This window comes from Symsagittifera roscoffensis, chromosome 4, assembly GCF_963678635.1.
Source record: "Symsagittifera roscoffensis chromosome 4, txSymRosc1.1, whole genome shotgun sequence".
NCBI classification, from domain to species: Eukaryota; Metazoa; Xenacoelomorpha; order Acoela; family Convolutidae; genus Symsagittifera; species Symsagittifera roscoffensis.
Genome location: NC_087065.1, coordinates 49,877,767 through 49,949,855, shown reverse-complemented (window position 1 = coordinate 49,949,855; position 72,089 = coordinate 49,877,767). Strand labels below are relative to the sequence as shown.

Sequence of the window (72,089 nt, the reverse complement as noted above, 5' to 3'; positions counted from 1 at the left end):
ATCGTACCGATATGAGGGAAGATTAGCCATAAAGGTGTTAAACCATTTTTTCAAAAAGTTGCGCCAGAGGAAACAATGGTGGCAGAGTTGTTTCATACCTTCTCTGAGACTCTGGATTACACTTTTTTTTTCGATTAGAATTAGAGTTTCATTTGAATTTAGAGCGACTGGATAGTTAATTGCGTCTGGCATCGCTTGATTCATAAACGAGGAAAAAATACTCTGTGAACGACGAGTAAGCTAGTAAAGTATTATCCGGTGGCGTCCCTCATGCTTGAAGGACCGAATGCTTGAAATTAATTTTAGCTTACTTTCAGCCAATCAGAATTGAGTATTCAAAATCTCAAAGTAAATCGCGAAAATCTCAAAGTAAGAAAATGAATCCAAGCCATTAGTGTTAATAATGACCGATTAGATAATAAGCAGATGAGTTTTCAAGACTGAAAAATTCTGATGATTTTGACCTCATCAATCTTGATGATTATCTGAATAGTATTGCGGTTGTAACCCGCAATTTGTAACAATTTCTGATTTAATACTTTTTCTGTTAATATTGACTTCGATTTTATGAGGAAGGCATTTAGCCAGTAGAAACGCTTAGCGATTTTGATTAGTTGAAATTTTTCAAGCATTCGGTCCTTCAAGCATGAGAACCCTCCCCGTATTATCCTTGTCTAGAAAGTTATTTTCGGTGTGACGTTTGATAGTATTTGAGAGAAAAAAGCATTTTCCATTTGAATCAAGTTGAAATACCACCCCCAAATTCGAACTAAGAACCAAGTTAACATTTTCACCCCTAAAACGAATTTGGGGGGGGGCGGATGTTAACTTTGTCCTTGCCTTTCACTGTAGCGTTGATATGTAGAGTTGCACTTGCAACTTGAAGAGACATTTTGTTCCCCTAATCTTTAGTTGAAGGAACTTTATTTTTTTTGCCAAAATTTCTCATGCAGCTTGGTCGCTTGATTAAATTTATTTGTTATACGGTCAAAAATGCGCTAGTCACAGAAGCTTAAGTTTACTGAGGGTAATAAGTGCAACCTTCTTAAATGAGATTTTTAAAAGTATTCATGCATGGGCAAGATGCAAAGGCTCATTGAGAAGCGTCGGTCAAAAGTTTTATTTAGCTGTATATTGCCGTGTATGCTGATTTAGCCTTTGAACCTTGTTAATTCGACAATGTTTTTTGTCATTTCTGGCTGTTTCATTTTTCGAAAATCAGGTTGAGTTCCTCAGGAATTTCCTAACACTATCTTATCTCAGACTAGCTGAAGTCTTCAAATAAGTCAGTATTATATGGTAAAAAAAACTGTGAACATTTTTGCCAAAAATCAATAAAAATTTATAATAAATTCATTTGAATAAAATTTCATGCCTTGACTAGAAGTTAATTATGTTTTATTTTAAGTCTATGAGAAACTGATTTTTAGCATTTCAAATTTGTTATTCTTCTATCCGAAGGTGTATAGTTTGCCTCAAAATCAATTAAGAGGCGGTCAGAATGTTCAGGGCTTTGCCCTCATATGCAAGCAGTTTTGTATACATTTATATCTGCGAACATGTATTGGGTCTGAAACAAAGAATCATTTTTCCAGTATTTTTGAAAACCAATTTTACTTTGCTTTAAATTACCTCATGCTGAAATTAGCAATCTGACAAATCAGAAACATAAGTTGATTGTTTCAGCTGCCAATCAAGCCAACTGCGATCCACAGGGGGGCAAGGTGTGGTTTGGACCTCACTTCAGTCGAGACAGGGACCCGCCTGACCTGTTGGACATAATATACACTCAAATGGCAATGAACCCGTTCCCTATTTTTGGTTTCTGCTCGGTTAACAAGCGACCGAGGGTTTTTCGCTCGTATGAAAAGCCGAAGAGTAGTGCGTTTGAAATTACTTTTAATTCCTCGTTTTTTGAAAATGAAGATTTTTGGTTCCGCAAATATTCAAAAAAAATGTATACCACCCAAGATTGCAAACCTAACTTATATTGAAAGAAAGAAATTTGTGCGTGCGTGCGTGCGTGTGTGCGCTAATGAACTACTCCTAGGATAAAAATTGCACGCAATCTCACATGAATGAGCTTATGATCACAAAGAGTGCCGTAGGCTTTTTGTTTTCGACTTGAAAAACTAGATAGTTGAAAAGTGTTCAAAAAGGTTTTACGAAGGGGGAAAATTCTTTTTAAAGAGTGCACTTTGCTTCACTTTAACTATCTTTTACTTGTATAACCGTTTTGTGCAGCATCCTTTTGTTTGTTCCCCAAAAAACTCCGTTAACATTATTTTTTGAAACAACCAAAAAAAGCAACGTCCAGTAAACTTAAAGGTCCAGGAAAGTAAAGTTGAGATGTAACTTGATTTACGAAATTAGGTACCGGGCAACAAATTGCTAAACAGTTAACGTCTACTCGACAGAAATACAATTCGCAAAACTTAAGGAAAGCGACAACTCACAAGGTCGCCGGTGGATGCAAAACTACTAAAACCGGCTCCCAATTTTTGTATTAAAATCTACTATCTGATGGTCAGCTTTCAACAAGTTTTTTTTCTTCAAGTTTTTTCTTGTTAGGACAACGGGAAAGATAAATCTTATAATTCTTGGATTTGAATTGATAAAACTATAATGTAGTTAGGTTTTCATATCTATAGTAAATTTACTGCAATTTCCGTTTGCTAATTGCACCCTTTATTAAAAGAACAAAGAATGTTTGCAGCTGACTGGTTGAGATTGAACACGGTCAAACACAGTTCAAAGTGATTGCTCTTTTTTGGCCAACTTGGGATTGCTATTTAGGAAAAAAAACGGCGATATAAGAATTGAAGCAAATTTTGATGCTCAAAACTGTTTTCTTTTGATTACTCCCATCATCTTCAATCGTTTTTATTTAAGAAAAACGGAAAAGTCATTTTTGAGATGCTCGAAACTTTTTTGTTCTCCCTTGGCCAAAATGTTCCTAATTACTTTGGGTGTTTTAGCGAAGAGCCAGTTTTGTATCGGGTACGTAGTGGACTGTGGTCGCTCATATGGACTCAGAGTAGTGGCCCAAGGCAGCGAAACTGAGTAAGTGTATATAAAACAAGATGAATTTTCGGGAATTAGTTTCGTTTTTAGGTATCATAAAATGAGCATTTAGCAACTTTACAAAAAGAGAAAAATTTAGTTTTTTTGAATGTGAGAAAAAATCTATTTTAATCAATTAATTGTCTATTATATTTTTTTTGAAAGCAAGTTATAATCAATTATGAAACATTTCAATCATTTTTTAGTCACTTTCTAACCCATATGTTTTTCTACTCAGTTATAATTGATAAAAATTAATTATTATTTTTATATCGATTTATTTTTTGAATATTGTTCCGACTTTCGATGCAAAAGTAACGGAATATTTGTGCTCGGGGTGGTTTTTTTTCTTCACACAAATGCCGACTTTTTAACTTGCCATTTTTGACGAAATACTGTTACATCATTCGAAAAATACTGTTGTCCTGAGCTTACATTTGTGAAAAATATTTCAACTGTGATCATTTTATCGAAATATTGGGTTTTAAAGGTTGCAACTTTGGTCAGTTTGGGACAATTAACGCGCGATATATTTCGCGCTATTAACACATAAGCGTGAATTTAACTCGTCTTAGAAATTGTTTCAAATTGATTGAAAGAAGCTTACTTGTTACATGGAGCAAAATTTGTCCTTTTGTATTGTATATGGCGTGTGTGGGGATGATTTTCAATCAAAAAATTTCAAATTTTAGAAAAAAATTCATTTTATTTTATTACATTTAATTTTTTTTAAATGTTATTACTGCTCCATAAACCTTAAAAGGCAGTTGGAACATTCAGGGCTTCGCCCTGATACGAGCAATCTTGTTATCACTTTTACTTGCCCATTGTGTCTTCGATCTTGCATCTAAATCGCTAGTGTTTTGCACATTTCCTAGAAGTTGGTTATGTGAAACGTCGAAAAATTGTTTAGCAGTTATCAAATCAATTCAGTTTTGTTTTATTTTTGTCCCTTTTTGAGTTGTTTCAATATAAGCATTTAATAACCACCAAAAAAATTAGCTCATGGTTTTAGTTACATTCAGCAAATAATTTTAGTATTTATAACTAATTATAATTGACAAAAAATTGGCAAAATAATCAATTACTTAAGCCTTTTAAAAACTAGAAGAGGCAGGTATAAAAACTTTAAATAAACAAGACTGCTCGTATCAGGGCAAAGACCTGAATGTTTCGACTGCCTTTTAAGGTTTATGCAGCAGTAATAACAAATATAAATAGCAAATTAAACGTAATAAAAAAACGAAACATTTTTTTCTAAAACTTGAATTTTTTTCTTAAAAAAATACTCCCCCCACACGCCATATAAACAACAAAAAAATAGATTTTACTCCATGTAACAAATCAATTATGGCAAACAAGCTTCTTTCAACCAATTTGGAACAATTTCTAAGACGGATTAAATCTCCGTCAAAAATGGCTTGTTAAAAAGTCGAAATTTGTCTGAAGAAAAAAAACCTAACCCAAGCACAAATATTCCGTTACTTTCGTATCGAAAGTCGGAACATTAAAAATTAGAGAATGAATGCCTTGGAATTTCATTTTTGTTAAGAACTCCGTTCAAAATGGTCTCAAACAAAAAAAAACGGTCTTAAAGAAAAAACACTGAGATAAATGAATAGAATTTTTCTTCTCAAATTCAAAATACGGCTGAAAAATCATCGTCATAAAACTAAACACAACCCCATTCGAGTTTTCTTTATTAAACTTGAAACTGACTGAAGAAACGTAGGCTGCGCTATACCTGCATTCATTAATGAGAATTTATAATCGAATTAAATGCTTATTTTGTGGTCTTAACCAAAATACTAAAATTAATTTTAAAATTTTACAATTTAATTGAGTTAAAGACGGATTAGAAAATTGTTTTTTAAAAAATAATAAATTAGTTTTGTTTCAATTAAAATTCAATTTTTTTTTTCAAAATTAGGGGTCTTGAATGATTATAGGGGATTTTATTTAGGGATATTTTTTGGTATGACGTTCTTATGGTGCAGCTTTTGTTGTGACAACAGTTTTGCAAAATTAGGGATTGAGGGTTGATTTGTATAGAAGATTGATAATTGATAATTGATTATCATTATGAAGAGTTGAAACATGTAATTTTGAAGCTTTTATTTACTATATTTTTTGATAAAAGTAGAATAATTTTCTCTTTTTACTGAGTGCGGGTGTTGTTTTTCGAGCGCTATCGGAACAACGACGGTGCAAATTGAGTGAAATTTTTGTATAAAACGAGTTGTGAATTTCTCAGTCGCGTCGGTTTTTGAAAATAAATATATATGATTGTTTTGTTGTCAAAAGCTTTGAAAGTTGAAGGGCAATTGGAACACCCGGGTTCAAATGTTAAAAAGAGCTTCTTTAGTCGATCGATATCTAAGTTTTAACACAACAAACAAAAGAGAGGTCACAAGAAAGTTTGCTCAACCAAAAAAAGAAAGTCTTTTTTTGAATTCACGCTCGATTTTAGAATAGGTGTGGGCATTGTTCAGAAGTTCGACGGCCTCACCAAAGATGTTAACAAACCTCTGGGCAATAGCAAAATTAAAAGTACTCTTGATTGGAAGCGAAGCAACGATACTAGCAAACAAGAGTCGCTTCTTCAGGACTCAACCGAATCCCCGCTCTGCACTAATTTCGAGTTGATGGATCAAGAGAACACGTACCTGTTTGAGGTGCGAATAAAGGCTTCTATAAGCAAACATCCTTTTTATAACCAACTTTTTTCTTTTCACCGAATTAGATTTTAAATTATTAATTTGAATACTTGATTTTTTTGCAATATGATAAAAAGTTGAAAGTGAATTATAAAACAACAAACGAAGAATTTTTCAGCAAAATTTTTGTCTTGATTTTTCCATTATTTGCTTCGCGTGGTTGTTTATGTAGAAAACAAATTGAATTTGTGTAAGCTGAAGTTTTTTCGGCGCCTTGACCTGCGACTTGTTTTAAGCTCATTTGAAGTTAATTTTGCTGAATGGACGACAAAGACTACCGTGCAGAAATCCGAAAGGTCAAATATCCAAAAAGTGACAAGAAGTATTTAAAATTGTATATTTTTTTTCAGAATTCCGAGCGGAACAGAAACTTACCTATTTATTGAACTGGCTCTCCAAATGGGTTAGTTTTTGCCAAAAAAACTCAACCAACAACGTTTTTTCATGTTTTTTTTTTCAAAAATTGGAATTAAGAGATACATGAGTATATTTTTGCATGCTTGAATAACTCATGTATCTTGAATCAAAAATTCCATCTGCAAGAATTATTAAATGATAGCAAATGACATCTTTTTTTAGAGAGTAGGAGTGTTTTCTAACAGTTTTTCAATTATTTTCACACGAATTTCCAAAAATGTTTCACTATGAAAACTATTCCACATTCTTCTATTTATAAAAGAACGTGGAAAATACATTTTTTAATGCGTGTGAAAATAATTGAAAAAGCTTTAAGTAACACTCCTGCTATCTAAAAACAGATGTCATTTGCTTTGACTTAATAACTTTTTGATATCAAAGACATTTTTAGACTATTTCAGGCGAAGGATGAGGCGGCTGCAAAAGGCACCGTATATTTCTTCCCTATCAAGTGCACCAGGGTTAGTTCTGGCGGTACCATGATAGCCCACTACTACGCCGTGGACGCCGGAGGAAAGATAGAGTTCGCAGGAGTCGACGATGTCCTGGATGATCTCTTTAATTACAAAGAGGACACTTACCCCAAAAACGAAACCATTGGAGTCGTGTCTGGTGTTCCGAGTATCGCCCCTGGTGGAGCTCCGGGTGGAGGAGGAGGTGGAAACAATACAGGTGGCGGCGGAGGTGGCGGTGGTGGTGGAGGCGGCGGCGGTGGTGGTGGTGGTGGCGGAGGAGGGGGTGGCGGAGGGTCTAGCACCGCTGCTCCACCTCCTGCCGGAAGACTGAGACGACACGAAAACGTCGATGACTTGTGATCAGACATTTTTTTCAGTTGATTTTCAAATGATTTTCACAGGATAATTTATATTAAAAACATGGTTAATTACACTCTATATACTGTTTCTAGAAATTTGATTGTGATAATTTTTTAAATATAAATCCCGGCTATTTAAAAATTGCTTTAAATGTGCGTATCTTATAAATAATAAATTGTAATAAATGTAATTGTTTATGAATCCAAGGATTCTTGAGTAAGTCGCACAATTCTAAGCTTCTACCCGTTTGGAGAGTCCAGTTCAGCCCCTGGAAACATGGATTTGAAGACTTTAAAAATAGCCATAATTAAGGACTTGAATTGTGGCAGGTTAAATTGATGATTTTGGTCTCTCGTAGGCAGGGGCGGATCTAGGATTTGGCTCTTTTTCCTTCCCCCCCCCCGCCCGCAAAACTTTACATGTAAATTTGTTGACCACATTGTCCGATTGTTCTGAAAATTTACATATAGACTAATAAGGCCACGACAAACATATTTGACCTTCATACTCAACCTCCTAAAACCACTCGTTACACTAATATATTGAAGCTCGTGTGAGTTGGGGGGGGGGGGGGGGGGAGGAAAAAGCGCCTAGGATTTTCTCGAGGGGGGAGGGGGGGGGGGTTGGATTTTCAAAAAATTTTCGAAATTTTGTCGACCTTTTTTCCGCGAGCTCTCCCATAGCGCTAAAAATTCCCTGTTTTGGCCAAAATTTCTGCGCGCACGCAAAACTTTGAAAAAAAAAAACAGGCCAGAAAGGCGTTTTTAGGCATTTTAGAAAATTTTACCAAAAAATTGCGTTTTTTTTTGTGGCGCGCTCCCCGTTAAAATAAGTATATATTGGCGCCGAAGACGCCTTTAGAAAAAATTTAGAGTCCGTCAGCCAAAATTGGATATCTGAAAATAGTTCAAAAGGGGGACCCTTTGGGCCGGCAAGAAAGCGTCTGCCCCCCGCACCCATCCCCCCCCCCCCAAATCCGCCTCTGCTCGTAGGTAAAGCAAGGATACCACCCTCGAAAACAGCTTGTGCTTTTGCGACAGCTGCACAAAAAAATGTTTTCATGAAGAGGTTTAAATAGTGCTAACATCTAAGCCAGCTGGGCTCCTTTTCCTCCCCCCCCCCCCTTCCACCTCACACGAGCTTCAATATATATATATGTGTAACGAGTGGTTTTACGAGGTTGAGTATGAAGACTAAATATGTTTGTCGTGGCTTTATTAGTCTGCATGTAAATTTTCATCACAATCGGACAACGTGGTCAACAAATTTACATGTAAAAATTTGCAGGTGGGGGGGAAGGAAAAAGAGCCGCCAGCCGAAAATACCTATATATTACATATTGGTTATGTAATTAATGCGTTAGAGTTATTGCAGCCATGAGTAATATGAGTTAGACAGGCATGCAAATTCCATTCAAATAAAGTAATTTTTGGCTGTTTTGAACTCTTCGCCTGGTGCATCCACACTCTCTTAATTAACTTAGTTTCTGAAGACGTTGTCCTCCCAAACTTTTTACACACCCAACTGAAGGGGATAAAAAAACTGGGGGAATAAACTGGGGTGGTGGGGTGGGGGGATTGTTTATAGATTATTATCGATTGTAGTGGATTAACTTGAAATAAAAACAGAAGGATTATAGTTGACACAAAGGGTTAATTTGGTGAATCATTAAGCCCCCCCCCCCCCAATTTTACCAATTAAAAATCCCCCTTGTTTAACCAGCAGCCCCCAAGGGCGTGGGGGGAGTGCAAGCGAAGACTAGCGGTTGTGGTAAAAGGGGGGGTGGTGGGTTAATATTTCAATTACCTCAAAAATTCAACCAGCGCAGTTTGAACGAAGGGTACGTGGGAAATGTATAACATTCAAATGTTACCACCCCCCCCCCGTTAAAACATTAAGAAACAGTGAAATAGTGTTAAACTACAATGAATTGAAAAAGCAGACAGAAAAAGTAAAAAAAATTATGAAACGTAATGCGGAGCAAATGCACTAAACACGAAATCAAAAAATTTTGAAAAACAATTGTAATTTTCATGAATAACCTTTCAAAAAATCCTTTTTAATCGTTTTTAATGAATTTTAAGGAATTTTTTGACGTGAAAAATTTTAAGATTATAATGCATTGTTTATAGATTATTATCGATTGTAATAAAAATAGTAGGATTTTATTCAAATTTTTAATTTATTATAATCAATTTTTTGTAATTTTATAGAAACTGGGCATAAAAATGACAATATAATTGATGATGATACACGGACAACCGGGCGGGAAGTTTTGCGATGTGAGATATGAAAAAAATATATGTTCACAATTGTTAAGTAGTTCACTGTGCCAATTTTTATTGCATTATAAAAAAATTGAAACAAAAACTTTAGGAGAGTCATTTTTTTTTCTCTGATAGCCAAAAACTTTCGAATTGCTCGATTTATGGGAAGGTTGCTTTGAAGCAACCAAAAATTGGATCAAAATGTTTTCTATCTCAAAAAGCTATGGAGATCTGATTTTTGACAAAGTTTTTTGGCGACATGGGCTGTAATTGTTTTTAACGGATTATTACGGTTTTTTGAACAATTATAATTGATCGTATCTACCAAAATTAGGTTTCTAAAAGATTTAAATAATTTATAATGTCGACTTTTTCCAAGGTATTATAATCTCTTTTAATCGGTTTGAATTGTTTTTATTACATGCAAAAAACTCTTTAAGACAATTGTAATTCGTTATAAACAATTATAATTTCTTATTCCAAAATTTTAATCATATCCTAATGGTTTTTATTTTGCTCTCAATAACAGAAGCTCTGTCAGCGAAATGTCTTGTCACACTTTGGTTCATCTGTTCACAGTTTTACCACGAAACAAAAGTTTCATCGAGAGTACTTCATTGTACTTGAATAATTATAGCGGTCTATGAAAAAGAAATCTTCCAAAAAAGTCATAAGGTTAAATCAAGTTGCCAAAAATTTGGCGGTTGAAAATACTTCAAATGTGAATCATGTAACAACTCAAACGGAGAAGCATTGGGAACAAAAAACTTTGTAAAATTGAGTTGATTTGAAAAATTTGAAAACAATTTTTTCGTTTTTTGCTTACACCAACGTCTAAGGAAAAGCATAAGCATTCCAGATGCAAGGTTGAAAAAAATAGAAGACATTCTATTCAAATATAAAGGTTTTTTAAAGCAAAATATACAAATTAGGAGTTGGAATCAAGATAATTGACAATAATTGTATTGTAGAAAAAAATGGTTTAATAATCAAGTATAATCGATAAAAGTTCTATGATTGATTATAATTTGATTTCAAAAACAAAAACTTTAATCAATTACGATTTGGTTGAAATCGTTTTTTTTCTCTCAATTATAGTAAGACTGTTACTAAAACTATAAAATGACCGATTGTTAACGCTTGAAACTAGATGTGGGTTAAAAATACTGCTGTTGGTTCTATATGAGATAGTCGAAATAAATTGTACCGAGATACATGAAAATATTTTTGCGTTATCAAACTGTAGTTGCAATTTTTTGCTATATTAATCCATGGAAGCAAGCTATTACTCATATAAAATTTTTCTGGTCTTTTGATTTTTTTTTGTTACCCTAACTTGGAGAAATTAGGATAATTTAATCGTTTGGGTAAATGTGACGGTTTTCCCTGTTTAATTACATCTGTTTTGTTTCCTATTACGTAACAAGAAGTTTTAGTTTTCTCATCTATACAGGTTGTGGCTCTTTTATTTCGTTAAAATTTGTTTCATCTAAAAAAATTTGACTGGATCTGTTCGAATAATTTTAGAAAGCATGGAGAATTAAATCTACTTAATTTTTTTGTTCTAATTTTCATTAACGAAAGTAACGGAATATTTGTGTTCAGGGTGGTTTTTTTTCTTCAGACAAAATTTGACTTTTTCACTAGCCATTTCTATATCATGCAAAAGATACTGTTGTCCTGAGCTTAAATTTGTGAAAAATATTTCAACTGTGATCTTTTTTTGGAAATATTGGGGTTTAAAGGTTGCAACTTTGGTCAGTTTGGGACAATCAACGCGCGATATATTTCGCGCTATTAACACGTAAGCGTGAATTTAATCCGTCTTAGAAATCTTTCCAAATTGGTTGAAGAAAGCTTATTTGACATAACTAATTTGTTAATAGGAGCGAAGTTTATCACTTTGTACTTTATATGGCGTGGGAGTTGATTTTCACAAAAAATCTTAAATAAAAAAAAAGTTTTTTTTTTCGTTTTATTACTTTCAATTTTTTCTTGACAATACTTCTCCATAGACCTTAAGAGGCAGTCATAACATTTAGCATTTAGAGCTTCGCCCTGATACGAGCATTTTCATTTTCACTATCGGTCTGTTTTAATTATGATAAACAGTTGTGATAATAATTTGAGAATATCAAATAAGTAGGAATATATCTTTCCAAAATTAACTAAATGTAGAAGAAACGAAGATAAATTCCGGTATCAAGGAAAATCTTGGATGTTCTGACTTTTCTTTAGGGCATCTGAAGTAAGCTTTGCGTCCATGTTTTGTTCAAGAAAAAAGTTCAGATGAAAATAGATTTTGAATATAATCTCATTTTTTTTCGGACCAGTTAGCGTGCCCTTTTTCAAATTTGAACAAATTTAGAGCTATACTAACATGCGAAATATGCAAAAACTAATCCAAATGTCCCCATTTGGCAGTTTTTTGGAAATTTGGCAAAAAATGCCCATCACATAAAATGAAATACCCTAAAACATAGGTACTATTGCCGAAACCGTTATTCCTTGTTTTTCTATGCATCAGTCAAATCTTTAAGGCCAGGTTATGGCTAGCACTCTGTTGACAAAATATCATTAGAGATCAAATATGGCTCATCATTGTACAAGTAACTAATTCATATATTGCCAAATATTACAAAACATTCAGCTATATATCTAGTTTTTGAAGTCTTTTTCTACATAGAAGGTTATCAAAAGTCTAAATACAGAGATTGCCGCGGCATTGAACATTGAATAAACCAGTGGTTTTTTGTCGAGGAACCAGAAAAAATTCAGACAACTCTAAGTTTATCAAAAAAAATATCATATTTGTTTTCTGGGGCTCACATCAATAACTTACTTAAGTCAGCGCACATCAAAATCTTAGTTAAGTGAGCGTTCAGTGTGAACTGACAATTTTCTGGAGAAATTGTATATAATGTGGTGGAGTAGAACTAAAACAGTTAACTGCAAAGCTACGTATTCCAAATTCGAACCCCGTTAGGAATTTTAGAACCCCCCCTTTTTTGTTCCGACCATTGAAAATAGGGAGGCACTGTGCCTTCGGGTGTTTTTTAGTTTCCACGCGTCCACTCGAAGTCACGCATCACAAGGATCATCGAAATTGGTTGAGTGATATATCGTATTAAAGCCTTTTTGGTCCTGATTTGCTCAATTTTAAAAAAACGTTTGAACAAATTGTCCAACCGTTGCATTATTTGAGGTTTTTGAGTTTTTGGATTCTTGAGTTAAAAGCATTTAAAATATTCTAATGTATTAGTTAAAAGCATTTAAGCTCTTCTAATGTATTTATGCGAAAAAAAAATAGAAAAAATTTTAGAATTTGATTTTTTGAAATTGTTCATTTTTTTTGTTTGTGATTCAGTTTTTGATGACACTTGTTGTTGAATATGCCTCTTACACCGATCTTCAACGGGTTCCTATTTTGTTCTTCTATAAAAAAAACTTGTTGACAATTCCATTTTGCAGAAAACCTTGGTAAAAATTGCAACAAAAATTTCTTTTTGCGTTTTTCAAGCCTGCAATCTAATCTATAAAATAAATCAATTAAGTCAATGGGTATTTGTTTTCTTTTGCATTCCTAGAAAAATTTATGTGTGTCATTATTGATCAATGGAGTTTCAATGTAACTTGTATCTATGTTTCTTATATGAATCATAGACTGAATGCTGTCAAAATGGTCATGTGCACAGTAAAAGATATATGGATAGGAAAAACAGAAACGTTTATGAGAAATATCTGAACTCAAATGAATGTCTTCTTTTAAAGAATAAGCTGAAATGTTATCAACTAATTTTTTCGATATAATTTTATGAAATATTAATCGTAAAACACTTTCTTTGGTATCAAATTACTGTTCTATAAAATTAAGCTATTGTTAAACAAAAATTAGCTAACTGAAAAAAAAAGGAATCAAATTCATTAGGACGACAGGAAATTGACGACAAAAGTTGCGTTGTGACTCTGGGGGGGTGGGGTCGTGATTGGGATTGTTTGTGGGATTGTGGGGAGTGGGATTGGTTTGAGGAATTACAGAGAGGAGTTCAACTAAGGTGAGTTTGCTGATAACATTCCGAAAGATGTGGTTACACAAGCAAATATCTTTGTTTTGTTCCAGAGTGAAATCGGATTCTCTGTAATCGTTTGAGTGGGTTTGTGTTCTGTACCGCCCATTCCACAGTCGTCATAGTTCGAAGTCACTTTCATCCCAAACTATCAAGTTCGGCCGACTCCAGTCTATTTTCGAGATCTTGGATGAATACCAATAATTTTCTCTCGTCGTCGCTCCATTTTGCATTTTCTGCGGATTGAGCGAAGTTCTTAACCCGCTCAATGAAGCTCTTTTTACAATGAAAGGGTGCCTTGATTGGTGCCTGGGGGTTCATTTCCTTCAGAAATTCTATCAGAAGAACAAAGTGCTGCTCTTCTTCTGCAATGAGTTCTCGAAGCATCAAGAAAGATCCATATTGAACGGACCACGCCATCGCTTGCTGTAAAACTTTTGCTATCATGCTTGCATTGGCGCTGTCTTTGTATTTAAGTATTTTTCTCATTAAGTATTCCACTAGTTTGTGGTCTCTGTTGGTCCAAGTTGCAATCGACAGAAGGGACTGACTCTCAACAAAATCGATCTCAAAACTTTGGCTCACAATCAACTTGCTTATATCATCAGCGTGAACATCAAAGAACTTCGATGCTTTTTCAAATGCATGATCGACTACTTTTAGTGAGCCTTCTTTCATAGCTGAAATCAGCACTTCTCTGAAAAACTTTGCCTTTTCCTGGGTATCAAAAATAGGCCTGCCAAACTGCACTCGCCATTCAAAAGTTTCGATCGCATCTCGGCTATATGCAGAATTTACCCAAAGAATCATCTTATTCTTTCTGTCGCCCTCAAGGCTATTTATCAGGTGTTTGAAGGACTTGCGTTTTGCGAAGTCTGAAAGATGTCTGAGAAACTTTTGGCTTTTCTGCCTTCCAATGCATCCAGGCAGCACGGCATCGATAAACAATTCAGCCATGTGGTCTTCGAGTGCCCCACTGCTCGATATGGCTGCCCCTGCTGCGAACGCGTCTTCAAACAGTTTTGTCTCCTGTCGCTGGACCGAAACCCGGATGACATCACACAGTTCCTCTTTTGTTCCTCTTTTCAGTTTGTCCACGAATGTCTTCCGTTCACTCTCTTCATTTCCCCGCACCTGGGCTACAATCAGTTGGTTCTCGTCTCTGATCAGATTATCCAATTCTTTCTTTTCCCACTCATGCTTGACTACAATTTTTAAAGTCTTCTTTGCTCGAGTGGTAGCTAGCAGAAGATTTTGCCCGAAAGTTTGTCCATAAGTTGAACCGTCACATTCAACCACTTTTCTTTTGTCGTAAATACTGACATCAGATTCCAATATGATCAGAACATCATCAAATTCGCATCCCGAAAACAAGAGCTTTCGATAATCTTCCAACGCATCGTTTGCAAAGGTTTGTTCGTCGTCAGCTTCAAATCTCTCAAGAAAGCTCGAGTTTTGACAACTATCGGTTTCATTCTCGACATCGCTATTCTTGCGAAAAATAATGATACCCATCGAATCTGCGTTGACGAGTTCTTTGCGCCAATCTTCTACAATTTGATACCTTTTCTCGGCATCACTTTCAAGTAGCACTTGAATATTGTCTTCGTGCGGAACTCGTGGCGAGATGGAGACAATGCTTGTTCCACAAATGTGTTTCCTAAACAAACGAAGTTAGCGGTTGTTGCGCACATTGCGCCTTGAGCTTAAAAAAGAGTGATACATATACATCTAGGATTTTCTCGAGATGGGGGGCGGATTTTCAAAAAAAATTGAACATTTTGTCGATTTTTTTAGGTCGACCAAATTGATGTTCTACACAACTTACAAAAATATGCAATGTTTAGTACCGTGTTTTATAAAAATCAGCTCTCGACTGGATTTTATTGCGCTATTATCTTGAATCAATTTCTTAAACAGTTTGATCATTTCATCATTAGACTTGCTTTGATGCATCAAAAGTGAGAAAAAGTAAATATAAAATCCTATATAAGTTTTGCGATGAACTGTTCAGTCGATCAAAACCAATTCGATTTTGAAAAAATTTTCAAGAGCTGGGAAAAGTTTAGAACAAAAAACATATGACATATACTTTGCCATGCTAACCGTACACAGAAATACACAAACTCGGTTGATTTTTTGTCAAAAACATCAATTTTTTTTCATTTTGTTTTCTTTCATTTAATTTTTTAATGTTGTTACTGCTTCATAAACCTTAAAAGGCAGTCGGAACATTCAAGGCTTTGCCCTGATACGAGCAGTTTTTATTGCTTTTGTCCCCACTTTTGTAGCGAAAGTAACGGAATATTTGTGTTTGGGGGTTTTGTTTCTTCAATTAAACTTCGATTTTGTAACTAGCCGTTTTTGACAGAATGTTTTTATACATCGTTCAAAATAATTTTGTCCTGAGCCTAAATTGAAAAGATGTTTTACTTGTGATCATTTTTTGTAAAGTAGTGTGGGTTCAAAGATTGCCATTTTGGCCAACTTGGGACAATTAACGCGCGATATATTTCGCGCTGTTAAAATTTAAGCAGAGGCTTTATCCTTCTGAGAAATCATTCCAAATTGGTCAAAGGAAACTTATTTGCCATAATCACTATGTTACTAGGAGCAAAATCTATCACTTTGTACTTAATATGGCGTGTGGGGGGATTATTTTTACAAAAAAATCTCAAATTAATTTTCTTTCATATAAATTTACTTTTTTATGTTATTACTGCTCCATAAACTTTAAAAAGTACTCGAAATATTCAAGACTTCGCCCTTATACGAGGAGTCTTGTTTGTTTTGATGTTTTAGTTTTTCAGTTCCGTTCTTAGGTTTGTTTTTCGATGATTTGATTCGTTCTTCGATTGATTGACCTTGCAAAAACATTTTTGGTTCATTTGTTGCATAAGTTGCTATGATATTTGTTTTTTTTCTGTTGTTTTCAGTTTTTTACTTTTTTTGAAGAAAATGACGTTTTATTTGTGCCCGAGGTGATTTTTTCTACAGACGAAATTCTTTTTTTTAATTAGCAACTTTTGACCGAGTTTTTTTATATCAGTCGAAAGGTATTGTTGTCATGAACTCAAAATTAAAAAGAGCTTCACTCTGTGATCAATTTTCGTAACTTTATTAAGATTTAAATGTTGCCAATTTTGTCAAGTTGGGACAAGTATTGCGCGATGTACAGTCGTGTTCTCTCAAGTTGTTACACTTTTGCGACAAAAAAAAACACAATGTACAGAAACAAACACTTAAATTGCTCGCCTTGTGTTACAGATAGAATAACGGAACAAAAACATCGAAAAGGTCTAATACTTGGTTATTTCACCCCTCATCTTCAATACTTCAGCCATGCGCCGAGGCAAGGAATCATAAAGTTTGTTAATGGCACTTCAGCCACGCGCCGAGGCAAGGAATCATACAGTTTGTTAATGGCATCTTGAGTAATCAGATTCCAGTGTTTTTCTGTTACTTCATACAACTGGTCTCTAGATCGAAATTCGATGTTGCTATCTTTTAAAGAATTCTTTAGCATCTTCCACAGGTTTTCAATGATATTAATGTCGGGTGAATGAGGGGGCCATGTAGTCGTTACGATGTCTTTTTCTGTGAAAAACGTATTCATTAAATTTGAAACATGGCAGGGGGCGTTGTTCTGTTGGAATACATACTCGTCTCCATGAAAGCTGTTGATAACATCCGGCAGATTTTGCTCTATTATTTCCTGGTGTTTTTCGCTGTTGAGAGTTCCATTACTCTTCTCTAATTTGCGAAATCCGTGGTAGGTCACGCAACCCCAAATCATTACGGAAAAAAAGCGTTTTGATTTCTTTTCTTGGGGATTCATCCATCCAGGATCCGCCTTGAAATTCAAGAATAAAGTCTTCTTAATTTTGTTCACTTCGACCTTGCACTCGTCTGAAAAAATATATTTTCGCCAGTCTAGAAAATTCCATGATTTTCGTTCACGAGCCCACTTTCTACGGCGAAGTTTGTTATATTTCCTGATAATCATTTGCTTTTTCTGCACAACTTTTGACGCGCCAAGCAGTTTTATTTGTTTGAATACAAAAGATATACACCTTTTCTTATCCTGACTTTGATTAAAATGTCCTGTGATCTCTCGAACTGATCCATTTCGGTATTTCTTGATGAGTCGTCGGAGCCGATTTTTGTCGCGAAAGGTAAGATTTTTTTTCTTAATTTTTTTTTGCAGCTGATCCTTCTGCTTCATACAATTTGAGGATTCTGTGCACAGTCATACGAGAAATCACTAAGGCATTGGCCATGTGGCTTTGCTTCTGGTTATTTTTTTTCAGCTGTATAATCCGATTTCTTAACAGAATTGGGGTTTCCCGTGCCATCAGAAAATAATACAAAAATTGTTCACACCATTGTGAACAAACGTTTACGCAGGACATACTATCGTGTGAAAATGCAAGTGTAAACTACTTGCCAAGAATCACGACGTTGGGTTAACTTAATCAAAAGATATAGCCCATTTAATGCATTAAACTTGGTTGAAAATATGAACAAAAAACAAAGTGTAACAACTTGAGAGAACACGACTGTAATTCGTGCGATTAACGTAAAAGCGAAGTCTGGTACCTTAAACAATTATCGGAATGCATCAAATGATACATCATAAAAAAGTCCTTTCAGTTGTTATTCGAATAACATTTTAAAATTTTGAGTAGAGGTAACCGGTTTGAAATTTTCGAGTATTAGCCTAATTCTGGGGGAGTAAAGAAGCAAGCAGACTTTTTATAGAAAATAAGCCATGAAAGTTTAATTTACACTCCTTAAATTGCACGAGTTTCAAATCGTGTTTTCAAAGCGCTCGTCACAGGATAAATCTACAACTTTTCACACTATCGCGGCTTGCTTTCAGACTATAACATCTTAGTTTTAGTTTTCAGACAGTCGCGACCAATTTTTAAACTGTTTTGCAACTGGTTTCCCGACTACCGCGACTAATTTCCAGACTAGTGTGACCGAAACTTGATATTTCCAGATTTAATCCTTGACTATAAAACTCTTTTTAGTCAATGATCATTCGCTCACGAAATTAACATCGGCGCGTGAGGAAGGTAATCGGGGATCTCGACTGAGTAAATTTTTTAAAGGAATTGAATCATACCGTCAGGTACCTATTAAACGTAAAGCATTTCCAGTAGAGGGAATTAAAGGGATTCTAGTCCAAACGTGGTTCATTGTACCTGGTTGTTTTATGCAGCATCTTGGAATTGAAATGAAGAATACTACTGCTGCTTCTGTATCCGACATTCAGCACATATCTGTGGAACCCAGCTGGGTAGATGAGTCCATAATGACCATGCTTGCACTCCATTTGACCCCCAACAGAGACATTCATGCAGACCATATCAAACAACGGAAACAAGTTCGCAACTCCGTCTCCCATTTGAAGTGTCTCTTTTTCAGTAGACACCATACACTCGTCAATAATGAGGCCAATTTTTCGTCCCAAGAAGTCTTCTTCGTCGTTCAAGAGCTGCTCCAAAACGGAGCGCTTAGAGTCAGCGATCTGCAATTGCTCTGAAATGAGTAGAGAAACGATTTAAAATAATCTAGCAAACCCCTTCTACGGTAAACTCGAGCTCAAGATCTTTCAGAGCAAAGCATTTAACGGAAATTCACCATAGGATTGAGCAGGGGCGGATTTGGGGGGGGGGGGGGGGGGAGTGAGGCGGACGCCTTTCTCCGCCCTTCAGGGATTCGGCGGAGGACATAAGGGGGCGGACGCCCCTTCTTGGGGATTCGACCCCCTGCCGACCCAAAGGGTCCCCCTTTGGTACTTTTTATGAAATCCATTTTTGGTCAACCGACTCTAAGACTTGACTCTAAGACTTTTCTAAGGCGCCTTTGGCGCCTATATATACTAACTTTGAGGGGGAGCGCGCGCCAAAAAAACGCGATTTTTTGTAAAATTTTTTCCAAAAAGTGCCCAAAAACGGCGTCTTTTCAGTGCTTTAGGAGAGCTCAGAAAATCAATTTGGTCAACCTAAAAAAAAAGTGGTCAAAATTTTTTGAAAATCACCACCCCCTTCGAGAAAATCCTAGATCCGCCCCTGGCCAAAACAGGGACTTTTTAGTGCTTGGGAGAGCTCGGAAAATCAATTATTTGGTCGACCTAAAAAAAAGGTCCACAAAGTTTCGAAAACTTTTGAATTTTTTGAAAATCTGCCTTCCCCCCCCCTCCCTTGAGAAAAACCTAGATCCCCCCCTGGGATTTAGACAAAAAAATTGCTTATGCTAAAAAATACTTGTCAATAATTTCGTAACATTGAAGCGTCAGCGGCAAATTAGAGCTTTTCAATTTGATTGAGACCTTAGTCTGTTCTTTTTAATATAGCACCGCAACAGCATACAACAAATGACAACTCTAAAACTTAAGAAAAGCGACACCTCGAAAAGTTTGAAAAATGTTTTCAAATATAAAAACTTTGGTTAAAGTCACCGTTGGCTTAGGTCGCATTTTTGAATTTCGTATAAAGTTTTACCCTCTGGCAAGCTCGAAACATGTTGGCCTAACATCCGCTGTAAGTATAGAGTGCGAGGTGTCTTCCAATGCGACTTGTCTGTTATTGCCAGTTGGCTTTTGTTACGAGTTGTCGTATTACGTTTTCATACGTTATCTAACGTAAAATAAGGGTGTGAATTTTCAAAACTTAAGTACTTCTCATTCTTGGTACCAAAAATCAACCTGTTTTCGCTGAGCGAATAAGGGACCAAAAAAGTATATATTGAAATCCAAATAAATTCAAATAAAAAATACACTATAACATAACTTTCTTATCTCTTGTGCGTCTTTAAGTCAAAATCAAAAGCTTGAATGGCCAGGTCTGATTCAAAACTGATTACTCGTGTCTCAGATCTTGTTTATTCTGGGGAGTTTTAAAAAAAAAAAACAGTTTAGGGCATGTGAAGGACTGTTTTTTTTTATGGTCAGGCTTTCCGGGCACCTAGTATGTAAAAAGGTAAAAGATCAGATATTGAATTAAAAATTGGCAAGGATGAGCTTCTTTCAATGACCAACTATAACCTACATTAAATATTTTAATTTAAAAGTGTCCAAAAATTGCGTTTGTTGAGTTTGAGTTTTCTTTCAGAAATATCCAAGATTTAAAAATTGCAAAGATTAAGGTTTTTTTGTACAGAAAAGAAAAAAAATGACATTTTTTTGTCCAGTAGTCAAAATTTAACCAATTTTTTTAAATCAAATATTAGGTTAAAAAACAAGGGAAAACTGTTGCTGCGCAAGTAGCACGAAATGCCCCGACCACTTTCATAAACTCTACTAAAGTTTTTTTTGTCTTTTTTCATCAATTTGATCCCGTTTTATTGCGTGGTTTGATGAAAAAAACTACACAAAGGCGTATAACGTTAGTAAATTAGGCATAATCGAAATCACTTGTCTTCAAAAAACGGGTAAGCAAAAATGAAAAAAAAGTTTAAACGTTTTTAAATTTTTTTTGCACGAAATCGTTTCAAGTTTTTAGAAAACTTATAATGCCACAGAAGTGATTATTGAGTTTTTCAAAACTCGTTTCCGCTGAAAATTGACCAAAACTTTTGAGCCTAAATGATCAAATATTTGATAATGACCAGATTGAGCCCTCAATTTTCATATAACGAACGTTATTTACTTGATCATTTCATTCGCTAGAAATCAAGCTGGAACTTAAAAAATTACAACCGGTATTTCAACACTGCGACAAATTTTGGAATTTCTTATATCCTCTGAATCACGTCTAAAAAGGCTTCAATATAACATATCGCTCGACCCGGAACTGTCTTCTATGGCCAGATAAATTAGAAATAAACTTTTTCCGTCCAAAATTAGCCTAGATTTAGGAACTTTTCTTTTCAGAATCAGCCAAGACTTAGAAGATTTGGCCAGAAATTGTAAAAATTTTTCTGCCGAAAAAAAGCCAAAACTGTACCTTTTTTTCAGCATTGGCAAATACTTTTTTTAAAAGATTTCATCTTTGTTATACGAGTGTCGCTTACAAAAGTAAACTGAGTTCCGGCGTATCGAGTCAAAAAATTTTAAAAAAAGAAGAAATAACATTGGGTAAAAATGGAATTATCACTATAAAACATCAAAAAACTGAAGCGTAGCCTTTAATACTCCCCCCTTTGATACTTTTTCAGAAATCCATTTTTGGCCGACCGACCCTTAAATTTTTCTAAAGGCGCCTCAGGCGCCAATATATACTAACTTTGAGGGGGAGCGCGCGCCAAAAAAACGCTATTTTTTTGTCAAAATTTTTCAAAAAGTGCCCAAAAACGGCTTTTTTGACTGTTTTTTCAAAAATTTGCCTGCGGCGCAGAAACGTTTGCCAAAATAGGGGCAAAACAGTGCTTTGGGAGAGCTCGAAAAATCAATTTGGTCGACCTAAAAAAAAAAAAAAGGTCGTCAAAATTTTGGAAAATTTTTTGAAAATCCGCCCCCCCCCCCCCTCGAGAAAATCCTAGATCCGCCCTTGCCTTGAACTTTAGTTCGGACTAAGTACAGGTATGATTTTTTGAAACACTTACTCGTGCTGACTGGGTCTATTCCAAACTCTGATTTAAGTGTTTTTTCAACAAATTGTCGACAAGCCTTCTTCTCTCGGGGAATCAGGTAGAACACTTTGTGAAATTGTTTTTCTTTGATGCACTTTCTGGTAAGTGCCATGCATACATGAGACTTTCCAGTTCCTGGTTCGCCCAAGATGAATTTGAAAGGGTTGTATTCGTCATTCACAATTTCTTGTTGTTGCTTGCTTAGAGTCACTGAAACACAGAAAAGCTGTAAGTTGCTTGCTTAGATTCTTAATGACACGTATTAAACTACCCAGAAATTTCACAAAAAAGAAGTTTCAAAAAAGCAATATCAATATTTATTTATTGCAGAATATAATCCATTTTACCATTTAACCCAAAACGTAACTTTAAAACGAGATACATTCATTTTATTATAATTCAAGTTATTTCTGTCATAATTGCGAAGCAGAGCTGTCCACCACTCGCAATGATTTTTTTTTTGAAAAAGTTCCATTTATTGTTTCAAAGAAAAATGAGAACTTAGAAAAACTTTGAAGCAAAAATCTAAAACCAGATTTATTAAGCCCTGTCACCATCCAATGCGCATAATAAAAATGAGAACCTCATTAAGTCGAAAAAACAGGCCTTAGAAAAAATTCTTTTTAAGCCCTGCTACCATCTGCCTTTCCAAGCCCTTACAAGCCCTGCTACCATGAGATGCCTTCAGTAAACACAAGAAGCCAATTAATTAAAACAATAGGCATTTGAGACTTCAGGGTCGAAGATGAATTTCGAAAGTGGAATGATTTCTACCCAGCTACCAGCCAAAGCACACATAAAACAAAAACCCCAATGAACCAAAAAAAGCTTAGAAGTCTATCTGAGTCAAAGCAGAAATCTGAAACTAACATTTTTAAGCCCAGCTAAAACGCGCAGAGTTAAGAACAAAAACCTATCCAAGTTTAAAAAACTATCCAATAGATTATCTGAGCCAAAGTTAAAATTCAAGTTCATTATTATCTAGCTTGGTCACATTCAAAAGGCAAACTGAAAACACGAACCCCATTAAATCTGAAAAGTAGGCAATAGAGTTAAATATTGAAGCCACAAATTTTTGAGCCCAGCTACCTTCAGATGCGCACAATAAAAACAAGGACCCAAATAAAAAACATGCATTCGAGGCTTTCTGAGCCAAATGTTTTTTATAAACCAAGTTACCATTTAATGCATACAAAAAAAAACAAAAAAAACGTTATGTAGTAAAAACATAAATTTTTCTAAGCCAAAGCTGAAAATTAAAATCAGAGTGAGTTTTTTCAAGCACAGCTGTCTCCAAATGACCACACTCAATACAGAAACCCCATGTTTTTTACACATGACCAAAATGAAATAATTTGAGCAAAATAACATAGGTTGAAACCTTCAAGGCGAAACAAGACTTGAAGAACACCGGCTATTGCAAGGTATCGGAGTCGTTAGATCAGAATTGTAATAATCATAAAAAAATTTAGGCTATGCGCAAAAAAAGGTTGTAAAACCTTATAGTTTATTGTTTCAGTTAACTGAATAGTCCAAATTGAGGTATAATTTGTTTCGGGCTATTGAACTTTCGGTTGAAGTTATACTTTTTCCTTTATATAATAATGTTTTTATACTTGTACCTATACGTTATATAGATAAAACGTTGTATGAAGAAATTTTTAACCACAAAGAGCATTAGACGGGTGTTAACAATGACATAACAATCACGTGTAACTTTTGGAACCTGATCTAAACTACATTTTATTATTGGATAAATTAGATATTTTACCACTGTAAAGTATTTAATATTAACCAATCATAATCCATCTAACTAACAACCCACTTATTTGTAAGTGCTGAAATTACTAGTAATTTCAGCACCAGAGAGATTTGAATTTAACTTAGAAATTAGTTACCTCTCCGAGAGAACTTCAGCAGTTGCAATAAGCTAGTATACTTTAGATCTATTGAGCCTAGCAGAGACTACTTAAACACCCTGAGACTAGTAGATATAAGAGTAAGATTAGGATCGGTATTAGACTAAGAAGTTGCACGAATCTATCCGGCCGAAAATAAGATAGCGTGACGAGCACACGGTGTACCCTATCCGAAATTACTCTATGAGTTAACCACATCGGTTCTAACTCATCTGGTGCAACAACAAGTCTCGAATAAGACCTTAATAGCTTAGAATTAAACAAATATAGATTAGAAATTAGACAAAACATTTTCAAAATGTTACACGATAATAACTTAATTGAAATGTCTCTACGACTCAATAGATCAGAGCCGATATTCCGCACAATACTAGAACTACCCGGTATTGGAAGAAGACCTCGGACAAGAGACAATATACGACTACATAGAAACTTACCATTTAGTTTCATGGTTGTACGGTAAAAGCCAACACAAACTTTTATATTTAGAATCTTATTAGCAATGAATTTAGATTTTCATTTGCAAACATAAAATTTAGAAGTAAATCTTCATGATTATTTCAGGCGCTAAACAAAATTATTAATGTACAAAAACAATTGATAAAAAGATCTCAGATTGTTCTCTTAATTTCTGCAGCATTGTATAAAACATATTTAAAAAATATTTATTGAAAACGAAAATAAAAATTAGTAGCATGACAATAAATAGTTAGTAATTATAAACCAACTTGTTGTTCCAGCATCATCACCTAAACATAACAGCAATCATAAGCTCACTGACTTTATTTAAAAATTAAATCTTTTTATCAAATATATTAAAACCATTTTAAACTTAAATTCACTTAATTTTAAATTAGATCATAAAGGCTTATCCTTGGATCTTTATAAACTTTCTATCTAATTAATTTTAAAATCTGATCATCAAGGCCTATCCTTGGATCAAAAAGAACAATTTTGTTCTCCCCCACCCATTTAGCAAGTGTCTAACGACCTCAAACGTCGATTCACTATCCAACTTTTTCAAAAGAACCAGGACTAATAGAAATTTTTAATAACACTAACCATTCAAATTAGGCTAAACAGTGAAGAACTTCGGTTATTCATCCTTCACTTGAACCCTCCTCTTACCAGACCCAGGATAGATCTTAGACTTAGTAAGTTTAAAATAGTATCTAACGAACAACTTGCGTTCTAATTATTGTAAGGACTAACAGTCTAGGAAAATAAAAATCACTAACAACTATTGCATCCCTCATCGTAAACCTTATATCATTCAAAAATTTAGGAAATAAACAAACAATCGTTTTAAACAACTGTGAAATAGACAACCAAAAGTACGATCTTGTAATCACTCCACATACACAAACAGTTGGATACATTCGAACAAAACGACAAACAATAAAAAGGAAAATTATAAACAAACAAAGACAAATCACACAAAAAAGATTTTCGAAAAATAGAAACGCATTTTCTGAATCAGAAGCCAACAGTTTAGACGCACTATATAAACTAAAAGAATCAATAAATAAAAATTACCCCATTCATGATCAATTAAATTTTTCCGACTCAGAAACAACTTCAAATTCATCAAAAAGAGGAAAAAGAAGAATAAAAAAGCAATATAAACACAAACCAGTACACCTGTATAATTGGAATCAACCAATTAGACACATTGATAGTTACATATTAACAGTCATCAAACAAAAAAAATGAGCCACACTCAAAGTGAAGAAGCAGTTTTTCCCTTTCTTATAGATTCACTCGATGATAGAGGACAAACACGATTTTGTAAAAACTTACTCGTAAATTTGCTTGAACCAGGAATCAGTCCATGCAAAGCAGAATTCCCAGATGTAAAAAGCAAAAGACATTTTATTGAACATTATTTGAAAGACATATGTAATCTAGCACAGCAATACGGAATCTACACCATAGAATTTAGCACACCAAATACAGCCCATGGTAAATATGTAATTCAAACAGACGATATTGAATTAGAATTTTCAAAAGTATTCATAGAACATATCAAAAGCATACAATATCATAATTCACAAAGAGCAAACTTCATATTCACTAACGAAATTTTTGCAATAATATATAGTTATATATCTATATTAGAAAAAACAGAAGTTCAAAGTACATCATCAACTGAATCATCCAAACATACAAAAGTACGAAATGAAATCACAGTATTTTCAACATTTCTACATATAATCCGCAAAAATTTTACCAAAGATGATGTTTCACAAAACACTAAACATGATTTACAAAAGATTTTAGCATGGTTCATAATAGATTATTTCACCCACAATTTAGATTTAAATTCACAAGCAAGAAAAAAATTTCAGACCTCAAAATACCAATGACGACACTGTCCTTTCAGAACAATCAGATTACGTTTGGGACTCTGAATGGTCTCATCCAGCATTTCTAAATATTCCACAAGATATCTCGAGTCAAGCAATAAGTACAATATCTTTTCACAGAGATTATGTAAAAGTAATACCATTAACAATTGACGCAACACCATTAAATTATAATACATTTTTACCTGGTACACGAAATAATAGCTTAAATTCAACAGTCATGCATAATAAAAATCTCAATGGAACCAGAAATCTTACGCAACAAGATATTCAAACACCATCACACTTCATAAATGAAGAAATCGTCCAAACAACAGCAACAACTACACAACAAAGTATTTCACCGATACATCCAAATTTGACAACACCAAGAAATACAAATACATCACTAACACAGGTAACATTACAATCAACCGTTAAACCTTCGGTTGCTCCAAAATATTCACATATGGACTATCAAACGTATAGACCAATGACAATACCGTCAAAAACACGAAAACCGTTCACAAGAAACACTTTTGCAGAACCCAATTATTATTATGCACACCAACTAAAAACAAATGAACCTCCCAAAAAAACTACACAAAATTTAAATCACGTATGTTCCCATTATTGGAATCTTCCAAAAACATCGACCAATTCAGTAAATTTTCCAGACAATCCACAACCTACACAGGATTATAGTGAAAATTATCCATTTTTTTAAACAGAATAAAAATAAACAACATACACCATATAACACAAACTATTTATCATCTGATGACGATGATTATCATCAACCAGATCCTTTTGCACCATATACTAAAGAATATTGCACACAGAGACCGCGACAGTCTCAACCATCTCAAAATATGAAAATTTACCCACAAAATCCAACAGATATACAAAATCCACAACAAATGCATATAAAAAACCCATTTAACACACAATATTTTCAAGCAATACAGCCACAACACCCAATGACTATGCATTGTTACCAACCGACACAAATGCAATATGAAATACCGCTTCCATATTATCTTCAGCAACATGAAATAACAAAAAATCAACTTTCAAATTTTTCACAAATGCCAAATGCCGCAGAATCCCTACAGATGACTATGAATCCATACCTCATGGGTGGATCATCAATAACATCGAATAAACCATTAATGGTATTCACAGGAACAGACACTGAATTTTCTGTAGAAGATTATTTAAATGCATTAACAGCAAATTTAATTTTAAATATAGGACCTGAACCAATTAATACACCACTCCATCAAAATTGGATACATCGACGCACAGCGTTAATACAAACAACACTAAATGGCGCATCTTAAAAATGGTTTCCAGTATTACCCATAGAAATAAAATCAGATCGGAAAAGATTCACACAAGAATTTTCAAAAATGTTTGATTCTGAAAGAAACAAACAACATCAAAGAGTTTTATGCAACGAAATACGCAGATTACCAAATGAAACAATTAAACAATAAGCAGTACGAATCGAAACACTAGTTCGAAAAGCATATTCATTTAATACACATGACTACAAAAACACAAAAATGACGGAAATTTTAATGATGACCTTAACACCTCAATTAAGGAAAATAGCTATAAAAAAGAAAGCATCTCATCCTTCCTCAATTCGAGAACCAGATTTAGATTTTAGAAAATTAGTAGATAAACTAGAACAAGCAGAAATCACAATGAAACTCGAAGAAACAGAAAATCTAAAACTTCAATATGTTAATCGAATTGAAACAAATACTACACTTATAAATAACATTCAAGAATTAGATACAGACCTGATTGAAAAAATCACTGAAATATTAAATATCTACGAACGACATCCAAACTTTAAAGGCAAACCATCGTTCAAAAAATGGTGTATTTTTTGCCGACGATTCGGACACAGTATTTCCGAATGTAGACAAAAACAACAAGTCAATCAGAATAAACCTCAAAAGCACAAAGAACCAAATAAATCATTCTATCAATACATGAAAAAAGACCAAAATCTGCCAAACAAAAATATATATAGTAATAACAGTTCAGGAAAACCACTTCCAAGCAATTCAAATTACACAAGAAATCAATCACCATATAACTCAAGTTATAGAGGTAGATCATCCGAACGACGAAATTCACGAAATTTCTCAAAAAATAGATATAACCAATCGAATAGCCAAAATAACCAAAATAACTATTCACGATCAAATTCCAATACAACACAATTTGTTTCTGGATCCAGTTCCCAATCAAACCCAAGGAATAGACATTATTCCAATATTTAATCGCGAAACTCATCATACAACAGAAATAGAAACTATTCACATAATAGAAATAGAAGTTACTCAAACAATAGAAATCAAAATTACCCGAACAATCGATCAAGGAATAATTCATATAATAAATCAAATTATCACAGATCAAATAATAACTATCAAAACAGATCACGAAATAATTCAAAAAATCTAAACTCAAAATACAATAATCGAAACAGAAATTATTCCCAGTCACCACATAGGAATAATAATCGCTATCCCGATTCTAAACATCGATACAGAAGTAGCACACCAAATTATCAAAGACACATTAATCAAGTGCAAACAAATGAAGAAACAACTTCAGATCCCCCAGGTATTGATGACACAGGAAGTAATGAATTACAACTAAATCACATTAATTGTGAATCATCGGATACTGAAAGTGATACAGATAATACCATCTCTGTAATTATGATAACAGTCGATTATGATATCAACCTTTTACTTCACATATAACGAAAATCAATTGGAACTCCTTCACAATTACTATATTGGACCCATTAATAATACGCAAACTACACAAGAAGTAAACGAAATTAACACGGTAATTAAACCCGATAAAAAAGATGAAACACAATGCTCAAACACAAAACATATTTATCAAAATATACAAAAAGACAAACCAAGAGAAAAAATTTGGACAATTCCACTTCTCTTAGAGAGCCCAAGAAACAAAGAATTTCAATCACCAGATCTTGAGATTGATTTTCTAATTGACTCAGGAGCAGAATCAAATATAAATAATATTCCCACATGGCATGAAATTAAAACATTGCATCCAAAATTAACACCTCTTGAAACCTCTAGTAAATTAGCAACAGCACAAGGATCAACATTAGTAAATTATGGAAAAATCCAATTACTCCTTCTCCCCACAAGAACAATGGAACAAAACAAGATTTTGAACAAACCTGATTTTACTGATATTAAACACAATATCATTGGCATACCATGTATATCTGAATATATACCAGCAATCAACATCCTAAAGAGTAAGATCCATATCAAAGATAAATACACAAAAACAAAAAATACAGCCCTAACATTCTTCCAAAGATTAAACAAACAACCACCATTTTTTTCAAAATTTTATCCCATTTACAATCAACAACGGAAACACCTGAAACCACTATCAGGAAATATATATAATTTCTCAATAAAACAAGTTCACCAGTATAACAAAAGTCAAATTAAACAACAACTTTTCATGTCAGAATTCGAATTTAAACCTATCCACAAATTTTTCAAAATTACAACCTCATGCATAAAATACTCAAAAAATACGAATTCCGACATCATTTCATTACACGTGTATAACAATACACCATATCAAGTAACATTACCTTTAAGACTTTCAGGATATTGCGAAACAATTGCTACAATTTCACCTATAAATGAAGTAGCCTACCGCGTTAATAATATACTCCAATTATTAGATGTTTGCCAATCAACAAATCTTGACGAAGAATTATCCATAAATAATATAATAAGTAATGAAAAAAGAAACACAGGTTATTTCAAAAAAAACACCATATTTTAAACCGACATTCAATATAACAAATTACACAAAAGAACAACAAAAATTTTTAACAATGTTTAATTTTGAACACTCACAAATCACACAAATTGAATTTGATAAATTGGCAAAACAACTGTTAAAATATTCAACAGTCTATGCAACAACAAAATTTGACGTTTGAAAAATTAGTTCATCACTACATCTTCCGTTAAAACCTGACGCAGTTTTCAAAAAACAAAGAGCAAGTAAAGTACCGATTCACTTACATGACAAGGTAAACAGAATAGTTGACATTTTAGAACAATACGAAATTATCTCACCAGTAAATAAGGAAGAACAACCAAAAAGTAACACCTTCATCAACCCTGTTATCATTCTAGCAAAAGGTTGATCACTAGAAATAATTTTAGACGCTAGATACCTCAATTCACTAACTGACGAATCAAAATGCAATTGGCCTATTGAACCCATACAAGTTATCTGAACAAAGATAAATGGTAAATATTTCACAACCGCAGATATGATTAGTGCTTATAATCAAATGCCATTAGATGAACAATCACGACGTTTAACACAATTTGTTATTGGAAATCAACAATATGAATTTAATCGCTTATTCTACGGAATATCCATAGGACCAGCAGCTTTTTCAGCTTTTATGAGTGAAACTTTTAGACCACTAATACTCAAGAAAAATGCAATCACATACTTAGATGATGTTTTTATGCAATCACAAACTAAAGAAGAATTGTTTACAGTTTTAGAACAGTATCATAAAATACTTCAGAACAAAAATCTGAAGGCAGCCCCCGATAAATCACACTTCTTTCTAACACGCGTTAAATGTTTAGGACATAATATAGAACGAGAAACTATAACTCCATTAAAATCACGCATTGATGCAATTCAAAAACTTCAGCCACCTACAAATAAAAAGAAAATCCAAGAATTCCTTGGAATGTTAAATTTCTTAAGTAAATATGTTTACAAAATGCAATTATACTTAAGACCCTTCTATAACAACCTCAGACAACAAAATAATTTTGAATGGACCACTGAACATCAAAAACGATTTGAAGAAATTAAAAAGCTTTTAACAGAACAAATTTCAAACACAATTCCAGATCCAAATCAAACATTCTATGCAATGTGCGATGCTTCAAATTTTGGCATCGGCGCAGCATTGCTACAATCACATAGTGGAACAAATAAAATGAATCTTATATCAGCAAAATCACGATTATTCACACAAGCAGAGCTACGACTCTCAATTCTAATGAGAGAATGTACAGCTATATTTTATACACTTACAGAATTTGAATTTCTGATACTCTGATCAAAACACCCAACAGTTCTATTCACAGATCACAAACTAACTAAATTTCTCTTTACATAAAAATCAAATCCAAATCATAGAGTTTATAGATTTCAACTAATTCTGATGAAATTTCCAAACCTACATATAGTTTGGACAGCAGGAAAAAACTTTGCCTTACCAGATACGTTAAGTCGAAATACGCCACCCGAATTACTCGCACGAAAAACTACAGTTGAAATACCACAAAATATTAAATTTTATCTCGCAAAAGATGAAACATCACCCGTCTAGAATGCAAATATGCAGTAAAAACTGATATTGATCAATCACAAATAAATAATCTACAACATTTTCAACTCTACTTAGATTGCAAAAATAATCACTGCGAAGTTGATTTACTAGGCACATCCACCTTTAAACCAATTCCATACTCACAATGGATAAAAAATAATACTCACCAAAAGAGAATAAAACAACACTCGCATAAAAAAGACCTTTTCCCATTAATTGAAAAAGAAAATTAACCGATAAAATAAATTTATCAGGACCACAAACGAATGATTCAAAATACACAATAAATCAAGTTTTTGACCTCCATGACCCACTTGACACAATTCTCTTATCAAAACTAGAAATTGACAATTTTTTCCCCCCAACAGATAAAATTACACTTGAACTTTTAAAACAATATCAAAATCTCGACCCAGTAATTAGACAACTAAAATCATGGCACAAATACAAAACTAAGCCCGTAAAAGCAGATAGCACAATTTTAGGAAATAAAACATTCCTTCGATATTTCCGAAATGTTAATAAAACAACAATTAATGAAAATACAGATCTTTTAGAATATCAATTAAATGATTCTAAAGTTCCCTGTCTTTCTTTAAGTATGATAATAATAGCTTTTAACATCTCACATACACAAAATACAAAAGGACACTCCGGATCAGAAAAAAACATACTCGAACTTTACACAAAATTTTTATTTCCCAAATGCACCAATTTGGATAAAAGTATTATGCAATGATTGTATAATATGTCAATTGAACAAACCTTATCCAAATCAAAAACAGATAGCACAAAAACAAGATTTTAAAGAACAAAGTTTATATTTCAACCATCGTATTTCATTCGATACAAAAGGACCGATTTCACCATCCTCTGAAGGAAACTCCTACATTATAGTCTTTGTTGACGCATTCACATATTATGTAGCACTCAACCCAGTACCACATTGTAATGCTTATTATGCTTACACAACACTTTATGAACACTGGATAGCCAAATTTGGATTACCCGAAATCCTTGTTACAGACAAGGGCAGCGAATTTATAAGCAACGAAATCATTACACTATGCCACTTATATAATATTAAGCACAAACAACGTACATCTCATGCACCTTGGACTAATGGTTTAGTCGAAGGTATGAACCGTTCACTACAAAAATATCTCAGATGTATCATTAATGGAAATGATACACGATACACAGAATGGTCAGCAGATGTAAAATTATTTCCCTTATCATATAATTCACAAATTACGACAACCTTAGGAATGTCACCATACGAAATGGTTTTTAATCAAAAGCCACGAAAACCAATTATGTTTACAGTAAATGCCCATAAAAATGCACAAGGTCATTGCCAACCAAATAAAGACTCAATTTTTTATAACCTACCTTTTCACACACATGATGAATATCATTTTCATCACCCACAAATTGTTAAATTAGCCTCCGGCACACACACCGAATGGATTTTAAATAGAGATAAAAAACACAATGAAATTTACCAAAAAGTAACAAAGAAATTGTTACAAAGGCAAAACATTAACGACCAAATTAATTCACGCTTTACACCAGCCACAGATTTAAAAACTGGAACATTTGTCTTAATACCTAACTTTAATACGCAAAAAGGAATCTATAAAAAATTACAACCCCTTCGAAAAGGACCATACCAAATAATTGTCAAACCCACTGACGTAACGTATAAACTCACAGATTCAACTAAAAAATAAATTGTTCAACATCGTAACAATCTATTGCCCTACTACCCAAAAGAAAACGCACTACGCGAATTAACTCAATTATATTCTTTCACAGGTTTAAAAGTTATTCAAAATGATCCACATACAGAAAAAGAAATAAATGAACAAGACAACGTTCATCATGAAAATCAAAATCAAAAACAAACCAAAGCTCAAAACAATCCAAAAATGCCAGACCCAAAAATACCTCAAAAAGAAAGAAAAAACAGGAAAATGATAGAAAAATTTTACCATAAGAACAAGTACAAAAATCAGAACATAGAGAATCATCACGACTTAGAAATCAACCACGTAAAAATTACAAAACATTCATTCCACAATCTAAAATTTTGAAGAAAGTTGAATTTCAAAAACAACTTTGATTTTGAAGATTAATAATCTTCACACCTCTAAATCATTTTGAACTTTCATTTTTCAAGATAACATGCTGACAAAAACGCAACAATTCTAGTTCAGGATTCACTCAGATCCGTCACCTTCTATATCTCTAACACAAACCTATTAGCCGACAGATATTAAACTCTTGGCATATCTATAACTATAACCTTACAACCTCCAGGTCAAAAATAAGCAACTCGCTAAAACTTGACAACTAAAATAAATACCACCATAATATTACAACCCTCCCCTACCTAATAACGCAAAGATCAACAATATTTTCCCAATTCAGACCTCAAAAACCCTCCAACGAAAAATGGCGAATTAGCCTAAAGTAAAAAAGGACCATAATCTTTTGGCCTAAAGTACAAATATTTCAAAAACACCCCAGATCACCCGACAAATAAAAATAAAGCAACGAAGACCTCCCAAACACCATAAAACTAGCCCCCAACAATTTTTCACAAAACCCAACCCACTTGTCAAAAAACCAATAAATAATCCGGCCCAAACAACAAAAAATATTCGACAAAGAAATCATTTCTTAAATGCTCTTCTCTCAATCAGTCAATATCTTAATATCTCAAATACCCCTTTAAGATTAGATTGGAACACATTCGTAGCACCTCCCCCATTATTTGGACAACATAAAGAAAGTAATCGACTCCACAGTTGGGCACTTAACAGACTACAATATAGACAAGATATCCACGAAGATATTCGTGAACACAATATTCAAATACTTCAACAAAATAGTCTCCAATTGAAATTCGAAATCACGATCAAACTTAACAATATTGTTCAACATCCCTACCCATTAAGTCCACCAAATATAACAGCTCAACCGCTACCACCACCATTTATAACAACTGAAGTAATATATAAATACGATATACAAAAAACACAATTGGTTACATCACATTTTATAACCCATACTCAGGATTATCATACACATGTATATTCTAAAAAATATTAACATTTCAAGGCATCTTTTTTCTAATATTTTCCGACCAAAACACAAATTCTTCTCCTCACACAGGACCCCAGGATTTATTAGTAACACACTATAATTGTGAAGAAAACGAACAAAAAGCACTACACAAATATGCAATAAATCAAGTATCGCAATGCGAAACAGAACCACAAGCTATAGAAACTACGAATGTAATCGCAACATTATTTTCAAAAGCACGAGCAACAACAGTCACAGGATATAAATTAACAGCAACATTTTCCGAAAAGAAAGTACACTGTTCACAAGTTTCCAATGGAAATAAGAACCGACTTGATCACGAATCATTTTATCAAAGTAATATAGAACGACTTTCACATCTAAATGCCGATGATTGTAAATCGAACAACTCAGATTAAACATCACAAGAAATGAAAACACAGACAAAAAAATAGTAAATTTCCAAGTCTTTGCCGATTCTGTACATCAAGCAGAACTTGAACGATATCAAGGACATATAAAATTAGACGAAAAATACCCATACAACGGCGCACACGGAAGATTAACTTATGACATACACGATAAACACTAGATACCACACATTGGAATAAAGGACCCTTCAAACTGCATAGCAGACACAAAAAAAAGGATATCAAGAAATAATGTTTTTTGATTGGAAAATACAACTCGATAAAGTACAACTCACACGAGATTTATCTGATAACACAATGATTTATCAAGGAATTAGACTACCTTGCAAAAACGATCAAGGCTATTGTGACCCTACAACACAAACACAAGCAACAATTGTTTGGTTTCCCGAAGATACATGCACAACATTTCAATTAGCAAAAATACACGCTCGAATGATAAAATTTCATACGAACAAGTAAACCCATCCCGTAAACCATGTAATGATTTTAGAAATATCCATGATATAGAAAATAAATTAACACGTTTCCAAAACTATCAAGAAACAGAAAATGCATGTAAATACAGAAATCCACTTTATAAGACACAATACTCTGAAATACTTGTCGAATACGCAAAAGGTTTCGACATGATCACTGGAAAAATAAAATTTAACCCTTATGCCACAAGTCATCCTATAAATGAAGGATCATCAGACATCCCAGATAACTCTCTAAAAAGCACAGGTCAACCTGGTGGAAAACTAAAACCATATGACAGTAAAAGCACATGTTTACAAGAACTACCACTAATGAATAGCACCCATTTTGGTAATATTCACTACGATATCCACTTAGACAAGAAGTTAGACTACACAATTAGTCGAATTTTTCAAGAAATGTAACTTTCTGAATAAGAAACACTTCATAAACTATGCGAATTGGAAAGAACACAAACCCTACAATCACTCGCACTAGCAGTACTAAAAATACCTTACGCAGAATACTTATTATCAGGAAACAGATCAATTTTTCTAGATTACGAAGGAAATATTTCATGGTTTTATACTTGCACCAAGAAAGTATCACCACTATATGTTTTTGAAGACAAACGTTGTTATAAAAGAATCCCTATATTCTATAAGAATATAGTATATTTTGTCGACACACTTTCAAGACGAACATATTTTTGGGATACCACAGTCCAATGTGGATCAGAAAATAGCCACAATGTAGTACAATTAAACACTGATGAAGATAAATAGTATCTACTTACACCATACCCTACATTAATGCAATCACTCAAAAAATTTTCACCCGAAAGTATCAGAGATATCGCTCGTAACCCAAATATTGATTTACAATCAATTGGAATATATTCTAAATCTGGTATTTAACATCACATTAGAACACAACAATTTCAGGAATTATTAACACAAATGGACACAATACAAAGACAGTCAATTGACCAGAATTCAAGAAAACTTGCCGAAACCGCAGGACTCGCAGACATTTATACACAAGATTATAGCGGATATTTTAAAGATATTAAAGACTACATATATTTAAACGGTGAAAAATACAGACCACAAGATATTTCACTTATAATTATTTTCAATTTTGTCACCTTAAAGAACGAAATTTTAGCTTTTCTAGGATGGCCCTATTACATCTTAGAAAAATAAACTATCTTATACGCCATGTTTAATTTTATAGGATTTCTTTTCTCACTATTAAAAGAAATCTATAACACATGCGCTATACACACACAAGTAAACCGACAAGCAAGTGTAGCACGTATACTATTTGCGGGATTTTTTGGCATGTTTTCATCATCAATAAACAAAATACTTCTAGATGCACAAATAAAAGAATATAACACAAAAAAATCCACAAGACAAAACACATACGACGAAGAACACAAAAATATAGAAATAACACCTACAGCACCAGAGTTGCCAACCTTACCCCAAAATCGTCCATTATCATTAATTCCCCGTAATTTCCGAAAGCTAGCAATCACAAATAATCCAAATTCTTGACCAAATACAACACAAAGTCCCATCCAACATTTAATGACACATCATTCACAAAATGATAATACATACGAACAAATTATAGAACAACCCCACACCACCACTTTTCAGTCTCAACATAATCATTTTTTTTAGCCCACGATGAGCCGACAACTTGGATCCCTCCATCGCTCAAATTCCCACCCAGCCAACCTCCAAACTCCAATCCCAATAACCCCACTTTTTGCTTTCCCACCACCCAATTTTCCGATTATTAATATATGATCAAGCACGAATTCTGATACTAACTCAGATATTTCAGTTTTATATTCTATCTCACAATTTAATAACTCTAATGTAGAAACTCCCGACGAATTTGCAGATTCCGAACCATCTCCCTCTACCTATACACACACCAACTCCTCCGTTTTTTCAAAACCCCCTTTTCAACCAATCCCATCCAATCATCCACTCCCATCCGTTTCCACACCTTCTTATGCTTCCCAAGTGACCCCAACCTATTCTCCACTTCATTCCGACAGATCATATAATCATCCACATCCACCGAAACATCTACCAGCACTCACCGAGCTTATCGCACTTTTAAACGAAAATTTCCAAATCACCCATTCCCAACCAAACCCGGAACAGCCCGCGAATGAATTAATCACCTGGAACACACCAACACGAAAATTTTCTTGAAATTACGTTACCCTAATTTCCGCAATATACATTAAATACACCTACTAATACTAACGACACACGCAATTTTGTCGATGAACACGTTTTAATGCCAACACTTCATTGGACAGCTTATTATAATTTTACTAACCCACTTTGCCTACCACTAGCTAATACTCATGACAGTATCGAGAAGAACAAAGACATGTTATATAGACTCACCACGACACTAACACCTCGACAATTTAATTACGTTGGATATAAAAAATTATTAAAAACATTCACTGCACCCCGCGCTAACGAATTTACAATAGAAAACTACGATCATAATATCATCAACCCTAATCAAGATCACTTTTTAGATGAAGACCGCTTCGCAAACCCGCAACCAACAGAAAAAATTTTCATCAAAACATCATACGTATTCACACTTAATATTTTTGATAGAAAGCATGACCACGTTATTTCAGAATCACTAGTTGACATTCAAGCATACGAGAGCTTCTATGATAAATTTCAGTTATTTTCACTGACCTTTCACTTTCTTTCACCACAGGAACGCGATTTGCACTGTTCCCACGATATTATGTTACGCACTAAACAAACGCACACATATACATAGAAAGAAGCAGTAAAATTAAATACGATAAAAATTTATAATTTTAAACTTCCCCAAAAGCAGTAAAATTCAATTTCTAAGCAATAAATTTATAAAATGAGAAAGCAGTACTAACCTTTTCAATATTTTCATTCATTCGCACAAGAATTCTATCCAAACTCGCACAGCTCGCCCACGAAGATTTGTTTAAATAATGATTTTCAGTTTCAAGCTTTCACTATCAACAACTCTAACACACGATAACGAGTTTCAAACTTTCCTTTAACCCGGTTGGAAAGGAATTATACACTAAACCAAACTAACCAACGCAGCTTACTAAACACCACAAATCATAAAATAACAGCATGACTAAGAAAAGAAAACCAACGGTACCCAAACCGGATTAACCCAGTTTAAAACTGGATAATTTATTCTTTTGAAGACTATTATAAAGTCTAAGAAATAAATAATAAAACACAAAAAAGTCGCAAGACAAACCCAAACCAAAAACAATTTGATTTTTGAAAAAAAGACACAACCAAAGTAACATAAGAAAGACCAACATATACCCAACATCAAACGTTATCACATAACAGGACCTCTCAAAGAAACAGCATAAAATCATACTCTCACTCCTGGCCTAACCCACCAGAGAGGACGTCCTGAGCATGCACTATAGCCGGCCTAACCCACCGCGCTACATCCACGCTTTGTGACCACACTTCTACCTTTAATAAGAGGTACTCAAGGGTGAGTAACTTTTCAAAATAACCGAACTAAAAACAAAACTTTTTTGTGAAAACGACTAACTAAATTCATGATTAAAAAGCGAATTAAAATAATTTCATAAAATGTAAATCATACTTTGCAGAATATAGATCATACAAAACAACAAAGACGAACATCCAAAGACTAGATGATCCCATCACACTCGAACAAAAGAATGGCTAAACACAACCGACATGCTGTCCACAATCACGACTCAAAGGATTTAGAGTACGACTTGACTTCGCAGAAAAGGACTTCATTGAACTAGAACAATGACCACCTCGATGTTCAAGTTTACGTACAGATCCGAGTTACAAGTCATCCCTTCCACACGCGATCTTCACGCCATTCCCAGACGAGGCTGCACACAAAACAGTTCTCTTCTAATACTGAAAAACCTGACATAGCAAACCATTTTGAAATCGGATTGATTTCATTGGGGATCACAGTCGTTGTCGAATGACGAAGTAAAAATTTCCTGTCCATAATTCCAGCGTCCTGGAACGTTCTTCTCCAAGAGGAACCGGATAAGAAAATGATGTTCGCCAAATACCAACGTTCATCATCCATCCTTCAAATTGCAGAGAATATAGATAGTTCTAAAAAACTCTGTAAACCCCGGATGGGTGGAACCTGATCTAAACTACATTTTATTATTGGATAAATTATATATTTTACCAATGTAAAATATTTAATATTAACCAATCATACTCCATCCAACTAACAACCCACTTATTTGTAAGTGCTAAAATTACTTGTAATTTCAGCACCAGAGAGATTTGAATTTAATTTAGAAAATAGTTACCTCTCCAAGAGAACTTCAGCAGTTGCAATAAGCCAGTATACTCTATACCTATTGAGCCTAGCAGAGACTAGTTAAACACCCTGAGACTAGTAGATATAAGAGTAAGATTAGGATTGGTATTAGACTAAGAAGTTGCACGAATCTATCCGGCCGAAAATAAGATAGCGTCACGAGCAGACGGTGTACCCTATCCGAAATTACTCTATGAGTTAACCACATCGGTTCTAACTCACTTTTGAAGTTAAAACTAGACCGAATTCAATCACAAAGATTTTTTGAACAACTGTAAGTTTCCAGAATGAAAAGTCAAAGAAATTTAATAGTTTTCCGTAACTATGTTGTAAATCCATCGAGAAAGGGAAATTTATTTGTGGTTCCGTTGGCATTGTAGTTGACATTAATTTAGTACAAAAATAAACGCAATCGCATGTCGCTACCGCAAATAAAATTTGTTACATAGTTTCAATTTTGCGATTTTATGAATAGAAATTTTTATAGTTTTCACTGCGCAATCGAGCTTTGAACCTGAAAGGAAACTGTTTAAGGATAGCATTTGGAAAATTTTGATATTAAAGATTCTCAGTAGTATATCATGAAAATGAATTGTTTATTTTTCATTAAAACTATTTAAAATCCTAGTTTTCATTTTTGTAGCTAATATCAACCTAGTTTTTATAGACTGTCATGGTTTTCATGAGCAGTCATGATTTTCAATTGAAGACAAAACGAAACTTATTTTGATTTAATTGTCTGCTTTTTTCATATTTTTCATATTTTTCAATATTTTGTTTTAGTTTTCAGGAAACCCTGTTGCTATTATTTTCTAGTCTTCTTCTAGATAATTTTTATTATAAAAATTTACTGAAGAAGCTTATATGTTTTTTTACTAATCATAATGAAAACTTTTGATCTGCATCGGATGCCAACAACAACAGTCATTAACTAGGCACTAAATAAGCCAGTGGTGAAGTCAGAAAATTTTTGCAGACATTAAAAGTTGCGAAGCTGTGAAGTAAAAAATTGGCTCAGACACTTTCTGAGCCAAAAGAAACAATTATTTTAAATCCAGCTATCTTTCAGTAAGCACACTCTAGTTTTTCTAAGTCGAAAGTGAATTTTCAAAACCATAATTTATATAGCCCTGCTTTTTGACAATGCACTAACTAAAAACATGAACCCAAATCAGTCAAAGAAATACACTTTATGAGTTGTTCTGAGCCAACGTTGAACTTTGAAATCGGTTTTTTTTTCAATAGATTAACTAAACACAAGAACCCCGTTGGGTAAAAAGTAGGTCTTAGAACGTTTCTGAGCGAAATTTAAAATTTTGATAACAAATTTTGTGAAGCCCTGCTATCATCATAAGTATTCACTAAAAATAAGAATCAATTATGAAAAAAAATGATTACAAGATTTACTGAGCAAGATTTGAATTTTGAAATTATCTAAGTTTCAGCCCAGCCACCAGACAATGCAAACACTAAAAACAAGAAACCAATCAAGTTAAGAAAGTTTTTTTTTCTTAGCCAGAAGTGAATTTTGATAACGTTTTATAAACCCAGCTACCGTAAAAAGAACGCACTAAAAACAAGAACCTTTTTAGGACAATTAAAAAATTATCAGTTTTTCTGAGCCAAAAAACTTAATGAAAACAAAAAACTTAGTTCTTGCTATCATTCAAAGCACTCACTAAAAGTGAAAACACCTTAGAGTCGAAAAAAAGTAGTAGAATTTTTTTTATCACAGTTGAATTTGATATGAACATTTTTAAGCTCAGCTATTATTCATTAAATACACTCAAAACAACAACTCAAAAGGTTTTTTCAAACGACCCGAATTGATTTAAATTGGTCATCAAACATGAACTGAAAACTCAAAAGCGAGTTAAAACTTGAAAAAACGAAGTATTGCAAGCTATTAGGGTTGTTAAATAGAAAAATATTCAAATAAGAAATTTTGTGTAACGCTTTTATTTTGTGAAGCTATGCTTATCGCACAAGGTCTTAGAGCCTTATATTTAAGGATTTCTGTTGATTGAGCAGCTAAAAATGAGTGATAGTTTTTTCTTGCAGATGAACAGTCGATCAAATCTCTACTTCTTGTTTTTATCGGTATCACGCTAACAATTTATGAACTTGCTCTTTTTTTTCGTTGCTATCGTAGTTTGTTAACTTTCTTTAATAATTGTTTTGTAAGTGAACTAAAAATGACAATGAACAAAAATAAAAAGCGCTGGCCGGTTTATTAATGACATAAAAATCAAGTTGAAATTTTTAATTCAAAAATTGAGTAATTATAACAACAAAAATTTTTTTCTCAGAAAAACTCGAGGTTTTCATAATGAAAAAGGAAAGCGGTCATGCAATTAACGAAATGTCATAGCTTTCTTTAACGATGTTGTAAACCAATGGATTTTGGGATGTTTTATTCGTGGTTTTGCCTGAGTTTTAACTGATATCAAAGAACAACCAAAATAGAGGCAATCTTCAAAGATTTTGCTTCAAAGTGTCATTTCTGAGACTTAACAAATAGAAATTTAAATTATTTTTTATACTACCCAAATAAAGCAATCTTGAATGATTATAAGTAAAGAGTAAGTAAAAGTAAAAGTAATAAGTAAAAGTAATCTTTGAAACTTTATTTTTCTATAAGTCCAGCTACCTTTCAGTATTCAAAATCAGTATTCAAATTTGTAGTCAGCCCACTGACTACAAAAAAGACTAAGAGTTTTCAAAAACAAAGGTGAAATTTAAAACCTTAAATTTTTTGGCCCAGCTTTTTGACAATGCTCATATTAAAAACATGAACATAATTAATTTTTTCTGAGCCAACAGTGAACTTTTAGCCTGTTTTTTAGCCCATTAAAAAACAAGAGCCCCAATAACTAAGAAATACTTCATAAAAAGTTTGTAAGCGAAATTTAAAAGTTTGATATCAGATTTTGTGAAGCACTGCTACCATCAAAAGCATACACTACAATGGAGAACCCAATTATATTGAAGAAACAGATTTAAAACTTTTCTGAGATAGAGGTGACTTTGGAAGCCATAATTCTTTAGGCATAGCGACCAGACAATGCACAGACTGAAAATAAAAACCCAATTGAATTTAAAACTTTCAAAAACTGGATATTTTTTAGCCAAATAAAAACTTTGAAACCGTTTTTTGAACCAAGCTACCAACAAGAAACGCACTAACAATAAGCACTTCATTCGGACAAAAACATAAAAAAACGAGTTTTTCCGAGCCAAAAATGAAGAAACTTTATATTCTTGCTATCATTCAATGCACTCACTAAAAATGAAAACACCATAAGATCAAAACAAAACAGTATTAAAACCTTTCTAGGTCAAAGCTGAATTTTGATATGAGAACTTTGATATGAGCCCAGCTATCATTCATTGAACACACTCCAAATAAGAACGCGATATCATTTTTCATATGGCCCGAAATTATTTATATTCAGCAAAAACACATAAACTGAAATCTCAAAGAGGAATTAAGACTTGAAAATAAATGAGGTATTGCATGCTATGTAACATTTGGATGTGGCCCTTGGAAAATTTTGATAGGCAAGTTTTTCAGTGAAATATCATAAGAAAGAGCTTAATTTTCAATTTTGTAGCTAGCTTAAAACTAGTTTTTATGGACTCAACTATGCCCATAATAACTTTTTATTAAAAAGAGAGCGAAATCATTTCTGACTGGGTCATGCGCTGTTTTCTGCTCTTTTGAAATTCTCTTGCGAGTGGTTTCTGGTCCTCACTTGTTTAAGGTTTCTATTAAATTTGACTGAAGAAGAATGTATTCTTTTTCTTCAATTTAAAATCACTCAAGATGAAAGGATATGACTGGGAGTTGATGCTAACGGTAGTAGTCATTAAATGGACACTAAATAAGATCGGTTTGAGGACTGGGGTTTACATTTTTGATTAAAAACCGAAAACCATATTTTACTAACTGTTTTAAACACACACTAAAAACAAGAAGCCCAAAATTTAAACAAAAAACGCTTTAGATACTTTCTGAGCCACAGGTTAATTCTTAATCATACTTTTTAAGCCAAGCTACCAGGCAAAAAACCAAAGAAAGTGAAACAAATAAGCATTAGAGAATTTTTGAGCCTACAAAAATTAAAACCAGAACCAGAATTCAATGCACAAGCCAGAACTTTCAAACCCTGCTTCTATCTATTGCAGACATTCAAAACAAGAACCGATTATCTTTTTCAAACCAACCCGAAATGAACTAAGTTCGGAAATATAAAATAAACCAAATCTTGAAGAAGAATCAAAGCGAGATTTGCAAACTGTTGGAGTCGTTGAATCAGAATCACAATAAATAAGTTTCTGAGCATGCGCAGAGCAAAGAATTTTAGAACCTAAAACAATATTTCAGCTTTTCGAAAAGTTGATTTTTTTTCAGGGCGGACGAATGAACAGGCGGCCAATTCTATCTATCTTGTAAGAATTGGTATCTTGTAATTATTGCATGGTTGTTGTGATTTAGTATTTTAGTATGTCTTAACCTTGAAGTTTATTGTTTAATCAAGTACCAGTTAACGTCCACTCTACGAAGTCCATTGGACTTCGAGTCACTAGTTGCTCTTTTTAGACTACAGTCAGTTTTAATTCACACATTACTTTTATTCTGCTTTAATCTTAGTTAGATACTTTAGTTACCAGTGGTAAACCTATACTTTTATTATGGCGCAGTCAACAACTAATTCGAGCCTGTGGGGAACACTCGCCTTTTGGCCGAACCACACGGTAGAACTTCCCACCCAATGGAAGGTGGGAGCAAACAATTTTAGAAGAGCAAACAATTTTAGAACCTAAAACAATATTTCAGCTTTCCAAAAAGTTGATTTTTTTTCAGGGCGGACGATTTTCAAATAAATTCTATCTATCTTGTAAGTATCGGTATCTTGTAATTATTGTATATTACTGGAACGAGTAGAAAAAAGAAGACTCACAAAGTTGAAAATTACAAGGAGCGGTAGACGTGTTTTAACACTGAAAAAACAATCAACTTTTTTTAACACAAAGCTAGACCAAATAAAAAACAATTTCTATAAAAAAAATCGGCCTTCCAATTAAAGAAAAGATCTTGTTTTTTAAAATGCGAATCATCTGAAATCTACCATCCATTTTTTTTCGATTTTTTAATATAAAAATGTTTTTTCAAGATAAAACTTTATTTGCAAGTAAAACTTAAAAAGTTTTCAAAAAGTTTTCTGAAACTTACCTTCTGAAACTTACCATACCGAATTTTTGTAAGACAAGATAGCCCTTACATATCACAAATCGCAATTTATGATTGAGCCTTTTTTGATAACATGAACCTAACTAGAGAAACGTGGATCAGTAGGTAAAATTTTTAATCCGCTGGAAATCTAGAACTTAAATTCCACTTTCAAAACTAGAAATTTTTCACGTTTTTTTTTTCGCATCATTTCCACGTTCGTATTTGGAGAGTGCTATTTACGTCACTTTCAGCAGATGAATTTCAGTTGACATCGAAATGTGCATATTTACCCAAGTGCATTCTAAAAGGCATCAATATCTATGAATTGGAATCAGATCTAAACTAGAATTTATTATTGGATATCATTCTGATTTTTTATCTCTATAAAATATTGAATACTAACCAATCATACTCCATCAAACTAACAACCCACTTATTTGTAAGTGTTGAAACTACTTGTAGTTTCAACACCAGAACAAACTGAATTAGTCTTAGAATACAGTTGTTCTCATTCTGGAACTAACTCGCATAAACCGGTGTACACTAGATCTATTGAGACTAGGAGATATAAGGGTAAGATTAAGATTGGTATTAGACAAAGAAGTTGCACGAATCTATCCGGTCGAAAATAAGATAGCGTGACGAGCAGACGGTGTACTTTATCTGAAGTTACTCTATGAGTATAACCAATAGGTCATAACTCATCTGGTGCAACCAAAAGTCTCAAACATACCTTAACTTACCTAGATTTAGACAAAAATTACACTAGAATTAGACAAATACAACATTTCAAATATGTTATTTGACAAAAATTTTGTAGATATGTCTCTACGCCTCAATAGATCAGATCCAATATTCCGAACAATACGAGAACTACCCTCTATTGGAAGAAGACATCGAACAAGAGACGACCTACGACTTGGAAGAAATCTACCAATCGATTTCATGTTTGTACGACAAAAAAGAGATCAAACTTTTGTATTTAGAATAATACCAGCAGTAAATTTAAACTTCCATTTACTGACATAAAAACTTGAAGAATCATCTTCAATAACATTTCATGGCGCTAAATAATAACCTACAATAACGATCGATAAAAACAAAACTAGTCGTTTTCCTTAAATCAGCTGTACATTAAATAACATCTTGAAAAAATATTTATTGAAAATAAAAAATATAAAAATTAGTTAGTGTAAATCATACATCGTTAGTATGTATAAATCATCCCTTCATCCCAGCTTCATCAACTAAAATATAACAGCAAATCTCAAAAACTAACAATCATCAAAACTAAAACTAACCTTTTTAACATAAACTTTTAGTGATAAACTATCAAGGCTTATCCTTGTTTTCTCTTAATTAATTTCATTTCGAATAACAGATCATCAAGGCTTCCCATGGATCTTTAAATTAAGTTTAACTATATCTAATATTCTGATTATCAATGCTTATCCTTGGATCAGACAGAACAATTTTGTTCTCCCCCTCCCATATTAATTACTGCCTAACGACCTCAAACGTCGATTCACTACCCAACCCTTATCAAAGACCCAGAAATAACAGAAATTTTTCAAATAGCTAACCATTCTAATTAGGATAAACAGTGAAGAACTTCGGTTACTCATCCTTCACTTGATTCCCCTCCTCTTGTTTGACCCAGGCTAAAACACTTAAACTTAGTAAGTCATAAAATAGTATCTAACGAACTACTTGCTTTCTAATTATACCTGAACCTTGTGGATCGATTTATTATTCTCCAATCTTGATCACAAATCACAACCCCTAAGTAAGATTAGATAAGTCTATCTTAACTTAGAATTATTCACGAGAAGTAAGAATCATTCTCACGAATTGATAAAAGCTTTTCTCTCCAACCCCACAAAAAGGACCCAAGTTAAGCTAATCACAAAAAATCGTAAGAACTAGCAGTTTAAGACATTAGAAATCACTAATTCCATTTTTGTATCCATCATCCTAAACCTTATGTCAAGAGACAATTTAGGAAACAAACAAACAATTATAAAACACAACTGTTTAATTAACGACGAAAGATACGGCCTCGTAATCACACCACACAGACAAACAATAGGATACATAAGAACAAAAAACAAACCCTAAGAAAAAAAATTATAAACAAGCAAAAACAAATAAAAGGAAACGATTTTCAAAACGAAGAAACGCAGTCTCAGAATCAGAAACAACCGCAATACAAGAACTTCACAATTCAAAAGACTCAATTTATTTAAAATAAAAAAAAACCATCAATTTGACGAGCAAAGTTATTTCACTGACTATGAAACCACGTCAAAAGCATCAATAAAAGGCAAGCGTAGAATAAAAAATTGTTACACAAACAAAACAATACGTTTGTACAATTGGAATCAACCAATAAGACATATTGAAAATTACACGCTAACAGTCATACAACACAAAAATGATTCAAAATGAAAATAACGTAGAAGATTCAGTACTCCCATTTTTAATACATCCATTAACTGAAGCTTGAGGACAGGTTCAATTTTGCCATAACCTATTCGCAATTTTATTCGAAAAAGGAGAAAGTCCATGCACAAAAGAATTTCCCGATGTAAAAATCAAAAGACAACCTTCTGACCACTATCTCAAAGATATATGTATTCTCACATCACAATATGGAATCTACACAATAAAAATCAAATCACCAAACGCATTTCATGATAAATATCTCATTCGAACGGATGACGTAGATATTGAATTTTCAAAAGTTTTAACACAATACATCAAAAGCATACAACATCAAAACTCACAAAGGGCAAACTCAATATTCACAAATGATGTTTTCTCACTTATCTATCTATAGTTATATATTTATATTAGAATTGAAAGAAGCTCAAAGCGATTCTTCAACTCAAACATCTCGACATACAACTGTACGACAAGAAATAAATATATATTTTCAAAATTCTTGAATGCAATCCGAGAAGATCTAGTTAGTAAGGACATAACACAACATGTTAAGCACGATTTACAAAAATTCTTAGCATGGTTCAAAATCGATTATTTTAGTCATAATATTGATCTTATTGCACAAGCAAGAAAAAATTTTAGACCACAAAATACAGATGACGAAATTGTATTAGCAGAACAATCAGATTATGTTTGGGACCCTGAATGGTTTCATGAATCATTTTTTTATATACCAACAGATATATCAAGACAAACAATTAGCACAACTTCTATTCACAAAAATTACGTTAGAGTATACCCACTTACAATTGACGCAACACTTTTAAACTATAATTCAATCTTCCCAGAAAGAACAGGAAACAATAGTTTAAATTCTACTTTCATAAATCATGAATGGAACAAGAAATTTTACACAACAAGATATATAAAGTCCATCACATTTTGTAAGCAAAGAAATAGTTGAAACAATAACAACAACAGAAGCACAACGAAGTATTTCACCAATTCAACCCAATTTTACAACTCCAAAACTAAAAAACCCAACGTTACAACAAAAAATTATACAATCCACAGTAAAACCCTCTGTTGCTCGAAAATAAGCACAAATGGATTACCCAACCTTTCGACCAGTTAAAAACCATCATATAAACAACAAAAATCACATAGAAAGAATTTTGCAGAACATAATTATAACTGTGTAAATAGATCAAAAACAACAAAAGCTTCTAATATGAGTACATCAAATTACTCATATTCACAAAGTCAAAATATACTACAACGACTTCAAATTCAGTTATTTTAATATTCAACCACGATCATCACAAGAACAAAGTGAAATTTATCCTTTTTCTCAACAAAATAATAAATAATACAAATAGATACCATACTAGAAATCAACTTCCTTATTATACAACTAATTATTTTCCATCAGATGATGAAGAATACTATTATCAAAATCATCCACAATTTCATTCAAGCCAAAGACCTTGTTCTTACAGTATTGACCAACCAGATATTTTCGAACCATACACACGAAATGAACAAATATGACAACCTAGAAATAACCCAACAACTTACAACAATAAAATTTTTCAACCACAAAACCCTGTCAAAACACAATCTTACCAACCAACTCAAATGCATAACGAAATCCCACTGCCATATTATTTACAACAACATGAAATAACAAAAAGTCAATTTAAATTTTTTTCTCAAATGCCAAATGCCGCAGAATCACTGCAAATGACTGTAGAACCATACCTAATGGCAGGATCATCAATATCATCAAATAAGCCACTAATGGTATATTCAGAGAAGTTTCCTGAATACTGAGTAGAAGATTACCCAAATGCAGTCACAGCAAATTTAAATTTAAATATAGTACCTGAAGCAGTAAACACGCCACGCCATCACAAATGGATACATAGACGCACAGCTTTAATCCAATCCACACTTGACGGCGCAGCCCAAAATTGGGTTTCAGTTTTACCTTCAGATATAAAATCAGATTGGACAAGATTCACACAAGAATTCTCAAAAATTTTGATTCTGAAAGAAACAAACAAAATCAAAGAGTTTTATCGTACACTGCCATATGAAACAATTAAACAACTTGCATTCAAATTTGAAACAATAGTCCGAAAAGCATACTCACTCAATAGCCATGAATATAAAAATACAAAGATGACAGAAACCTTAATGATAACTCTAACGCCTCAATTGCGAAAAATAGCAATAAAAAAGAGAACATCACACCCTTCCTCAAACCGTGAACCAGATTTGACTTTAGGAATCTAGTAGATAAACTAGAACAAGCAGAAATCACTATGAAGTTAGAAGAAACAGAAAATCTAAAGCTACAAGACGTCAATAACATCCAAACCACTACTTCACAGATAAACAATGTTCACGACTCCGATACAGAGTTATTTGAAAAAACCACAGAAATCTTAAACATCTACGAGAAAAACCCAAATTTTAAAGGTAAACCATCTTTCAAAAAATGGTGTAATTATCGCCAAAGATACGGACACAGCACTGCCAAATGCAGACAAAAACAACAAGATAATCAAAATGAACCACAAAAATATAGAGAACCAAATAAATCATTTCATCAGTACATGAAAAAAGATCAAGTTTTAACCAAAAAAAAACATTCATAGTAATAATTGTTCAGGAAAACCACTTTCAAAGAACTCCAGTTACTCTAGACAACAATCACCTTATAATCCGAATTATCGAGCACGATCACCAAATCAAAGAAATTCACGAAAGTTCTCACAAAACAGGTCTAGTAGATCAAACAGTCGAAATAGTCAATATCGAAATAACTATTCAAGATCAAATTCACACCAACCTAAATTTTCGTTTGATGCCAGTTCCCATTCAAATTCTAGCAATAGGAATTATTCATATAGTCGATCTAGAAACTCTTCATACAAAAGAAATAGAAATTATTCCAACAATAGAAAAAGAAACTTTTCAAATGATCGAAATCCTAGATATCAAAATAATAGATCACCTGATTATCTAACAACAGATCAAACTATCACAGATCAAAATATAACAACTATCAAAATAGATCACGTGATACTTCACAGAACAGAAATTCAAGTTATAACAATAGACAGAGAAACTTCTCTCAGTCACCACATAGGAATAACATACGTTATCAAAATTCACTACAAAATTATGGGAGTAGTAAATATAAACATCAGAGGCAAATAAATCAAGTACAAGCAACTGAAAAAACTCAACCAAACCCCCTGGTGTTGATAATATCGAAAGCACAGAATTGCAACTAAATCACAACAATTGTGAATCCACAGACAGTGAAAGTGACACAGACCATTCAATTTCAGTTAACATGATACATGTTGAAAATGACTACGAACCTATTGTATACGAACAACCAATATAATCCCATATCTATCAAAATCATGATCAATTTCTTTTAAATTACTATACAAGACCTATAAACACTAACAAAACAATAGAAAAATTAGTAGAAGAAATAACAGAAGATAAACCCACAGAATACTCAAGCACAAATGAAATTTATCAAAACATACCTAAACAACCAAAAAAAAATCCGGACAATCCCACTTCTTTTAGAAAGTCCAAAAAGCAAAAAACTTCAACCACCAGACCTTGAAATGGATTTTTTAATAGATTCTGGAGCGGAATCAAATATCATCAACATTCCCACTTGGAATGAAATAAAAATTCAAAATCCAAAATAAATACAAAGAAAACTTTTTCAAAGAATGAACAAACAACCACCATTTTTCTCAAAATTTAACCCTAAATACAATCAGGAACGGAAACACCTGAAACCACTAGCAGGTTATATTCATAACTTTTCAATCAAACAAGTTCACCAATATGATAAAGAACAAAACAATCAATATCTCTATATGTCTGACCTTGAATTCAGACCAATTCATAAATTTTTCCGGGTAACAACTTCATCTATCAAATACAGGAAAGACTCAAACTCAGACATGATTTCTGTACATGTATAAAATAATTAGGTTTTTGTGAAACCAACAATTTCTTTCACAAAGGATATAGCGTATAAAGTAAATAATATTTTACAACTATTAGATATATGTTAATCAACAATTCTTGAAAAAGAATTATCGCTTGATAATATTTTAAGTAAGGAAAAACGAAACACAGATTAATTCACAAAAACACCCTAATTTAAACCAACATTTCAAATATCAAAATACACGGAGGAACAACAAAAATTTTTCACAATGTTCAATTTTCAACACTCTCAGATAACACAACAAGAGTTTGAACAATTAGCTGACCTACTATTGAAATACCCGAAAGTTTACGCAACATTTTAATTTGATGTTGGAAAAATAAATTCATCAATAAATTTACCTCTAAAACCTGATGCAGTTTTCAAAAAATAACGATCAAGTTAAGTCCCAATTCACTTACAAGACAAAGTTAACCGATTACTTGAAATGCTAGAGCAATATGAAATCATCTCTCAAGTAAATAAAGAAGAACAGCCGAAAGATAACACATTCATAAACCGCGTTATCATTTTAGCAAAAGGAGAATCATTGAAAATAGTTCTAGATGCAAGATACCTCAATTCACTCATTGATGAATCTAAATGTAATTGGAATATCGATCCAATTCAAGTAATTCTCACAAAAATAAACAGTAAATTTTTCACAACAACAGATATGAATAGTGCATATAATCAAATGCCGTTAGACGAACAATCCAGACGATTAACACAATTCGTTATTGGATATCAACAATACGAATTTAACAGATTATTCTATGAAAATTCCATAGGACCAGCAGCATTTTCAGCATTCATGAGTAAAATTTCTGACCACTCATACTCAATAAAAACGCAATCTTATATTTAGACGATGTTTTTATGCAATCACAAGCAAAAGACGAAAAGTTCATTGTCTTAGAAAAAAATCATCAAATATTTTTACAAGAAAACATGAAAGCAGCCCCAGATAAATCACGCTTTTCTGTTTTTTTTCTGACACGTGTAAAATTTTTTGGACATATTATATAAAGAACACTATGACTCCATTAAAATCTCGCATAGATGCAATCCAAAAACTCCAACCACCTTCGAATAAGAAGAAAATACAAGAATTTCTTGGAACGTTAAAAATCTTAAGTAAATACGTATACAAAATGCAGCTATACTTAAGACCATTTTACAACATCCTTAGTCAGCAGAACAATTTTGAATGGACAACAGAATATCAGAAACGATTTGAAGAAATAAAAACTCTTCCTACTGAACAATTATCAAACACAATTCCACATCCCGATCAGCCATTTTATGCTATGTGCGACGCCTCTAACTTTGGCATCGATGCAGCTTTATTACAATCTCATAACGGAACAAATAAAAAACATCTCATTTCAGCAAACTCAAGACTATTCACACAAGCTGAACTTAGACTCTCTACTCTTATGAGAGAATGCACAGACATAATATATACACTTACAGAATATGAATTTTAAATACTTGGATCTAAACATCCAACAGTTTTATTTACAGATCACAAACCAATAATCTTCCTTTTTACACAAAAATCAAACACAAACCATAGCGTTTATAGATTTCAACTAATTTTATAGAAGTTCCCAAACTTACATATAGTTTGGAAAGCAGGATAAAACCTCGCACTGCCCAATACTCGAAGTAGAAATGCATCACCTGAATTGTTAACGAGAAAAACAACAAGTCAAAATACTGCAAAATTTTAAGTTTCTCCTTGCACAAGATGAAAATTCACCAAGATTACAATGCAAAATGCAGTAAAAAATAACAACATTTTCCACTATATTTAGTTTGTCAAAGCAATCACTACGAAGTAACTCTTCTAGGAAACTCTACATTTAAACCGATACCATATTCTTCATGGAATAAAAACAACACACACCAAAAACCAATCAAAAAAAAATTATACAAAACAGATCTATTCCTTTTAATAGAAAAAAAAACCTAACTGATAATATAATTATCAGGCCCACCAAATAAGGACTCAAAATATACAATAAACCATGTTTTTAACCTCCATGACCCTCTAGATACAATAACTCTATCAAAAATAGAAATTGAAAACATTTTTCTCCCAATAACGGAAAAAATAACACTCGAGTTATTACAGAAACGTCAAAATCTTGACCCAGTCTTTGGACTATCAAAATCTTGGCTCAAATAAAAAACCAAGCCAATTGATGCCGATATCACCATTCTAGGAAATAAAACCCTTCCTAGATGTTTCAGAAGTTTTAATAATACCTCTATCAACGAAACTACAGATATTTTAGAATACGAAACATCTGATATAAAAGTACCCTGCCTACCTTTAAGTATGATGCTTATAGCTTTTCATATCTCTCACTCTTTACACACTAAAGGACACTCAGGATCAGAGAAACATACTCAAACTTCATTTTTTAATTTCATATATAATGGTCCTAGTCGATGCATTCACACACTACGTAGCACTTAACCCAGTACCCCCTTTTAATGCTTATTATGCATATACAACACTTTATGAACACTGGATAGCATAATTCGGTTTACCCGAAACCCTTGTTACAGACAAGGGCACCGAATTTATAAGCAACGAAATCATTACACTATGCCACTTATATAATGTTAAGCACAAACAACGTACATCTCATGCACCTTGGACTAATGGATTAGTCGAAGGCATGAACCGTTCATTACAAGAATATCTTAGATGTATCATTAACGGAAATGACACACGATATACTGAATTGTCAACAGTTGTAAAACTAGTCCCATTATCTTATAACCCACAAATCACAACAACTTTAGGACTATCACCCTATGAAATGGTTTTCAATCAAAAACCACGGAAACCAATAATGTTCACAGCAAAATCTTCAAAAAATACACAAGGTTATTGTCAACTCACTAAAGAATCAATATGTTATAATCTACCACTACATACCCACGATGAAGATCACTTTTATCACCCACAAATTTTAAAAATAAGCTTCCGGTACAGACACCGAATGGATTTTAAACAGAGATAAAAAACAGAATGAAATCTATCAAAAGTAACAAAAAATTATTACAAAGACAAAATACTAATTCCCAAATAAATTCTCGATTTACACCAGCTACAAACTTAAAAATCGGAACATACGTTTTAATTCCAAAATTTACAAATTTCTGAAAAATACAACCACTCCAAAAAGGACCATATCAAATAATTGATAAACCTACTGATGTAACCTACAAACTTATAGAACTAAACAAAAAAGAAATTGTTCAACACCGAAACAATCTTTTACCTTATTATCCGAAAGAGTACGCTCTTCGTGAACTGACTCAATTATACTCCTTTACAGGACTTAAAGTTATTCAAAGTAACTCAGATCACGAACAAAATCAAAGCACTGATATGAATTCTATCCAAAAACTATTAGATAAAAATGAAAGAGAACTTCACAAACAAACATCAAAAGTTTTAGATAACAAAAAGATAACTCAAACAGGAAGACAAAATCGAAAATTAGAAGAAAAAATTCTACCACAAGATCAAAAAGAAAAATATCCACATAGACAATCATCGCGACTTCGAAATCAGCCACTAAAAGATTAAAAAACATTCATCCCACAATCTAAAATATTAAAGAAAGTTGAATTTCAGAAACCACTTTCAAGTTAATTAACATTTTCACCTGTCAACTTATAGACCTAAACAAAAAAGAAATTGTTCAACACCGAAACAATCTTGTACCTTGTTATCCGAAAGAGTACGCTCTTTTACTTTATTAACAAAAAGATAACTCAAACAGGAACAATCTTTTACGAGGTATAAGGCCGCTCGCCAGTGTGAACTCTTAAGTGTATTCGTAGACCACCTTCTTGGCTAAATTTCTTCTGGCATAACACACATATAAATGGTTTCTCTCCTGTGTGTGTTCGCATATGCCGTTCAAGATCACTTCTCTGGATGAATCTTTTCCTACTATCATCGCATGCGAACTGCTTTTCTTCTATGTGGATTCTTCTATGCTTACGGAGAGTGCTATTTACGTTCATATCAGCAGATGAATTTCAAATTTCAATTGAACTCAAAAAGTGCATCAATATTTTACTGCTTTTCCTGAAAAAAAAATCAGCAAGAGCTATATAAGAGTCTTCACTACGTTCATTACTCTTAATAATGTACTGTTTCCGTATACTGAACAGCTGAGGTTGAGTGATTTTTTTTCGGACAAGTGAACAATCAATCAATTCTACACCTGCTGGTGTTATTGGTATTGTAGTATAATTACATAAAATAACGCTGTTTTTTGCAGGCGTTGCCTAACTACTACTAGCAGTAATTTTTACCCTTTGCTTTTATAGCGGTTTGCATAATGGAATGGGGAACATTCAGGTCGTTTTCTATGCATTGTCAATGCAAGACCGGCCAACCTTTGGTGTTTTGAGTAACCAAGGTCTGTGCCACTTGTGTTCGGTTGCAACTACAACCGAAAATTTTTCAGAAACTAAATTTAGAAAGAAAAAATCAAAATTTTTGGTTTATGGAAAAACACACTATCATAGAATTTTCATATATGGAAAAATGCTTATCATAGAGTTTTCATACAATTTTCTGTACGTATGGAATTGCATGAAATTGTATGACAAGAAGTTTCTCATATATGGAAATTATATGATAAGAAGTTTTGGTCAACCCGGGCAAAGAGTTGTGGCCCGGTTGTACGATACTGGCAAAACAATCAAAATGGTACCCTTCTTACCTTATACCCGTACCATTTTAACTCGTTGTACGACATGGCGCAGCAAGCAGGTGATCAAAATAACCCTCTGAATATACCACCCTTCTGGCACAAACATACCACGGAGCCACCAGTCGAATGAGACAAAATGGTGTTGGGATTACAAATGGCTACATTTGTCACGGAGAACACAGTTTTGAACATCCTGCGCAGAAAAATGCCAACTACAGTCTCAATATCTGCAAAACCAGGAAAAAAGTACATAGCAAAACTAGCCCTAAAAAACTTGACGGAGAAATTCGGAACCAAAAGAAAAAGAACTGGAGAAAGCGAATGCAAAAGGAGTAATGCGTGGCTCCATCCCGTGGGATGAAGCAGGCATAAAGGCAAAAAGTTATTAGTATTTATTCTTATTTAATTTGAATTGTTGCATTCAGCGGAAAGCGTTTTTTTGTTTCTGATCGGCTTAAGACGCTTTGTCTATTGTTAAAATTATGCATAATTTACAATCGGTGAGTAAAATCCAAGCAAAATGTTTTCAGCGCTAATTGTTAGAAGCTGAGAGAATATATCACATCCTCGTTTAGGAGATAGTTCTTAGTTCCTTTTAATTTTTTAATAATTTTTTAATTCAGTTTTTTGTAAAAAAGTATTTTTCTACTAACCTATGGTTATTTATTACCCAGAGTTACTGAGTTTAAAAAAATGATTTTATATTAAAAAACGTAAACTTTTTTTGTTTATCGAAAACTATAGTTCTTAAATTATTTTAGCGAATGTTCATTCTAGTTTTTCAATTTATTGTCTGATTCAAAACTTTTTGCAGAGGCGGATACCCTGAAAACATCATAATCACCATATTTTTTCCCAAAATAATCTCCCCGAAACCCGCTCCGGCTTTTTTGACTACATAGACAAAAATAAAAATAACTATAAAAAGAGAAAATTTAAAGCAAAAATGAAAAACGTTGAAAATCGGTACACTTTTTTTCAGTATTTCTACTTTGATTTGTGCGACCAGAACTTTCTGCACTTTATGTAAATACAGCTACCAACTACCCTTGTTTTGTGCTATGTGATGGTCCGTGTCGAGATGCTCACTTGATGTTTCGACCATCTCGACCAAAATTCGGTATGTTTCGACCATATCGACTAAAATTCAGTATGTTTCGAACGTCTTGACCAACTTAAGGTATTTTTCTACCGTGCTCGACCGAAAAAAATGTGCTCGATCATGCTTGACCCAGGAAAGATTTGTTTCGACTGTGCTCGACCGTGCTCGACCCAAGTTAGATATGTTTCGACCGTGCTGTGTTCGGTCCAAGGTATTTATGTTTTGACCGTCTCGGTTAAATTCCGGGTGTTTCGAAATTCTCAAACAAAGTTCGGTTGGTTTCGATTGTCTCGAAAAAAATTGTCGTTCTCTTATTCTCTCGAAATTGAGTTTACCACGGTTGGTTTTTCTAGCTGGTATCAATCAATCAAAAAATCCGTTAAAATTAGGATCTCAAAATTCCACAAGAGTCAGCGTGGTTTTAAAATCAAATTACTGTGGTTTTCATCCAGCTCGAACAACCCATTGTTTCGATCTTGGGAAATTTTGCCAAGATCATGACTAATCTTGGTTTACTCCTATAACATGGCTAACTTGCTAGCATGCCACCTTCTAAAATCTTGTCAAGATATCAATATCAGGTATATGCTGGCCAGAGAGTGTTCATTGTTACGACCATTGAAAGAGGGGAGGAAGTTTGAATTCAGGAGTGTTTTAGTTTTTTTTCTTTTAGTTTTCTACGCAAAATCAGCTACCAAAATAATCATCGAACAGGGCTGAGTAAAATTTCATATTAAAGCCCTTTCAGTCGTGATTTGAACGACATATAAAAGTTTCAAAAAAATTTAATTCAATGTTGAGAAAAACTGGTTTGAAATATATGATTTTTGGTCTACTTCGAGGTAATTTGTTAGGTAGCTACTAATTGCAATAGTTTATTCAAGCTTAATTTAAGCCATGAAAACTTAGTTTTACTCAAGTAAAGGTAGTTTTTGGAGTTTTTTAGCTCAATTTTGCAAATCAAAAACTTGAAAATTCTAAAAAAAAAACGGCGGTTTTTTAGGATTTGTCGTAATGGAATTAAACTCACATTCATAGAAGTCACGTGCAGCTAGCGAGAATATGACTTCCATCGATCTTAGAAGAGTTCCTACTTTGCTTCTTTCCTCGTAATTATTTTGCAATTTTGGATCCAAAAAATCTTTCAACGTGCATTCCAATCTCTGCAGTTCTCCGTAGAACAAGTTTGCGTTTTTGGCTTCTCTGCTTATTTCAATCTGGTGCATTTTTGCAGCGAGAAAATTGTTTTCTACATGACCATCGAGAGCAGCTATGTAAATGAACGGTACAATGTACTTTCGGTTGTTAAAAGGCATTTTTTCAAGAGCTTCATTCCTGATATACTCGCCCGGTGAGTTATGCCAAATAAATTTGTTCCACTCTTCTTGATTTATTTTTTTGACAAATATCACTACTTTCAGGTATCTTTTGTAAAAATTCTTGATAAATTCAGGGTGCCTGGATTCTTGGATGTCCGCAGAAGTATGAGTCATCAGGCAGTGAATCAGCTGAAGTGCGAACGGCACAAGTGTATTGAATGCTTGTTTCAACTTCCGCAACTCAGGTCCTTCCAGTTCCTAGAAAATGAACAAAATATGAATATTCTAAACATCGAAATAATTTTTTGCAGGTATGTTTTCAGACATTTGAACATCAGGCACCAAGTTTCTCGCCATTGAGACAAATATGCTATAGTTCTTTACCACTTTAGTTGAAACATTTAAAATTGACAAATAGTTTTCAACGAAACCTAAAAGCATGACATCTCACTAAGTATAAAAATAATCGGTTTTGGTTTTCCTAAAAAAATTATTACAATCACTGTTTAGATTTTTTTGGGTCAGAGGGAAGTTTTCAGTTAGACACACAGGGGCGGATTTGGGGTGGGGGACGCCTCCTTCTTCAGGGATCCGACCCCTCCCGACCCAAAAGGTCCCCCTTGTACTATTTTGAGAAATCCATTTTTGGTTATAGACCCTAAAAATGTTCTAAAGGCGCCTCTCGCCAATATATACTAATTTTGAATGGGGAGCGCGCGCCAAAAAAAGCGCATTTTTTTTGTCAAAATTTTTCAAAAAAGAGCCTAAAATGCTTTTTGGCCTGTTTTTTCAAAGTTTTGCCTGCGGTAAAGAGGGTTTTTTAATGCTGTGGGAGAGCTCTGAAAATCAATTTGATCAATGTAAGAAAAATGTTGACAAAATTTCAACATTTTTTTGAAAGTCCGCCATCCGCCCTCGAGAAAGTCCTAGATCCGCCCCTGTGATATAAAAAACACTGTCGTTAATTCATTTTTTGCATTTTGAATTAATCAATTGCTATGTATCTATAGTCTGCGTAAAAGAATCAATTATTTTGAAAAAAAAAACCGATTATATTGGATTTAAATTACGAGATCAGACTGTACACGGGATTTGCTCACAGCTTGGTGTCTGCAGGTCACTGGATTTCGAAAGCAAGTCTTTAATCATAGTCCAAATTGTAAGAAGTGTCCACCTACAAAATTTCAGTGGATTCCGCGCACAATTATTTGTAATGTGAATTTTGTCGGCACATTACTTTTGTTGGGAGCTCCGCAGCGAGCGAATATAGCTATATAATCCTGATTGCGCAATAGAATTTGTGGATTCAGCTTACAATTCCACGACAGCCTAACTTTACTAAACACATATATTATTATTGTTCCAGCTTTTGTAACGTAAGTAACGGAATATTTGAGCTCGGGGTGGATTTTTTTCTTCTTCAGACAAATTTCGACTTTTTAACTTTTTAAATCTTTCTTTTTAACAAATTTCGACTTTTTAACCATTTTTGACAAAACTTTTTTTAAAATCAAATTAAAATTTTTGTTGCCCTAAGCTTAAATTTGAAAAGATATTTCACTTGTGATCATTTTTCGTATTTTATGGGGCTTAAATATTGCCATTTTGGCCATTTTGGCCAATTTGAGACAATTAACGCGCGATATGTTTAGCACTATTAACGCGTAAGCGAGATTTAATCCGTCTTAAAAATTGTTCCAAATTGGTTCAAGGAAGATTATATGCCGTAATTGATTTGTTAATAGGAGCAAAATCTATCACTTTGTTTTTAATATGGCGTGTGGGGGATTAATTTCACAAAAAATCTGGAAAAAAAATTTAATTTTATTTTATTACATTTAACTTTTCCGTATTATTACTGCTGCATAGACATTAGAAGGCAGTCGAAACTTTCAGGGCTTCGCCCTGATACGGACAGTCTTGTTTGTATGTGGATTCCACAAACTACTCCGGAAGCCACAAAATTTGCTGCGGATTTAGTCAAATTGCCTGTTTTTGCAGCGATTTTGAGCAATACGGCGTTTTAGCTATTTGTCCGTGGAATCACAACAGCAGGGAAGATCAAAGAAAAAGAGCAATGTTACGGATTCCGCGACAATTATGTTTTTGTTGCAAAACCAGCTGAAATTCACAAAATACACGTAATTGTGGCCTCTTAATTAATAGATTTTTTTGTGGTTTATTGATTTATTGGTGTAAATTTGCAGCAATAAAGGATTATATTGACTAAAACTTGTTCAAACATTTTTAGTAAAAATTGATTTTTATCCGAGAAATCTTGGTGCGGTTATAGTTTGAAAATAAATAGCGTGAACCAATGATTCACTATCTTGGCTTATGAGGGTCAATCGACAAGTGTAGTAGGTTGAATATACCTGAAACCATTTTTATGCAGAAAAAAAAGGGCTGTGGTCTCTCCGCCCTCCAATTTTGATACCCTAATGACCCAAACATTTGATGTTATGTTAATTTGAGATGAGAGTGCGAGCCACAAAAAAAGACAGATTTTCAGCCAAAAGATGTTTAAAAACGGTCCTTCTTAGCTTTTTTCTCCAAACAGAGAAAAAAGCGGAGGAGATAATTTTGTCAAAATAGAGGATCTTATTAGTGTTTTACGGTAGCTCGGAAAATTCATTAGGCCGATGGAATTTTTTTTATTTTTCCTTTTTTTTCCTTAATTTATTATTCCTATTTTTCACGTTTGGTGTGATTTTTTACTCCCACTTTCAAAGAAAATGACGAAGTATTGGTGACTGCTTCTTCTTCAGTTCACTTCAGTTTTTTAGTTAATCGTCTTTGAACAGTATTTTTTCAACCATCTGAAAGACATTGTTGTCTTGAGCTCCAACTAGCATTATTTCCACCTGAGTTTCTTTTTGTAAAATTATCGTGTTTTGAAAATTGCTACTTTGCTACTGGCCATATTTTGCGCTCTTTCAACACGAGTTAGCGGCAATTTAGATAGTTCAAAATCAAATTGAGGCCCTTGTGTTCTTGTGTTGGTTTTTTAATGCAATACAAAACGCTGAAAACATCTTTTTGTATTTTACTCGGCTTATGGAGGGACAAAAAGAAGACAAAAAAGAAAAAAAACAACATATTGATGTAAAATCTAATTTATTCAACGAGCCATATTTGAATGGAGTCAAAAATCATGTGAAAAAACAGGCATCTTAAGTTCAATTTATAAAAATTTATGGCAGTTTGAAAACGCCAATTTGGTTATATTGGGACTTTTAACATGCGATATTTACTTAAATTTAGGCTCTTCTAATTTTATTTACATATACTTGTCTTCAGTTCACTTATACTGGTCTTCAGTTCTTGTTTGTTATTATACTCAGGGTAGACACCCAGTGGTCATATCTTTGACCTTTGTCTATCCTCTTCAGATGATTAATTGATGCTTTGTAGATTTTGTTCGCATGTTTGATTGTTAAATGTTTTTGTATGCATCATATCTGAAGAAATAAATTCTTTCTTTCTTTCTTTCTTACATAACCGGACTATTGTTGTTGTTGTTGTTGTTGTAGTGGATTTACAGCACAAGGCTGATGGGTGTTGCTCCCTTTCCGTTTTTATTAGAATATTGTCCACTTATTTCTGCATTGGTTGCAATCGCACGCAAGTTGCCAAGTGCAAATATTGTTTTCGTTGTACTTTTCATCCATGAAGTTCCACATCAGTTGTAGGATTCGGTTCTTGAGTCCAGTTTTGTTTGTGAAATCAACGTGTTTGTCAATTCTGTTTGCAATTCGACTGGTACGTATTGTGAATTCCCCTCGCGCATTCTCTGTTCTGATTTTGGCACTCTTGAAGACGTCCTTAGTTCTGAGATTTGTCTGCGGGCACTGTGATAGATGTGGAAACACATCAGTTCGTCCATCAAGGCTAGAGAGTAGCAGTAGGTCCTTGAGTTGTAAGTACATTGGTAGTGGGAGCACATTTAGTGCTCGCAGCTGGTTAACATAGTATGTATCCGGGCTTGTTACTGTCCATTTTATGACTTTCTTTTGGAAGCGCTCCAGGCGTACAAGATCTCCTCGGCTAAGATTTGTACATGAAAGTCCATATATCAGAATTGGAATAAGAAGAGACTTATATAGGCCTAATTTGACTAAAGGTAGTGTTTTATAAGCTATATTACGTCTAATCAAGTAAAATGATTTATTAGCTTTGGTCAGTCTCATATCAATATGTTTATTCCAGGATAATTTATAGTCCACTATAAATCCAAGATCTTTCGCTTCTGTAGAGGATTCAAGTTTTGATCCGGAAAGCTGCAGATCGTGTGCTCTGCCTCTGAACACCAGTTGTGAGCATTTATCGAGAGCCAGCGCCATCTTGTTCTCCTTGACCCAGTCATCAATGGACTTCAAGTCCTGTTGCACTTTGATTAGGTCTGTGTTGACTGTCAGAAGTTTCAGATCGTCAGCGTATATGTACGGGTCAGAGAATTTCAGTCGGTCCGGGAGGTCATTGATGAAAATGCAGAACAGAAGTGGGCCCAGGAGGGATCCCTGTGGGACACCACTCGTCACATCTAGAGTCACTGAAGAAGTTTTCCCAACTTTTACATATTGTTTTCGTCCATTTAGATAATCACAAAGAAATTCCAGCAGGCATCCTCCTACACCAATATTTGCGGTCTTTTTCAGCAATTCAAGATGCGGCACCTTGTCAAAAGCTTTTGAGAAGTCCATATAATAAGCGACAACGTCATCTGTTGGGTTCTCGTCTAGTGCTCTGTAAATTTTACTCAGGAATGATAGCATATTCGTGGCCACTGATTTCCCTTTGACGAAACCATGTTGATGTTTTGAAAGGACACGTTCAAAAAGCGAGTAGCGTGAGCGTAGATTTAATCGGGCTCAAAAATTTTCCGCTTTGATTTGAAGCAACGTATTTGAAGCTAATATAACGTTGGTAGATGCTAACTTTATTCTTTAGTACTTAAGATAGTGTGTGGGGGGTTTTTCAGCTTTTTTCACTGAAATTTTTAAATTTTTAACCTTGTTCAAAAGATGGCTTATTCCTGGGATTTTTAGAAGCGATTGGAACATTCAAGGGGTTGCCCTGATACGAGCAGTCTTGTTGTATTGATAAATTGTATTTAAACGTACTTTTTTGTGCTGATTGGCGTCGCTGACTTCAATCAAAAACATCCCACTTTTGGAGAATAAAGTCCAGTCTATTTCATAACGATGTCTTCTCCTTATGGACAAATACGAATGCAGCATCATTTCGTTGACCGAGTACACTAAAGTGCCGCTTATTTCAGCTGCCATCTGCACAATCACTTTTTTGTAGAAGTCTTCAACTTCCCCGCTTGTTTTTTGAACGATTTCTGAAGTGTAAGCTCCATGCTTATCTGATTCACGTGCTGCCAGTCTACGAATGAGGTTGTCGTCGTCCGGAATCGTGAATAGACTATTCTCGTCATCGGATACTTCTTTTCTAACTTCTTGAGCAATTTTTAGCTGGTCTTTGAAAAGATCCAGCTCTTCTCCGCTGACCTCAACCTTTGTACACTGCAAAGTCAACATGCAGTCATCTTTACTCTTACTAGCATTTATCAATGCTTTCAAAACTGCATCTAATCTTTCTTGTTCCGTACTTGTTGGCGTAATCGAAGCAGATAAAGTGTCGAGTTTTTGTATATGCCGGTAAACAAATCGCATTTTTAAGTTAATATTTCTTTCTTTCGCCCAAACTTTAACCTTTTCTGTGAAATTGTCGCGGCACTGTTGCGGCATTTTCTTTTCATAAATGGTAAAAATTGTCAAATATTTTTCCAATGATTTGAAAATTTTTGCAAAAATGGGCAGAAAACTTAAAAAATAGTCAACCGAGTCCGCGTCAGGCTCTCTTTGTATCACTTTGAACTTACAAAAATGTTTCTGTTTTTCACTGAAGAACAAATTCGTCACTGCAACTTCGTTATCGAAATTGTAGTCGCATTTTTTGTTCGGATCCAGAATCTCCCGCAGCTCATGCTTCGTAACAAGACCAGAAGCTGCGATTTCAGGGGCACCGATCGACGTGAACAAATGGCCTTTTGCTCCTAAATATTCAGCATGTCTTCGGATTTCTTTTTCAGCAGGAGATGGATCTTTGAGATGGGCTGTCCAGTCACCTTCCAACGACGAGGGAAAAGGGGCAGGGTGCACTTCTATTTTTCCACGATTCATCAAACTCCTTCGAATGGCGCGGAAATGATATTATTTCTCAGAAAAATTCAATTTTAAACCAGAAAAAAAAACAACGTATAACAGAAGCATGCACATTTTTTAAAACCGCGTGAATATACATTTACACAGTTACAAGAAATAAACAGTCAGAGCCACCGACAGTTAATGGATAAAAAACATGCGTCTAGTCCGATAAACGTCATAAATATGGTGATTTAGTTGTTTAGAATTTAGTTTCATTTATCAGTCATGCACCATACTACGTTTTAGCCAATCTGCACTTCTTTGCCTTTATTTGCCATAAATTATTTTTGCACCGAGACATTTTCTACTTTTCTATAATGAACCTGACCGATAGGTCTCTCTAACTGCACATCAAAACACGTATATACTGGACTAATATTTTGACTTCCAAAAAATCTGTTGTCGACTTTGTAACTAAAGGTTTTTGACAGAAATTTTCTGAGCCATCTGAATGATAGCGCTACCCGGAGGTCAATTGTAAAAAAATTCACCTCTGATCATTTTTCGTAGTTTGGCCAATTGGCGATTATTCACACACAATGTATTGCGTTCTTTTAACTCGCGTAAGCGATGGTTTGAATCATTCCAAACAGAATTGAGGCAAACACAAGGGGTCTGATGGTAAAATTTGGAAAAAATGCCCCAATAATGTCTGCTAAAAATGTCCAGCCCTCAATTAAAAAACAATTAATTGACACTAGAGAGCCGCGCTGGCAAACTGGAAACTACGCTGAGTTCTCAAAAAAAAACACGTACTGACAGAAATGTTTTGCAAGCGATTTTATTATGATAATTTAGAAAAAATTTGTTTCGAATCGAATCAAAACTAGTTTTGTGAGATACAAAAATCAATCGATTCAATTCCATTTTTCACATCATTTTTGATAAAGATGAGGCAACATTTGTAGATAGTAATTTGGTCAGCTTTACTAAAATTTTGATGGGTTTGGACAAAAAATCGAATTTATCTCTTCGGTAGAAACCCGTTCCGATCCATTCCTATTCAATTTAAGTTGGTAAATGGACTACAGTGAATCAAGCTTTTTCAATGTATATTTTCTGTACAAAAATTGATTTTTGTACAGAAAATATACATTGAAAAAGCTTGATTCACTGTAGTCCATTTACCAACTTAAATTGAATAGGAATGGATCGGAATGGGTTTCTACCGAAGAGATAAATTCGATTTTTTGTCCAAACCCATCAAAATTTTAGTAAAGCTGACCAAATTACTATCTACAAATGTTGCCTCATCTTTATCAAAAATGATGTGAAAAATGGAATTGAATCGATTGATTTTTGTATCTCACAAAACTAGTTTTGATTCGATTCGAAACAAATTTTTTCTAAATTATCATAATAAAATCGCTTGCAAAACATTTCTGTCAGTTCGTGTTTTTTTTGAGAACTCAGCGTAGCGAGCTTGAAGTAAACTTCGATTTTGACAAAATTGCGAAAGAAAAACGTGTTTTGCACACATGTAGTTTATAAAAATCCTGGCTGTTTTTACAAGTAGGACGAGAAGTTAATATTTATTTGGCGTTCCCTTGTTCGTCTTTTTATCCCGGTTTGGACATCTTGCAAAACGATGTTTGATTTTAGAACTTTTTGATAGTGGGATATTTATTTTTCGTTCAAATAAATTACAGAAACGAATTTTTTTGTTGTAGACAAATTTTGAGGCCAGTGTTTAAAAATAATCACATCAAATTCTTAATAAAAATAATCACAATAATAATCAAAATAATCACCATAGTAATCATAATAGTTGTGGGTTCTGTGACTCGCAGAGGATCTATGAAATCCTATCCAGCCTATCAAAGCATTCTCTAGTCTCCCCACATTCCAGGAGTTAATTTATTGACTAAAGCTCATTGTTTTCGACGCAGCGTCATTTTGTGCGTCTAGACCCTTCATGTGATACCACTATTGCAGCCCAAATTGGTCAGGCTGTGGTGGACCAAAAGCTAGAAGTCAAGTGATAGCTCGTCCTCACTACCTATCCTTGCCATTGCAGGGGATCAATTTAGCGATCTGACTATCACAAAGTGAACGCCATACCAATATGCTGAGTGCCTCTTAGTTATATAACAAGCTGAAATTTCCATTGTTTTGAAAAACCAAAAACTTGATGTCCCCCAAGTCTTGCAACGTATTCACTCATAATTTGGGTTTCAAAAATGGAACAAAAATTCAGTGACAAAAAACGGGTCTGCAATTTTTGGCTACTCCAGCATATTTGCTGCTGATGACAAGAGCAATGACCAAGGAAATTATTTCCATTTTCGCTATTATTATTTAGCCTAATTATGCCAATAGTTTTATTGTTTATGGCCTTTGAAATTAATTTCAAATCTTTTTCATAACAAATCCTGTCAATCCAAAATGCTGGTAAATTTTGATTCTTCTCCTTTCAGAAAAACTAGACTTCACGTTGAACGTTTCGGATCTTTCAAGCATGGCGGTCAATTAGTTTTGACACCTTTAAAAACAATAGTTTTTGACCACAATCGTCCTTGTTGGGGAATCCGGGTAAAATTCACAAAATACACAGTTTGGCCTCGTAATGGGCTTAAAATAGTCACTATTTAATAACTGGTTTAAGTGGTATCCTTGCTGTGGGAACAAATTAGCAAGTAACCCAAAGATTTTGTATGTATAGGTTCAAATTGTTTCTGCGGGAATCTGATGCGCTTCCTTTACTCTTTATGTAGCGAAGTAAAGAAGTTGTATGGTCTGGCCTCAGAAACTAAAATTTCCGTATAAATTTTTTCCAAAAAAGATTGGGATTGCTTGTGGTTGAACAGAATTTCTTTTTAAAATTGATGTTGTCGAGTTTCCCAACACGGAAAGAGACAAATTAGACAAATAAGGATTTCTCAACGACCAATTGAAGAGAAACTGCCATCGCCCAGTGTTAAACAAGTTTTCGAATGCAATTTTACAAGAATAATTCAATTGCTCAGTGAAAGGGCCCGGGTTGACCAAAGTTTCGGCCGTAAATGGAAAACTTCTAGGCAAGCAAATCAGTATAATTTCCTACCCTCCCTAGTAAATCATAAGAAAAGTCTGTAAAGAATTTTTTCCCATACTTAAAAAGTATTTGATTGAGAAACTTCGCATAAATCAAATAGCTTTAATTTGCTTCATAAACTTGTGATTCGGTAAAGTCCGATTTGTACCAGTGGTCATTTCTACCAAAATAAGGAATCAGTCGCGTTTGTACTAAATGAATAAACGATTTTTTGTGTACCAAAATAACATAACGCGATATACAGGGGCTCGAATAACTGAAACACTTAAAATTTGATAGTTGAGTTTACATAAAGATTACATAAAAGTATTATAACATTCTAGGAAAAGAGATCATTAGAGATAAAATATGATAAAAATTTCGTACCAGCCTAGGAAAAGTAGAAATGTGACTGATTTTTTAGTTTGGTACAAGTGGGCCTGATTATTTTTTGGTACAAACGCGACGCGACTGCTTTCGTGTTTTGGTTCTCCTGAATACCCATCGACCTAACGTAGAACCTTTCTGTATAAAATACGGATTTCAAATTTGCTCAAAATTAGAACAAACTATCAGCTGTTTGTCTAATTTACATTTAATTTCTGAAATTATGGTGACACTTGATCAATTAGTGAAAATGGTATACTATTTTTTTGGCTGCAATTCGGTGACCAGCAGTTTTCTGACATGTCTCAACTAACGGACAGTTTGGCAATTTGCAATGACCCTGTAATAGTGAAATGAGCGTCAGTGTTTCAGATTTTTCAATTTATCGAACTGAGGCGCGTGTCGAGGTTTGCGATTTATGTTTCGATCGACTCAACCAAAGTGGTATGTTTCGAACGTCTCGACCCAGGCTCGATATGTTTCGATGGAATTGACTCAAGCTGTCTATGTTTCGACTATTTTTGACCAAGGAAAAACATTCGATCGAGGAAAAACGTTTTGACCGAGTTCTATCGAAGAGTTTTTTCGACCGAGAAAAACTTCGACCACGAAAACTTGTTCGATTGTGTTTGACCGAGGAAATTTTTTAGTTGTATTGACCGTCAAATAGGCTTGGTACGCTAGAAACTTGATTATGTTGTAGTTTTGTGTTTTCGCGGTTACTATTTTGTCGTTGTCCCCAAAAAATTTTATATATATATTTTTCGGGACCATGTGCAGGCCTTCTGGTGGCGGTCCTGTTCAATGATCAGCATCTAACTCTGCTCTAGCTAACTGCACTTTAAAAATACATCCATGCTGGATTTTTTTGCTAATGCATCTGTTTTACAGTTTTGCAAGCGAAAAATTCTTTGCAACCACTGTGGATCCTATGATGTTGAAACCGGTGATTTTAAAAAAAAAAGGTAGGTTTGTAAGGTAGGTAGTAAGGTTAAAAAACATGCATCTTGCTAAACAGAACTAGCTAAGTGAAGAGCCGTTCAATGACTAAGAGAAAACTGAAAACTCAATTATGACTAATTGTGGCAAACAAACACAAATAACTTTTTGAATTAGAATTAGAATTACATATAGTATTACATGAGTTCATTTGAATCTTTATTATGATTCATAGTTTTCAAATGTGGATAAAAAGACTAAGCAAGATAATATAACTATCAGCTTTTATTTAAGGAAAGATGATCGGCCTGAAAAAAGCTCAGCTTTGATCATTTTTTGTTGCCGGAGAATGAAGTTACAGCTTTCGTCGTGAAAGAAAATTTGGAAAATTCCAATACTCAATTTTCTCAAAATTGGACTTTTATATTGTAAGAAATCGTTTTAGTTGAGTAAACAGAAAAATATAACATTCTAGTTTTGTCTCAAATTGAGGAATATACAATATATTGGTTCAAACTCGTTTGGTGAAGCGAACTCAATGGGTTCTAGACGATTCGCATGATTGTATATTGGTATCTTTTCACGCATCTTGCTGTGCACAAAGCATGCGGGTTGCCTTTATTTTTCGTACAGCCTGCGGCACATCCTCCATTTGAATTTTTTGCTAAATAAAAACGAAATTTCAATTGTTATAATTGTTTCAATAACCGGAGTAGTTGAAAATCTTCAGCTAGTTTCTTTTAGGACATCGAATGATTTACAGGGCGTTTCAAACCACGTTTGTGTTGAATTATCTCTTATTTTTTTGACACGAGAGATATTGAAACAGTAGCGGATTTAGATGGGGGCGGACGCCCCCCCCCCCTTCTTCATGGATTCGACCCCCTGCCGACCCAAAGGGTCCCTCCTTTGTACTATTTTGAGATATCCATATTTGGCTGACTGACTTTAAAATTTTTCTAAAAGCGTCTTCGGCGCCAATCTATACAATTTTGAGATAGGAGCGCGCGCCGAAAAAAAAACGATGTTTTGGTCGAAATTTTCCAAAAAGTGCCTAAAAACGCCTTTTTTGGTTTTTCTCAAAAATTTGTTGCAGCACAGAAAATTTGGTCAAATTAGTCTTTATAGTGGTTTGGGAGAGCTCAAAAATCAATTTGGTCGACCTGAAAAAATGGTCGACAAAGTTTTCAACAAAATTGGACAACCTGAAAATAAACTCACCTTGATTCCTAGTTAACTTTGAACCAACTGAATGTACTTGTTTTCAGGTTATAATCGGGGTTGACCTCCATAGACTAAAAACGCTTATCATACAATTCCATAAATTAAGCCTATGAAAAAATACTAATCATTCAAATTTCCTACATTTTTGCGAAAAAAATGGTGTCATCAAATTTTCGAAGAATTTTTTTCTCGTTTTAGCATAAAATTTGGTGTATCGTATCAAATAAAAAGGAAAAATTTTGGGTGAAAAAACGATAATAATACTATTTCCATATATGGAAATTGTATGAATAGCATTTTTTGATGGCGACAAGAAAATTTTGCGACAACAAAAGTAATTTTGAAATTGCCCCAAAACTTTTTTGTGTTTTTTTTTTGTCAATTGCAAATCGAGTGTTGTACTCAAACAAACTTTTTTCAATTTTTTTTGCGAGAAAAATTCAATTTTTTGTGTGCATAACGTAGTCTTGGATGACACCATTTTTTTCTTTTTGCCTAATAACTTTTTTCAAAAACACTTAAATCTCATATTGCTTTTTATGGCATGTTTTTTTGTCTTTAGAAATGTCTGATGAACTAAAAATTCACATTTGAAAAAATCATTTTTGAAAATTTTTGCCAAAAATTGAAAGTTTGATAATTTCGTTATACTACTTGTGAAAGACATATTTAATACAGTTCAGACCGTTACCAACGCATTTTTGATGCAAGACGGTCAAATGAAGACAACTCTACGTTTGAGTAACCAAGGTATTTGTCACTTGTGTTCGGTCACGAAAACAACCAAAAAATGAGAAAAAAAAATTAAAAATCAATATTTTCGTTTATGGAAAAATGCTAGTCATACAGTTTCTATTTAAGAAAAATCATTAATCATAGAGCTTTCATAGAGTTTTCGGTACTTATGGAATTGCATGAAAAGTGTATGAGTAGCTTTTTTCCATAGATGAAAATTGTATGATTGGAGTTTTTGGTAAACCCGGGAAATTTCGTTGCGAATTTTGTTAATTGAAACGCATAAGAGTTGGCAAGATTTTTTGCAACTTTTCTCAGAATCGTTTTTGGTCTAAAGTTAAACCATTTTGGGGTTTGTTTAGCTTTAGTCTCTCATCTTCAGGCTTCTTTGTTTTGGTCGATTGGTTTCAATCAACTCTGTATTATTTTGCTTAACACAAAATGTGTTGAAGTTTCGATGAACCACCGAAAAAAATTTCGCACACGAAAAACTCTCCACAACATGAAATGTGGCACCAGAGTTTTGCGAATTTGTGTAACCTATCACAAAAAAACTAACTCAATATCTGAAGCAAGAATTAGTGAAATGAGATATGATTGATAGAAAAAGTGTTTTGAAAACACCTTATATTTTGAAGCCATTTCATTCGAATAG

General features: G+C 33.7%; 1 protein-coding gene across 1 annotated transcript; it reads right to left on the bottom strand.

Annotated features, from left to right (window-relative positions):
- Positions 1 to 13,179: 13,179 nt before the first annotated feature.
- LOC134844926 (uncharacterized) lies at positions 13,180 to 65,112 on the bottom strand. Its single transcript, XM_063861752.1, has 7 exons — positions 64,771 to 65,112; positions 64,045 to 64,452; positions 63,097 to 63,441; positions 58,633 to 59,179; positions 21,900 to 22,136; positions 18,557 to 18,893; positions 13,180 to 15,006 (listed from the first exon to the last, which is right to left on the bottom strand). Exons 1-7 carry the CDS (start codon positions 65,110 to 65,112, stop codon positions 13,485 to 13,487), a joined length of 3,738 nt encoding a protein of 1,245 aa, XP_063717822.1. The 3' UTR covers positions 13,180 to 13,484.
- Between the last annotated feature and the right edge of the window lie 6,977 nt (positions 65,113 to 72,089).

What these genes read in the sequence shown, in the direction of transcription:
- LOC134844926 (XM_063861752.1), bottom strand. Translation starts at nt 65,112, where the DNA reads ATGAATCGTGGAAAAATAGAAGTGCACCCTGCCCCTTTTCCCTCGTCG. An exon ending in TGCACGTGACTTCTATGAAT is followed by an intron (nt 22,137 to 58,632) that starts GTGAGTTTAATT and finishes TCTGTGTTTCAG; the next exon opens with TGACTCTAAGCAAGCAACAA. An exon ending in AATAGACCCAGTCAGCACGA is followed by an intron (nt 18,894 to 21,899) that starts GTAAGTGTTTCA and finishes TACTCATTTCAG; the next exon opens with AGCAATTGCAGATCGCTGAC.